The 72,089-nt window shown below is 33.3% G+C and overlaps 1 long non-coding RNA gene and 1 pseudogene across 1 annotated transcript; both read right to left on the reverse strand.

Annotated features, from left to right (window-relative positions):
- Window positions 1-27,755: 27,755 nt before the first annotated feature.
- Window positions 27,756-28,878, reverse strand: LOC127711851 (uncharacterized; annotated as a pseudogene).
- Window positions 28,879-37,764: 8,886 nt separating this feature from the next.
- On the reverse strand, window positions 37,765-43,593 carry LOC127712322 (uncharacterized). The gene is made up of 3 exons (XR_007987036.1): window positions 43,426-43,593; window positions 40,223-40,390; window positions 37,765-37,823 (listed from the first exon to the last, which is right to left on the reverse strand). It is a non-coding gene; the product is annotated as an uncharacterized LOC127712322 (long non-coding RNA).
- Between the last annotated feature and the right edge of the window lie 28,496 nt (window positions 43,594-72,089).

A 72,089-nucleotide genomic window follows, 5' to 3' on the forward strand; every position in this document is an offset into this window, starting at 1 on the left:
TTTCAGTAACAGCGAGTACTCTTATTTCGATGCGATGTGTCTATTGTTTTTATGTTAGTGTTTTTTGTGCCTCGTATCGATCTTTTGATTTAAGCCAATTACAACTGCTTAACCTTTTTACAGTTTGTTATTATGTAGTGCTGTCACACCCCTGTTCCAGGTTAGGAGAGAATTGGGCGCTCACAAATATGTTTAACACCGTCACATTTTGACTGTGTCTGTCCCAAGTCATGATCATGTAGAACAGTGGTTGTCATTGGTTCATGTCTGTCATATTTGTTTTCGTTTGTTTTGTTATAAACTAGACGCTAGTTTTCTCGTTTCATCTTTTTCATGTCGGGACCTTTTATAGCAGACTATACGGTATGGAGTTTTCTCATTGTTGAAGGCCGTACGGTGACCTTAAATGCTTACTACTACTTCATAGTAGCTGGTTTTTAAAGCTGCTTCGTAAACAATAATACCACATCTCCTCATTTTTATAACAATGAATATAGCAAACATAAAAAATTAAACAAATTAGGCTCTTAAGTATGTTGCTATATATTGATCAGTATTTAATGACATGAATAGTATCTCTTTCTCAATAACGCTCAAGTTTTCCGGAGGGTGCTTTACCCCCCCCCCCCAACCCCCCAACCCCCCAACCCCCCCCCCCCCCCCCCCCCACCCCACCCCCCCCCCCCTGACTTCTTCGGATTATAACACTGTTTATCTCGCTCTAGTTATACTGTGAAAGTTGCTGAAACTGGAACATGTCTAGCGATGTTTTCCATACATCTGTCTTGGATTATGTAATTGCGAAGTGATCCTTCAGTGGAGTTGTCAAGAATGTAATTGATTTGAGATGTAGCGTCCCAAGCGTGGCCGAAAAAGGTCTGATGGATAAACGTTGAGCTTCATTTCCTTCATAAAAGATTGCAAAAGCTTGTCGTGCTTGTTGTCTTTTCGGGGTGACAATAATGTTCCATTTAGATTACATCATAATACGATTTGATGAGATTCAGAATCTGTTAAAATAATGAATGAATAATGAATATCCAGGCATTACATTTATTCAATATGCGAATTATTAGATGGCATATATGAACCGATGATGCAGATGTTGCAAAGAGAAGTCATTACAGGAGACCTCAACATCGTTGAAGACCGTGAGGTCAAAACTTTTTCTTCAGAAAGGACCTTAATATCGTCCTCCCTCTATAATAGATTGGAAACAGTGTCGTCAGGTCATTAAAGACGCTCTGTCTGCCTACTATAAAAATTGGTGTAAACGTAAAAAATCTGATAAAAAATCTCTCGACTGTTATTTGAATAAAATTATGAATACTGTTGATATTCGTATAGCTAATTTTGAAAACAAATTTTGAAATTAATAATAGGGTTCATGATATACCCATTACTAGAATAAAAAAAACTCCAAGTACTCGCAAAGCGGTTTGTGTTCGTACCGACAGACAAAGCAGCCAATAATGTAGTGGTGGTGTGACGCATATACTACAGGAAGTTCTCCAAAACGAAATTATTAATTCTTCTACATTCAGGTTCGTACGCTTCACAGAGAGTCAAATTGTAAACAAGCATATTACTGCCACTACCCAGCTTAAAGCCTCTTATGAACATTTGAAAGTCCCGACTATATACTGGTTACCTAAATTACACAAACAACCATTGGCCTAGATTGGCCTATAGTTTGAAGGTAATGACGAGTCACCTTTTTTTTAAAAAAGCAATCACATTTGCAATTTTCCAGCTAAAAGGATACTTGCACCGGTAGAAAATGACATGACATGCGATATGATTATCACATGTTTAAGGGAATAACATTAGTGTATATTCGATTTCAAAAGAACACGTTAGGGTATATTTTACTGAGACAGTAATCTATCAACCAAAACAACCCATAATAGAAAACATATTTGGACTATATTAACTGATGTCAATAACTTACAGAATACATTTAGGTGTTAGATTTACACGTATGAGTATGCATATATACACGTCTGACTTATTATAGGCGGTTCACTTTTAGTGTATGATTTTTATCATCAGTAATTATAAATTGTATGCTTTCAAAAGGTTAGTGTTGAATTAGCGAAAAGAAAATATTTCCATACGAGTTATTTTGTGTTACATATATATATTTATATATGCTTTCGAGGAGAAATACTGAGTAAAATATTTTTTGAACGTTTTAACAGTTTCTGTCGTATAACCTAATAGTTTTAGGGCGGATGGTTATACCACGAATGGGATGTACTTATAGATTGGTTTTAGTAAAATGTCAACACAACTATTTACTTAATATGTTGACTTTCGTCCTGGATGTAACTACAGATTCACAAACAATTATAAACAAAAATTGTAGCAGTAAACACATGATCTCGACAGAGAAAATAGAGGAACTTAATAGGGTCTGTCTTCAGGAGGCGGTTCATTAGCTTGTGTCACAGGTAGATCATCTTGGTCTCTCATTGGACGCTGGAGAGCATTAATGTCCTCCCACTCATTTATTAGTTTTTTCCTGCAATTTTCTGTTCTTTTGACAAATACTTTTCCATCAGCAGTCCAGTATGCATTTATTTTATCATTCTGTAAATCTATCGAATTGCTAATACAATTCAATTGAACGAGCTTTTTTTGTTGCTTTTTTCATATTCTTGACGAGCTGCGAGCTTTTAAATTAAAAACAACTGCTATCAATCCTTACACTTTCTATTGTCTCTACTCTGTTTAGCTTGTATTTAAACAACCCCAGAAATATGATATTCACCGAGGCTAACGGCCGAGGGTGAATGTCCTTTTCTATGGGGATGATAAAGCATTGTATCAGCTGATATCAAAAGTCAACAATTGTTTTATTATGTTACTTTTTTTATCTCCAATATTTAGAATTTGCTCTTAACTGCTCTTTTTATACTAAATATATTATCTACTTTTATAAGTGGAAGAGAGGCGAAAGTTACCAAAGGGACATTCAAACTCATAAGTCGAAAATAAACTGACAAGGCCATGACTAAAAAAGAAAAAGACAAACAAACAACAGTTCACAAAACGCAACATGGAAAGCTAAAGACTGAACAACATGAACCCCACCAAAAAACTGGGGATGATCTCAGGTGCTCCGGAAGAGTAATCAGATCCTGCTCCACATGTGTCATTCGTCGTTTGAAATACTCGATAAGATTTATTAAAAAAATTACACCGAAAAAAAAGAACAAGAAGAAATGATTGTAACAGTAATGCTGTGAAAAAATCTCTCAAACAAATCCCCATAACTATAAACCCATAAGGATTCTCCTTTTTGAAGAGAACAATTAAGGTCAAAGGTCAAGGTCATAATTGACCGTTGATCTTTTGACCTTTCAGCAGGCAATATGTTCCCATGGCCATTACTGAAGACCTCATGTGTTTATCACTAACTGTTCTCAAGTTATAATCATTAAAAAAATTTAAAATAGTGATCTATAGTTAACCCCCTCCTTTTTTTTTTTTTTTTTTTTTTTTTTTGAAGAAGAAGAAGAAGAAGAAGGAGTTTTTTTTCGAGAATTGAAAATAGAAATGAGAATGTGCATGACGTTATAAGCATACGTTACTGACGTTGCTTATGAAAATACTATTTATAGGCAAACCGTTAGCTGTTCTGAATCTTATATTAACATCTCTGATTTTTTCCGCGGTGAATATAACGGTTTTTCAAAAAACATTTCCTTCGTTTTTAGCCCATGAGAAAGAGAACTTTTATAGTCATATATTAATATCTTTTATCGCTCGATGAAGAACAAAATCCTGAAAACTAAATGAATGATCTGACATTGGTTAAAATTAAGATAAAACAGATGCACGTTAGGTTAATTAAAGTAAATGTATTAATTTCTTTTAAATTCTTATAAACTTGCATTATCAATAGTAAAAAGTAAATATTTTGCATCATACATTTATGATTAAAGTTATACATTTTGTCTACAGCTTATAAGTTATTGTCATTGTACTAAAGCTAAGGATGCAACTCCCACAGGCAAATGCAGGCAAATATGACTTTAGGACCGTTTGGTTTTTGTGCTCAACAACTATTAAGCTTTCCAAACTTTTGATATCGACTATAACTAGTTCATGTTATTACAGAATAACACTTATACCACTCATTGGGGACTCTCTCTCCTCTCTATTTTACGCGTTGTAATTATATCATAATTCTTGTTTTTCGTTTTATTTCTTATGAATTCGTCCGGTGCATGTATCTTATAAGATCATATTTTTTCCTGTTAAACGCAAAACTAAAGAGATGCTATTGTTGATTTAACACGACAAAACATCCGATCCGGAGGATATGCAACAATATGATAAACCGATCGTTTCCGAAATTGATACCACTTACAGTGACCACACATGTATGTGTCAAACTTATCCGTAAACAAGTTCATGTGCATTTCTGAAGTACAAACCTCGTAGGTGGTTTATTAGTTTATTTTTAAGTTAAAGTCTTTTGTGGAAATTGATGATTATACCAAATCTTTTATTATCTTCGGTGAATTAATTCACGAAATTTTCAAAACTCGTTCGATATAGAGTTTGACATAGATTATATTAATGTTGACCTATAGATGTTGTTTTGCTCTTTGACATAAAGGATGGATATTCTATTGACTTGAACCACATAAAATATTAATTATTTAATATGTCCATTAACGAAATTTGTGCATAAAAAGGTGATAACATTAGATGAAGTCAAAATAATTAATAGAACGACAACATTGAAATGGAGACATGCTTTTTTACTATCTCTAAAGTTTTGGATTTTTTTGTCGAATGATTGTTTTTCCCTACACATCATTTTAAACATGTTTTACAGTAACTCGATTGGAAATTTTTCTCTAAAACCAATGAACATTAAGCCCCGGTCACACCTTACCGGATAGCGCGAATGGACGCCGAACGGATAACTTGTTTTCAATCCGTCCATTACCGTTAGACGTCCGTTCTTATCCGTTAAACGTCCGTCCATATCCTTTTCATGTCCGTTCAGCGTCCGTTTTAAGCGTCGACGTCCGTTCTGTCCGGTGGAAAATTTTGGGCATGTTCAAAACTTTGAACGGACCTCCAACGGATGAAGTGTCCGTTGAACGTCCGGTAGGCGTCCGTTTTTTACGGTACTCGTCCGTTCCGTTTCCGTTTTGTATCCGTTACTTGTCCGTTATACATCCGTTGGAAGTCCGGTAGATAAGTTCACCAACGGACTTCTACCGGACGTATAACGGATAAAACAGATGATGAACGGATGTGAAACGGACACGAACGGAAGGATAACGGATAAAACGAATACGTACCGAATGTAAAACGGATAAATCCCAATTGAAAATTTCGCGTCAGAAATGCCAATTATTGGTATGTCAGATTTCTTGAATGTCATGAATGTTTATTATTCATGAAGGATCTTCGAGTAAGAGCACGTCTTCACTACCAAGCAGCACTTATTCAGGCCAGACTGAACTTAAATGTTGCAAATATAAACCTACTAGCTGTCGAAAAAAGAAGAAGAAGAAGAAGAAGACAAAGGAGATGGTGGATAAGATCATGGCTTAGTCCTGAAAGACGACGCAGTTTTGGTTTATATGACCAACTCATGACCGAACTAAGGTGGGAGGATCGGCAGTACTTTTCTTGTTCATCCGTTTTATATGGTACGCTTCCGTTAGGTGTCCGTTTTATGCGGTACTCGTCCGTTGGATGTACGTTCGACATCCGTTCTGTCCGGTACGTTTCCGTTTCTCGTACGTTGCATATCCTGTGTGTGTCCGTTAGGCATTCGTTACTCGTCCGTTTTATTTGGTCAGTACACCAAAGGACTCCCTACGGATAAAAATTTTGACAACGGAAAACTTTATTTTTCGTCTGTTCGGCGTCCGTTCGATGTATCCGGTAAGGTGTGACCACAGCTGTACGATTACAAATCAACAATTTGTTGTAATTGGCTTTGAACTTACTAAGTTTTCATTAACAGCGAGTACTCTTATTTCGATGCGATGTGTCTATTGTTTTTATGTTAGTGTTTTTTTGTGCCTCGTATCGATCTTTTGATTAAAGCCAATTACAACTGCTTTTTACAGTTTGTTATTATGTAGTGCTGTCACACCACTGTTCCAGGTTAGGAGAGGATTGGGCGCTCACAAATATGTTTAACACCGTCACAATCTGACTGTGTCTGTCCTAAGTCATGATCATATAGAACAGTGGTTGTCATTGGTTCATGTCTGTCATATTTGTTTTCGTTTGTTTTGTTATAAACTAGACGCTAGTTTTCTCGTTTCACCTTTTTCATGTCGGGACCTTTTATAGCCGACTATATGGTATGGGTTTTTCTCATTGTTGAAGGCCGTACAGATACCTTAAATGCTTACTACTACTTCATTGTAGCTGGTTTGTAAAGTTGCTTCGTAAACAATTATACTACATCTCCTCATTTTTATAACAATGAACATAGCAAACATAAAAAATTAAACATATTAGGCTCTTAAGTATGTTGCTATTGATCAGTTTTTAATGACAGGAATAGAATCTCTTTCTCCGAAGTGTGATTTACCCCCCCCCCCCCCCCTCCCTCCTCAAACCCCCCTATCATGAGTTCCTCTGCCCTAAATCCACTCGGGGGCTTCAGACCCATCGCCGATGTTCGGGCGTACACTAAAATATAATTTAAATTTTTCTAGATCGATTTTGTTCCAAACTGGTTTTTGAGTACCTGACCTCTTCGGAATATAATACTGTTTATCTCGCTCCAGATATACACTGTTAAAGTTGCTGAACATGTCTAGAGATGTTTTCCATACATCTGTCTTGGATTATGTAATTGCAAAGTGATCCTTCAGTGGAATTGTCAAAAATGTAATCGATTTGAGATGTAACGTCCCAAGCGTGGCCGAAAAAGGTCTGATGGATATACGTTGAGCTTCATTTCCTTCATAAAAGATTGCAAGAGCTTGTCGTGCTTGTTGTTTTTTTTGTTTTTTTTTTTTGTGGTGACAATAATGCTCCATTTAGATTACCTAATAATACAGTTTGGTGAGATTCAGAATATGTTGAAATAATGAAGTTTAAAATATCCAGGCATTCCATATATTCAATATGCGAATTATTAGATGGCATATATGCACCGATAATGCAGATGTTGCAAAGAGGAGTCATTACAGGAGACCTCAACATCGTTGAAGACCGTGAGGTCAAAACTTTACTTAAAAAAGGACCTAAATATCGTCCTCCATCTATTTATAGATTGGAAACAGTGTCGTCAGGTCATTAAAGACGCTCTGTCTGCCTACTACAAAAATTGGTGTAAAAGTGAAAAATCGGATATAAAAAATCTCAGTTATTTGAATAAAATTATGAATACTGTTGATATTCGTATAGCTCATTTTGAAAACAATTTTGAAATTGATATTAGGGTTCATGATGTATACCCATTTCTAGAATTAAAAAAAACTCCATGTACTCGCAAAGCGGTTTCTGTTCGTACCGACAGACAAAGCAGCCAATAATGTAGTGGTGGTGTGACGCATATACTACACGGAAGTTCTCCTAAACGATATTATCAATTCTTCTACATTCAGGTCCGAACGCTCCACAGAGAGTCAAATTGTAAACAAGCATATCACTGCCACTACCCAGCTTAAAGCTTCTTCCGAACATTTGAAAGTCCCGACTATGTACTGGTTACCTAAATTACACAAACAACCATTTAAATTTCGTTTCATCTCCGCATCTAGTAAGTGTTCTACTACTGATCTGTCAGTGCTTCATCTACCTCCCTTACTACAATGTACTATCAAAGAATTCTTATTAACTTTTGTAATAAAACTTATGAAAATAATGGTTTTAATTATTTTTGGAGTGTTAAAAATTCTTTAGAGGTTTTAGATAAAATACGTGCTATTGGTCCTTTTAATTCTGTTGACAGTTATGATTTTTCTACTCTCTACACTACACTTCCACACAATCGTATCAAAAAAAAGTTTAATTAATAAAATAATAATTTAATCAAATGGTCTTTTGAAAAATCTCTTTGCAAATTTATTTTGCTGTAACTCGTCTAAAGCCTTTTTCTGTAACGAAAAAGGAAAGTATGCTAAATACACTTACTTGAAATGTGAAGATATGATTGACGTTTTATAAATTTTCTCCTGGACGACATATATGTACGTTTCGGCGATAAAGTGTATCGACAGGTAGTAGGTATTCCTATGGACACTAATTGCGCCCCTTTAATAGCAGATTTATTCCTGTATTGCTATGAATCTCAGTGTATGACCAAACCCAGTAAAGACACGTCATTGTTACATTTGATTGACGCATTCAACAATATCAACAGTTATCTTGATGATAATTTTTCGTTAAATAATCCAGAGTTCTCTAAATATACTACCGAAATTACCCAAAGGAACTTACTTTAAATAAATCTAACATAAACAGCAGTAGTTGTCGTTTTCTAGATTTAGACATTTCAATTTCCAAAGGGGAACTCCATATTAAAATTTACGACAAAAGAGACGATTTTTCTTTCCCTATTGTTAATTTTCCTTTTTTAGACGGCGATGTTCCTTTGGCTCCATCATACGTTGTTTATATATCCCAACTCGTTCGTTATGCCTGTGTGTGTAGTGATGTCATAGATTTTAACGAACGTAATCAATGCATCACTGATAAATTATTAAGTCAGAGATTTCATTACCATAAATTACTCAAAACGTTTACTAAATTCTTTCATAGATACAAAGATTTGATAAGTAAATTTGGCTGTACCTGTAGAAAACGGTATTTCACATCCTAAATTTTACGATAATATTGTACTAAAAGCGCGGAAATCGCTACGTGATCCGTGTATACTCATCAAACCTGTAAACAAACTTATTTGTATAGGTTATCTTATTAATGTTGTAATAAGATCTTTGAGTATTGTTTACATTGGCACAAATATCGATTTTGTCATCAACAAATTAAAACATAACTAAATTTGTATTCTTTTCTAATGGTTTTTTGGGATGTATAAATACATATTCACGTTCATTTTCTATATAGAGATTGCTTTATCTATATATAACATTATACATATTTATTATAAGGTTAAATTCTAACTATCCTACTGCCTGTCGATACTTTTACTTTGGCATTGCACAAGTCATGTCTTCTTGCATTGTCCATGGCGTTAAAACACTAAATCCTTGTGATGCGTTTTAGTTGATTTTAGTCTCTGATACATGATTTTTTATTATTAATTGTTTTTGGCTTTTAACTAGCTTTCAGTAACTGCGAGTACTTTCAAATCGTACTTTCGTGTTAAATTGACCTGAGTGACACAATTTTGTAATGCATTTTTGTTATTCAATGTTAACTTATTTTGTGTTATATCTTGTCTCTATATTTTTAATATGTACCACCTTTGATAAGTATTGAGTATGACGATAAATTCTCACTTCTGTTCTCATACTATGAACAACAAATTTATTTATTTTGTAAAAAATGTTTATGTACTAACAACAAAATTATTATTATTTTAAATTTACCCGTGTACGTTATTTTGTTTAACGCCATTTTGTCAAAGGTTATAGTTGTCTTTTTGACATTGTTTTACATCTCCCCTTTTTTATTTAATATTGTGTTTATATTGTGTAATAGATCAAATTTATTCGTTCAGTGTATGTTTACATGTTTTTGTTAACATGCGTTTTGATTGAGTTAAGCCATTTTAATTGATATTTTATAGTGTGTCTTTCTATGTTGTAATGTTACACTACTATTTCAGGTTAGGCTGAAGGTTGGCGCCTGTTACAACGTTTAAACCCGCTGCATTGGTTTGTACCTGTCCTAAGCTAGGAACCTGTTGTTCGGTGGTTGTCGTTTGTTGATGTGGTTCATAAGTGTTTCTCGTTTCTCGTTTTTTATATAGATTAGACCGTTGGTTTTCCTGTTGGAATTGTTTTACACTGGTCTTTTATAGCTTGCTGTTCGGTGTAAGCCAAGGCTCCGTGTTGAAGGCCGTACTTTGACTTATAATTGTTTACTTTTTACACATTGTGACTTTAATGGAGAGTTGTCTCATTGGCACTCTTACAAAATCTTCTTATTTCTAATTCTACAGCTAGAATTTTTTCATTTCCCTCGTTGGTTTCTTTTATCTTATGCGATAAGTGTTTGTCCAGGCAATTGCAACTCCACCTTTTCCTCTTGGCAAATTAAAGTTGTGGATGTTGTCTAGGTGTCACTACAACGTATAGCATAATCAATATTTGGAAGTATATCTCCGAGAGATTGTTTTTGGCATTCGTATAGCCAATATTCTTGTATGCAAATGATGTCCGACGTTTTTTCCAAGACTTGATAAAAATAAAATATTCCGTTTTCCTTCCATGTTGCAAGACAATATATATTTAAGGGAAGTGTCTGGCACTTCCCTTCTGTTATGTCATTTGCATGTCGACTACTTCTTTCTCATAGTCTGGAGGAGGCTTTGAATCTAGCTTGTGTAGAAAAGGATACTTCTCAGATTCTCCGTTGTTTGACGACGATCGCTCTTCGTTATAGACTAAAGTTTTAGGAAGAAGAGTGGTACATTGATCTTGAGATGGAGTGTTCTCTGCAGTTTAAGGACAGGAGTCATACATCAAGGTGTTTCCTATATCCGCTGGAGACACAAAAGTTGTTTGTCAATCTTTTTATATGAGGCGAGCGGCAGTTCCTTCTCTTCTTCCTTTTCCCAATAATTTGTCGTTTATGAGTATTTCAATTTTAGTCTGTGGCTAAGTTGTATGTTCACAGAGGGAGGTACTACACTGGACTTTGGAATGTGCGTAGTCATGTTGTTTTAACTATTTGCTATATGTTTGTGTTCTTTGTTGTTGAGAGAATGCCATTTGACCACTCTGTGCTGGTTGGAGATGTACAGTAGGTGGAATTGTTTGAAAAGGAGGCGTCATGTATGGGCTTCCAGATTGAGCAAGGTTTTGATGCTGAGTTTGCATATAGTAAGCAGGTTGTGGAATAGGAGGCGTCAAGTGAGGGTTTCTAGTATGTGCGAGATTTTGTTGCTGAGTCTGCAGATAATACGCTGGCGAAGGAATAGGAGATATATGTTCATCTGAGGAAGATAAGCAGACATTGGAACAGTAAACATATGATGAAGCATAGTGGGAGAGTGACTGTAAGAATGTCGTGTTGCTGATGGTCATATTTTGCATTAATTGAAATTCAATTGTTCTAAACCGTTACTCTGTTATCTGCCCTTCACGATTACCTAGTTGCGTGTTTAAATTTTGTCGAATGTTGTTGATCTGGGGAGAATGAAGAGTTTTACTAATTGTTTGATTACTATCAAACTGATTGTTGGAGTTGTTGGCAATGCGATCATTTGTCTTCCTTTGTAATTCAATTGTTGACTTTAATTTATTGAGTTCGCTCTCAAGCTTCAAAATATATGCTCTCTCCTCACAGTTTTCAGTCTTGATTTTTTCTACTTTTTATGTTGATTTTTCCCCCTTTTTTGCAGGGTTTAGCGTAGTTTGATCAGAAGGAGGGGTAAAAGATGAGGTTTGTGGTTCATTATGATCTTGTGCAGTACTACAGTAGATTTCCTGTGTATTTGGAAGAGGAGTTTTGTTTCCAGTCTTTTGCTGGTCTTGACCAGTCATTGTGCTATAGTTTCATCAGTGTTACGTTGTTGTTTTAGATGTGTAAGTTCATGATCTAGGCCCCATTATGATTAATACGCTCATTGTCATGATGACATTCTTTCTCCCTATGATCGGAATGCTTGGTTATTGGAGAAATGTTGTAGTTTCGATTTTGATATCTGATCACTAGTTGTGTTTAGACGGTATAAGAGGTTTTCTGAGCATAAATGACAGACAAAGTCGTTGTTATTGAGAATTAGATAGATTGACGAGTAATTCCAGCACGGTCAAAATGGACCCAGAGAGCACAATCACTTCATTGGATGGTTTCGTTACCAGCGATTTGATTGCATATTGTACAAAGTTCATCTTCTTTGGATAAAGACATGTTAGACTTATCAGTCCTATGAGAGTATCTAGTTTTTTTAGATTTGCGAATATACAGATAATAGAAGGGGTTGATTGTTTGGTTTGGCGTAATACATCATTCTCCGTGTCATTGATTACATTGCATTCACTGTAGCTAGTCACAGATTTAATATTGGCACTGATAGAGTCATTAAGTAAATTAAAAGTGTGTCCTTTGGCTTTAAAATCGGAGCAAAGTTTGCCATGTATAACAGTTTTGTATAGGTCAAACGAGACCCCATAACCGCGAGGTAGAAAGTAAAATCACAAAAATACTGAACTCCGAGGAAAATTCAAAAAGGAAAGTCCCTAATCAAATGGAAAAATCAAAAGCTCAAACACATCAAACGAATGGATAACAACTGTCATATTCCTGACTTGGTACAGGCATTTTCTTATGTAGAAAATGGTGGATTGAACCTGGTTTTATAGCTAGCTAAACCTCTCACTTGTATGACAATCGCATCAAATTCCAGAGGAGTCAACACGTAGATGCTCCCATCATTGGAAAGCCCCTATATCTCTCCAAGGACTACCCCTAATAAGAAAAGTAAACAATTTTAATCTACATCCAGCAGTCCCTTTGTATTTTACGAGATCTTTTTTAGCCAGACTTGAGATAATATCGGAAGTGAATGAATACCGTCTTTATACAGGAAAAATGAATATTTGTCTCTGAGTGTCAAATGCTTTGATGCCTGATGTTGATGACTGATGTCGACACAGAGATTTTCTCTGATGTATGGTTCTTATTGCCTCATTTAGTTTAATGGCGTTAGCAATCAGTTGTTGTTCTTGAGGAGCAAAGATAGTTGTGAGGATAGCCTCTATATTTATTAAAACCTTCAACTGATGAAGGCGGACATTTGAGGAATGTAACACGACAGGCTGGATATTGTTTTGTAAGCTCAATTATATTTTTGTGTCTTCCAGTTAGAGATTCTATAAAGTTTTTGTCGTTTGAGGCGGTTATAAATTTACCATTATACTAGTAGTCGGAGAGATCACAGGTTCCTGATTGACTAAATGGTATTAGATATATAGCTTTGATGTCGGTTAGGATAACTGGTGTTCGAGTTTTTGTGCCAACGAACGGGGGCACACTTTTGGGTAAATAATTTTCAAGCTTTTACTCAGTCATAAATGATGATAGAGTATCTAATCAAATCTTCGGAATATTTTGGGGTTAATTTAAAGCTTAAAGCAATGCAGTATATAGACAAACATGGGGAGACAGGGAATCTACAAAAAAATTATTCATTGGCAGCCGCCATTTTGTCCCGTGCTGACAAAGACAAAAATCTAAAAATCTAAAAAGGTTCTTAACGTGCACAATAAGACATAAACAATGGACAAATATAGCAATCCTAATATTGAATTAAATATTTAAATAAGTTTGGTGATTGCATGATTTTTAAAGAATTGACAATACTAAAATCTAAAAGAGTTTCTTCTCAATGCCAATAAACGTTCGTGCTTCTGTACATTCGGACATCACTTGTTTCCCACGTGACACATACTTCAAAACTTGAAGCGCGCAACTTTATCTGATCTGTTTATGTTTGTGTGAACTCTTGACCGAAGTTTTATGATGCCTGCATGCTGTCTATTACGGAATATGCAGAGACGGGCCAAGAAAATAAACAACCCTATTAAATGTAATCAAACCACTCATCTATAAACCACGATTATACAATTCTATAACCTACCAGTAATAGAGTTTAGTATAAGTGTTGAGGACACTCACAACACACCAAGTCTAGCTCAAAGTGAACACGGCCATAGGTTGTTTCCAATCCTAAGTAAGGTGTAATAAAAAAAAATCCCACAACAAAGGCTTATTGATAAAATACTAATAAAGTATTAAACTATTGTCGTTTTAGAAGATTTACAAAACGACTACAAACAAGAACAATTGCAAAGAAGAGTATGATTCAAAATAAATGAAAATTTACAAAATACAGCCAAAGAAAGAGGGGTTAAGTGAAATTTATTTTTTTGGTTGTATTTTGACATTGACAAATATTTTTCGTGTGTAAAAACTGCTGGTGATGTTTATCAATAGAAAATGAAATTCTTTAATTTAATTATAATTACAAATTTGAACATAAAGTTGTTTATTGTCGACGTTCATAAAAAGCAAATTAACAAAGGCTACTATATATTTATATCTTCCATTTTGAGAACAACATGAATAATACAATTGTTATATTCCGAACACTACGATCACTCCATTTGGAGGCAAACAGAATCGGGGACGGTAAGGGCTTGAATTGTTCGAGTTATTTTGAGAGTCCCTGGTGTAGTTTTTTCACTTCGATTCGCGAATATTGCGCACATGCGCATTAGCACTGATTGTATAACTCTGCGAATCGAAGTAGGCCCAATATACTTATACTACTTATACACATTGATATATACATGTATATGTATAAACTGTGGTAGCCGTAGGATATAATACTACCATGATATTGCCGAGTAACTATAGCAATCAATTAGTCTAATATGGGTCGTCATTAATTGGTGAATAAAAGTTAAGCGCAGGACAAAATTGTATGCAACACTCACCTGACAACTGATGAGTAATCATGATAGCGACTGTGAAATTTGTGTAATAAAAATCCAATCAAAACCGGAAGTGCTATCAGCTATTGCGGAAGAGTCGTTTATCGCCTACAGTTTACGTGATTAGACAAAAATGTTTTCCTTCTAGTAACAGAGTAACAGGTTTTTTGATTGGCTATTTGAAGTAAAAAGGAAAATGTCATCAGTTTTGGTCGAAATAAAAAAAAACAATCCTTTCTATTATGAATTATTAAATATCTTTTATTTTGTTTCCATTTGTAATTCTAAACTCTTTCTGGAATCTGAAATAAAAACAAAAGATAAATGTAAAGCACATTTTTATTCAAAATTATATACCTGCATTCCTTCTTCATATTGTGTGTGGATATGTAATATGTACTTGGAATGGAATTTTATTTTGGAAAATATACCATTCAAGGTAAATCGCTTAAGGTAATCTCGTTATATCCAATATAAAACTTGTTTTCTGGTTTTTTATGATGTCAAAGGGTCAAGTGTAGTTCATTTGTGAACACTGTATGTTGCGCTCTACATGCTCTAGATGTCTTTATGTTTGTTTGTTTTTGGGGTTTTTTTTTTAATGATGTGTAATATACGTTTCCCCTTTTATCTCTCTTTATTCTTATGTTCATAAATGAAGTGTGTCTTTTGACAATAGTGTGTGCATACATTGTGTCTTTTTACATTAATGTGTGCATACATTGAGTCTTTTGACTTTAGTGTGTGCATACATTGTGTCTTTTGGCATTAGTGTGTGCATACATTGTGTCTTTTGACATTAGTGTGTGCATACGTTGTGTCTTTTGACATTAGCGTTTGCATACATTGTGTCTTTTGACATTAGTGTGTGCATACATTATGTCTTTTGACATAAGTTTGTGCATACATTGTGTCTTTTGACATTAGTGTGTTCATACATTTTCTGTATGGATTCAAAGGAAAAAGTAAAATGACAAAAATACCGAACTCCAAGGAAAATTCAAAACAGAAAGCCAAATCAAAAACTCAAACACATCAAACGAATGGAAAAAAAACTGTCACATTCCTGACTTGGTACAGGCATTTCCTTATGTAGAAAATGGTAAATTAAACCTAGTTTTATAGCTAGCTGAACCTCTCACTTGTATGACAGTATAGAATATGACAGTATTTCGTTTGTAAATACAAACAGCTTTTATCAGCAATATAAGATTACATGGTGAATTGAAATAATGTAGGCAGAAGGTGGTTAGTGATTGATTGATAATTGTTGGTGTTGTACGCAACTTTCATCACTCTTGTAAATATCATTGTGGCCAGGTTTTATTGATGGAGAAAACCGCGGTGGGGCCTCAAGTTAATTCGGTAGGAATTTGGCAATGCTAGTCAAATACGGTCGTGCGACGTTTGTACTCACAACCTTAGTGTTGTCAGGTGTTTGTCACTGTAGATGAAATTCTTAAACCACAATCATTTAAGAGGGTCTGTATGGGGTTTACAGAATAGAGAATAATGGCCCAAAAAAAATAATGAATAGAGAAAAAGGAGCAAAATATATAAAGAATAGCGAATAATGAGGTGATAAAGTATAACGAAAAACTGTGGAAATTAAAGAATAAGGTAACATAATACTGATTGCAGAAATGAGTGTACAGAATAAAGAAATCCCCTAATTACTGAAGAAAAATTAAAGGTAAAATCATGTTCATGAAAATTTTACAGAATACGCATAATTTTTAAAGATAAAGAAAAATGCTCTAAAATTTAAGGAATACAGAAATTAAGGACCCCCATCCAGACCCTCATTTAACTGTCTAAAATAATTTGTGGTGTAAATACCAATCTAATTCATCCTATGTAATTCCTTGAAACGTTTTATCTGTGGCTTGTCTAATGGAATTAAAAGTTTTTCTAAGGGTTTGAGATACGCACTTTAAAGACTCAGTTTTGAATTGTAATATAACCGTTCCATATTATTATGATTTAACTTCTATTTCATGACACATGTACATGTACCACCAAATTTTTCATTCATGACCGCAATATACAATATACTTACACATATGTTACGGACAAGCAGCCTGGCATGCAGCAATACTTCGGAAATTGTTACCATTTCCCCCACAGCCACCGTATGTAAATTGTTCACATTGTGTCGTTCGCCAATTGTAATAGTATCTTTTAAAGCCTGCTCTACATCGTCCGGTTACGCGCTCTTGATTACAAACTACAAAATATATCGTATAGGTCATTTAGTAAAACACTAGTTAGAAGCAGTATATTCATTATTTAAAACATTTGACAAAACAAAATTCTATTGATACATTGATACATCAATATAAATACAAAAAGGCATTTACATACATATATGATTTAAAACAAGATTCTTTTTTTTTTTGGTGAGGGTCATTATATTATGACGGTATGCATTTTATTTCTAATGTCTCCCAAATGAATGCCAAGCACTATCAAATACAGTTACTAATTCGATTGTGGTGTTTAGCGGAAACTTGTAATATCAGGTTTCAGCTTACAAACTTCAACAATATTATAGTGGGTTTGACAGAAAAACTATCTGTTAATGTAGTGTATGCTACTAGTTTAAAAGAATAACTACCTAAGGCGAATAACAGAAAAAAACAAAATCAGCTGGTTAATCTTCAGGTGTCCAACTCCGGTTCAGACTAGAGTTAAAAAACAGTTTTTCTGCGCACGTACGATACCTTCCTTAATAATGTACGCTAGAACTCGTACGATTTGATTGTCAACTCTAAATAAAGGATTCAAGAGAATAAATAACAAAATTTTATAAACTTCAAATATACAGAAAAATGATTCATTTAATTTTGACAAGCAATTCTAATTCATGGATTTTGTTGATATGAACTATTCCAGGGTTTGATGAAAGGGGTCGTAATTGTCCCTGATAGTAAAAAAAAGGCGTGCGGAGATGATTTTATTGCGATGTATTGTTGTTTATTGCTGTATATCATGCTTCGTTTTTTAACATTGATTAGACCTATATGTCAATTTGTCTCTGGTAGGTAGTCTCATTGGCAATCATACAACGTCTCCTTATTTTATTTTTGTCATTTTATTTTATAAAAAAACGTAAAATATACAATGTAGTTTGATTCACCATTATTCTTTAAGTTTAAAAATTCCCAAAGTAGCAAGCATGTTTTCATTCTTTTCATTCTTAGTTGTTTTCCCAGATCTGTACTTCTGCCTTAAAAAATAAATGTTTGTTATGAAAAATATCTGATGCACGGACTTATGACGGCCCTAACTAAAATGTTAGCATAAGTAATATAAAACGATGTACTATAAAATGCCAGAATTTAATACTAACTTGACAAAAAATCATCAATATGTAAAGAATTTATACTTACCATCATATCCGTCTACACCATTCGGAACAAGGACAACTAATATAAAGAAGACAAACAATAATTTGATATGGCTTTCCATGATTGAAATAATAAAATATCAGTAAAGCTTGAAGTCTGCTTTATATATAACTTACATAACTTACACGTAACTGTTTAAAGTGTTGTAATATGTTAGAAAACACGATGTTTACGCCCACTATTACTGCACTATGCTTTTGATTTGTTTACATTAAAACAAGGAAATTCGTAATTATTTGTTTTAATTGGATTAACCAACATGTAATAACTGAACGGTAGAAGAGCTAGTCTTCAGTGGATGAAAAAATTTAGTACATTTGCCCATGTCATTAACGAACGTGTTTATTTTTAATGTTTTGTTGAAGATTAAATATAAATAACAACTGATGAATTAAATACAAAATGAAGAAGAAAATGGAAAAAATAAAAGTTTCCTCAAAAGAAAGACACATACATTACTTTAAAACAAGGTATTCATTGTAACCCTCTAGATCATCAATCCTGTTGGTTAAACTTTCATTTAATAAAGGGCCATTTCTTATAAACGTTGATCCCCTTTTTACATTTAAAGAATGATCCAGAATGGAGCTTCTGTGATTTTCAATATGACGCTCTTTGTTGATAGAATGTTTATTCTTGTTAAATAAAACCTGTGTTAAAGTGTTTCTGAAAGAGTACAATGTTTACCTTTGTTTAAGAAAATGTTTGGTCTTCCGAATCATTTCTGTTGCATTTTATAAATTGATCATTTTTTTTATTTTTTTTTTTTTTTTTATTTTCGAATAAATTCATTCTATGATGTAAATAATTATACACCTTATTACAGTCTAAGACACCTGTTATCTTTTAGTTCCGCTGAAAATAGTCGCTTTGTTTTTATAATTGTGTGTTAAACTTTTTGTGACGAAATTGAATGCTCTGTATCAGGTAACACATATCCAAAGCTGTTATTCATTACACTACAAACCAGTAAAAGTCTGAAATGGCCTATATCTGTACTCGACTGTACTGATTTTTACTCTACCAGTCTGAATTGGTCTGAAATTTACTTGATATTACTCGACTGTATTCTGAACCATACTTAACAGTCTGAACTTGTACTCGACCTTTATTCGACCAGTACTTAACCATTTTATACGAGTCTGAACCATACTCGACCTAATCTGAACCATACTCGACCAAGTCTTAACCAACCTAGACCTGTTTTTTTGTATCTATGATCTATTGTATTTCATCAATTTAGGAACTTCAGCTTTGTACTTGTTTTGGCTTTCAATCTTTTTTCATCTGAGCGTCACTGGTTAGTCTTGTGTGGACGAGACGAACGTCTGGCGTATTAAATTCTAAACCTAGTACCTTTTGTTAGCTATTATTCGTGTGTTTCTTTGTCCTATATGTTCTCCCATTTATTTGTATTGTAGTCATGTCATGTTATGTTGTCATTTTAATGTTATACTAATATTTAACATTGCCATAAAAGCGGGAGGTTTGGAATGCCACAAAACCAGGTTCAACCCACCATTTTTTTTTCTTAAAATGTCCTGTACCAAGTCAGGAAAATGGCCATTTTTATAGTATAGTTCGTTTCTGTGTGTGTTACATTTTAATGTTGTGTTTTTGTTGTGTCGTTGTTCTCCTCTTATATTTGATGTGTTTCCCTCAGTTTTAGTTTGTAACCCGGATTTAATTTTATCTCTATCGATTTATGAGTTTCGAACAGCGGTATACTACTGTTGCCATTATTATATACATACATATATATATATAAAAATTGCGGTTCGATAAAAACCGCAATTTTTATACGTGTGCATGCAAAACAATTTTCTTGGTAGAGAGGTCTAAATACAACAAAAACAACATTTTCTAAAAGACCAAAAAAGTGAAAAGGTATATTTCAACAAAACGCATTTGACTAGCAGGTCGAACAACGGATGTTCTTAAACCCTGCTGACTGCCATTGGCGATTGTCAAATAAACAGATCACCAGATGTAACAAATGGATCTTAACTATTAATTTAATACCAAACAGAAAACAATAAACTTGCGGAAAAGATGGTATACCGCAAACAAAAGGTGCAAAACTTAGTACACCATATCCGGATTTCGACAATTAATGTCTCTTCAGTGATGTTAGGAATCAAAACGGTATTTGGAAGGCCATATAATTTAATATATATATATATATAATATATATATATATGTATACAATGTATATCACATTTAAAATAAAAATAAAACAAGATGATCAAAGGAAGTAATTTCTGGTTTGATTAAAAAGATATCATGTAATAAATTAAGTTTTCGTTAAATGAATGAATCATGTTTATATTGTTTTATGTACTAAAAAAAAATACTAAAACTTTCAACCATTATTCAGATATCTTAAATATTATTCCTTTTTTTTTCAAAATCAGAGACATATATGTCTCTGTCAATATATATATAAAATAGTATATTAAGCAACTTAATAAATGTTAACATTGACACATTTGCTTTGTAAAACCAAGAATTTAATATAAAAATAATGATAAAACTTTCATAGCAATCCTTGATAGCCTTTTAAATAAAAAAATGTATTCCAAAGTTGCAGTAGAAATTTGTCTTCTAAGTTAATTAAAATTTAAATATGTTTTGTCAAAATTAAAGACTTGGTATACAAGAAGCACTTTAATAAGGTTTAATTACCTTAGTACAGGTGTGTTTTACAGGTAAAAAGAAAACCTTATTTTTTTAAACTCATGTATTACTTATCTAGTGAATTTAAAAGGCCTTGTGATTTAAGTTTTACAGGATGTTGTAATTTTCAATGAATGTTATTTAAAATTTATTACTCTCAGACCAGGTGTGATCTTTTTAATCAGTGTTCCCTAAGCAGGATGTATTACTTTATAGTTTGCCAATAATCAGAAGAAAAAAATATTCATTTCTTTAATATTTTATCCCTTTTTGAAATGAATGTAGAACAGAAAGTCACAGGACAAAAAGTCACAGACAAAACGTCACGGACAAAAACGTACATGACAAAAAGTCACAATTCAGTTTTGAAATTATTTTTCTTTGAAAAAGAAAACATAATTTAAAAACAAATCATTTTTGTATTTTTCTTTATTTATTATATATGAAGCAACTTTTTAATTAAAATTATTTAATAAATATGTAGGACTCTAAAGTGCGATGTGGATGCTAAAGTACGATGGTCACGCTAAAGTGCGATGGTTTGCGCTAAAGTGCGATGCATCCACACGCTAAAGTCCGATGGTCCGCGAAAGTATAGACGCAAGAAATGTAGTTGGATTATGACGTTAACAGTCGTTTATACAAACTAAAAATGAACATGTGGGAAGATAAATTAAAAATATTTGATTAACAACTTTTAAACCAAATGTCCATGACTTAATTAAATTAAACCTAACCGTGCTTTGTCGGCCGAAGCAAATGTGGTTTTTTCGGGTGATGGAAGGACTTGTATCCTGCAGTCGACCATTTTTGCTATGTAGATACAAAATAGTATACCCATAAGTATCCTGTATCCCGCTTCTTTTGGAAGCGAACAGATACATTTAAATCATTGTTTACTAATTGCGGTCCCCGTAAAAATACTGTCTATTTTATTGAAAAGTAACGTCGGTAAAATAAAGGTACATGTCTTCAAGCGTAAATTATAAATGTTGGCTCAAACATTAGTTTGTACATTGTAGTAAAATATAGCATGTATTTGTACTCGCTACGAAAAAGGGGAAAAATCGGCGAACACCGCCTTTTTCTTGCATTTAAATTAGAGCTTATACAAATTAATGTTACTTATACTGTAAGGGGAGGTGTTCACATTCGGCAAACTACATCAATTATCCAATACGCCCTCATTGTTAAAAATTCATTTACGGGAAATATATTATTTTTGTGACACCTAAATTACTTTTTTTAGCAATTATTACGTGGTCAATCTTCTAAATTTGAAAACAATCACATAACCTAACGGTAAATCATAAAGCCTATCACACTATATGTAATACCTTAGCATACTAGCTTTTGAAAAAAGACTTGTTTTTAACATCCATGTACTTTAATGTTTTAAGCCCTCAAACCGTACCATATTGTTTAATCGCACTTTAGCGTGCTTTACCATCGTACTTTAGCAAACAAGCAACCATCGCACTTTAGCGTGCTATACCATCGCACTTTAGCAAACAAACAACCATCGCACTTTAGCGTGAGACACCATCGTACTTTAGCGTAGACCATCGCACTTTAGCGTGACCATCGCACTTTAGAGTACCATCGCACTTTAGAGTCCTACAAATATCAATAATGATCAAATAATTATTAAGAAAACAAAATGTAAAAGTGGCTTGGTACTTGTACGGCTTCATTGTGCCAAGAAATATATTCTTTGCATAATTAAAATTTAATAAATTTTCAATTATCAAGGCTAATAAACAATTTCATAAACTGTAAAATAAATATATGTAATGAAAAGAAAATATTTCAAGATCTTTCTCTTATATATTCAACCAATTGTCAACAAATATTTGTGACTTTTTGTCCTATCAAATTTGTGAATTTCTGTCCGTTTACATTTAAAATAAATAAATATATATCCAAAATTATAATAAGAATAGATATATATTTCTGATATAAGATTAAACAATGTCAGTGATTTTATTGGCTGTTGTTACCTCATTAAAAAGATAGTTATATAATTGTTGTATGTAACCATGAAACCTATGTAGTTTTTATTTACGAATTTAGGGAAAATAAAGTTTTGTATAAAAATAACACATGCCAAACAAAAAGCACCTTAATAAGGTTTCATTACCCTCAGTATATGTGTGGTTTTCAGGTAAAAGAAAGTCTTTTTTTAACAAGACTCAGATTTCGAAATAAGATAATTTAACTATCTCCATTTCGATAAATCTGAGAATCATGTAAGGATGTAAAAATCTGTTTTTATATATCTTTATTTTATTGTGGCTGTTGTCATGTCAGTTAAAAAGAAAGTTATTTTAACAATCAAAATTATAAAAAAGTAGTGGTAATTTAGTCGAGTTTGGTTCAGACTGGTCGAGTATTGTTCATATCTTTGGTCGAGTATGGTTCAGACTTAAAAAATAGGTCGAGAGTTGATCAAGTAATGGTCGAGTACAGGTCGAGAATGGGTAAAGACTGTTTCAGACTGGTCGATTAATAGTTCATACTATTTTCAAGATAAGGGTCAAGTACAAATCAGTACATTCGAGTATGGTTGAGACTGGGTCGAGTAATATTAAGTAAACTTCAGACCAATTCAGACTGGTCTAGTAAAAATCAGTACAGTCGAGTACAGATATAGGCCATTTCAGACTTTTACTGGTTTGTAGTGTTACGTTATCATATTGTCATTTTTGTCTCGCCTTGACGGAGTAAAACAGTGAGACATAGGTATGCTGTTTCCGGCGTCAGCGGCGGCGACGGCGGCGTCAACAATGTATTAGTTTGTGATTAGGTCTAGTTTATGGTGAACCGCTAGTGGTAGGTCAATGATATTTGGTATGCAGTTGTATTAGCATTGGCACATCTCATTACCATGCAGATTATTTGGCCCTGCCCCCTCAGTCATGGTCTATTGACTTCTAAACTTTGCTTAGTTTACATGTATTAGTTTGTGATTAGGTCTAGTTTATGGTGAACCGCTAGTGGTAGGTCAATGATATTTGGTATGCAGCTGTATAAGCATTGGCATATTTCATTTCCATGGAGATTATTTGGCCCCACCCCTCAGTCATGGTTTATTGACTTTGAAACTTTTGCTTAGTTTTCATGTATTAGTTTGTGATTAGGTCAGTTTAAGGGGGACCGTTAGTGGTAGGCCAATGTTAATTGGTATGCAGTTGTATAAGCATTAACACATCTTATTTCCATGGAGAATATTTGGCCCCGCCCCTTCAGTCATGGTCTATTGACTTTGAAACTTTTGCTTAGTTTACATATGTATTAGTTTGTGATCAGGTCCGTTAAAGATGTACCACTAATGTTAAGTCAATGATATTTTGTATGCAAATGAATTGGCATTTGCAAGTTTCATTTTCATGGAGATTATATAACCCTACCCCCTCATTATGGTTCATTTACTTTGAAACTTTTACATAGTTAATGTTTGTATTAAGGTTTGTTTAAAGGGAACAACTTATGAAAAGTCAATGGTATTTGGTATGCAGTTGTATTAGCATTGGCACATCTCATTTCCATGGAGATTGTTTAGCCCTGTACCTTCAGTCATGGTTCATTGACTTTGAATATTTGCATAACTTACATGTTATAGTATTGCTTTTTTAATTTCAACATTTGCATTATCAAAATAACAAATAGGCGAGACATATCTCTGTGGTAACAGTTTATTTTGTTGTAATCCGAGAGAAGCTTATTGTAATTGTCTATCATTCTGTTTTATTGTATAGATTGTTCTTTGTCTTACCATAGAAGTATTATATTGTAATTGTCTATGATTCTGTTTTATTGTATAGATTGTTCTTTGTCTTACCATAGAAGTATTATATTGTAATTGTCTATGATTCTGTTTCATTGTATAGATTGTTCTTTGTCTTACCATAGAAGTATTATATTGTAATTGTCTATGATTCTGTTTTATTGTATAGATTGTTCTTTGTCTTACCATAGAAGTATTATATTGTAATTGTCTATGATTCTGTTTCATTGTATAGATTGTTCTTTGTCTTACCATAGTAGTATTATATTGTAAATGTCTATGATTCTGTTTTATTGTATAGATTGTTCTTTGTCTTACCATGGAAGTATTATATTGTAATTGTCTATGATTCTGTTTTATTGTATAGATTGTTCTTTGTCTTACCATAGAAGTATTATATTGTAATTGTCTATGATTCTGTTTTATTGTATAGATTGTTCTTTGTCTTACCATGGAAGTATTATATTGTAATTGTCTATCATTCTGTTTTATTGTATAGATTGTTCTTTGTATTACCATGGAAGTATTATATTGTAATTGTCTATGATTCAGTTTTATTGTATAGATTGTTCTTTGTCTTACCATGGAAGAATTATTTATATTGACTCCTTTTATTTGACTTCCATGGTCTTACAATATACCGTTTTTTCTACTGTAGATTGTGTCTGGCGTACACAATTCTAATTCTGGTATCTATGATGGGTTTATTTATATGCAATGGCAGCAAAATTGGACATTCGTTTTGTAATAAAAAAAAAATAGCTGTCGCGAGGAGCTGATAAAAAAATTATAAGATAACAATCTTTATCGATGATGTATTTTCGTTGAAGTATTGAAGAAGAACAATGTTAATTATTCTAAATATAAATATTTCAAGGTTAGCAAATTTTTCTTGTTTTAACTTAATTGATGTATTTTGTCTGTAAATGCCAAGTTAAAATATGCTATTGAGCTGATATTAGGGTTGCAGCACCCACGAACACAAAGTTGGCTATTCTGTTTGTTATTCTGCTCTCAAACTGTTTCTATTTTGCTTTTCAAACTTTCAGACTCGAGCGTACTCGAAGAAAGTTATTCCAAAACACGTTTCTCGAGTGTACCAGATGAAGGTTAATAATAAAAATGTCTCTAACTTACTTTATGAAGGTTAATAAAAAAAAAGGTGTCTCTAACATACCTGATGAAGGTTAACAAATAAAAGGTGTCTCAGCCGTACCTGATAAAGGTTCTTCCAAAAACGTGTCTCGAGCCTACCTGATGAAGCTTATTCCAAAACATGCGTCTCGAACGTACCTGATGAAGATTATTCATAAACACGTGTCTCGAGCGTACCTGACGAAGGTTATTCCGAAACACGTGTCTAGAGCGTACATGATGAAAGTTATTCCAAAACGCGTGTATCAAGCGTACTTGATGAAGGTTAATCAAAACACGTGTCTCGAGCGTACCTGATGAATGTTAATTCTAACAGAAAAGATCTTGCTCCTACTCTCTTTGTTGTTTTGCACTCAAACCGTGTCTATGTTTGGCTCTCCAAATTTTCAGTCACGAGTGTACTATTACGTATATGGGGGGACATATACTTGCCTACCCATGCCGCTAAACTTATATTTGCTTAAGAGCAACAAAAACATATCTACTGCCATGTTACGTTTATTCAGAAGAGATAGATTACATCACATGACAAATATGCATCATTATACAAAGGAACACAACTCTAACGACTTTACTATAAAACACATACGACCATACATATACATAACAAACTGCCCCCATAAAAAGAAAATTCCCAAATTTTATTAAAATGGTGTATGTGTTTTTTCTATATACAAGTCCAAGACAAAAGAGAAAATGCACTATGAATTCAAACTATATAATCATTTCCGTATTAGACTAACCTCTGTTTCCAAATAATCTTTGTAAGTACATTTGTAAAAACTGAAACATTGGAGGCTGACCAGTTCTCACATCATGATCTAGTATCCATTGGCATACACACCAGTATCAACTATGCATTAACAAAAGATATATATAAAAATTTCAACGTCTGGCATCTCGATCTCCCCCTTAGGACCTTATGCACGCATTATACGTTCAATCAACTACATCTACTTAAAACAAATTATACATTTGATACATCTACTCGCTCTCCCAAATGGAAAGTACTTGAGTATTGTCATAAATGTAGCTGTAAACAATAAACTGATAGATAATCATTAGACACTTTTAAATATTACATCAATGAAACACTTCATAAGCTACATATGCATGATATGCCAGTAAAAGAAAATACGATTAATTCTCCGTCTCTAACATGTCCAATCTCTCATACTTCACACTCAAAAAAAAAAAGATGAAACAAATGAAAAGATCCAGATATGACAATACCAACCTAGGTTTTATTGATGACTATTATCACATCGCTACTGACAATCCGATTCAGTCCAACTGTGTACAGAAACATGGTCTATAAACAATAATCACACACCAGATGATAAATTGTAAAAATGTTTCAGAAAACAAATTTTAATTTAGAGTCCGTGCAATTCCTTGTAACTAGGTAGTGTATAACGAGATAAATCTTACACGTTCAATTTCAGAGTCTGCAGTAGAATTTCTTAATCGTTCAAAACTGTTACACATTTTCCTGCTAAATACACATTGCAAATATAATATATAAGGTCGAGCTGGTTATAGTTCCTAAAGATAAGTCCAATTACTAAGCAACAAATTTCGAAGTATGATGATAGGGACACGTCACATTACAGTTTTCTCCACACATAAATACACACAGCTGTACGGGTTAAAAGTTTGTTTGTTTGTGTAGAAATTTCTATCGAGTCCAAATGAAACATTAAAGATCAGATGACAAATAAACAATTTCCAAAAATTTTCGATGAGATACATATATAGTTTAATAACAGTTCTTTAAATCTTACAAAAAATGTACAGTTGTCTTTTTGTTGACGAAAAAATCCCAAGGTGACTTCTGAATATTGGCTAAATCCACCTTTACATCCAAATTTTACATGAAAGATCCAAATATCTGGTCGGTTGTCAAATGCATGGTACAACTACACTCTACTGAACGAAAACTCAAAGATTTTGACGTAAAATTTAATACTCTCACGATTGTACTATAAAACACATACGACCATACATATACATAACAGTACTCGATGGAAGTTATTATAAAAAAAACCGATTAAAAGGTTAATCTAAAGTACTTGTCTCGAGCGTACCCGATGAAGGTTAATATAAAATACGTGTCTCGAGCGTAACCAATGGAGGTAAATCTAAAATACTTGTCTCGAGCGTAACCGATGAAGGTTAATCCAAAATTCTTGTCTCGAGCGTAACCGATGAAGGTTAATCTAAAATACTTGTCTCGAGCGTAACCGATGAAGGTTAATCTTAAATACTTGTCTCGAGCGTAACCGATGGAGTTAATCTAAAATACTTGTCTCGAGCGTAACCGATGAAGGTTAATCTAAAATACTTGTCTCGAGCGTAACCGATGGAGGTTAATCTAAAATACTTGTCTCGAGCGTAACCGATGAAGGTTAATCTAGAATACTTGTCTCGAGCGTAACCGATGAAGGTTAATCTAAAATACGTGTCTCGAGCGTAACCAATGAAGGTTAATCTAAAATACGTGTCTCGAACGAAACCAATGGAGGTTAATCTAAAATACGTGTCTTGAACGTAACCGATGGAGGTTAATCTAAAATACTTGTCTCGAGCGTAACCGATGGAGGTTAATCTAAAATACTTGTCTCGAGCGTAACCGATGAAGGTTAATCTAAAATACTTGTCTCGAGCGTACCGATGCAGGTTAATCTAAAATACTTGTCTCGAGCGTAACCGATGGAGGTTAATCTAAAATACTTGTCTCGAGCGTAACCGATGGAGGTTATTCTAAAATACTTGTCTCGAGCGTAACCGATGGAGGTTAATCTAAAATACTTGTCTCGAGCGTAACCGATGAAGGTTAATCTAAAATACGTGTCTCGAGCGTAACCGATGAGTGTTAATCTAAAATACGTGTCTCGAGCGTAACCGATGAAGGTTAATCTAGAATACTTGTCTCGAGCGTAACCGATGAAGAATAATCTAAAATACTTGTCTCGAGCGTAACCGATGGAGGTTAATCTAAAATACTTGTCTCGAGCGTAACCGATTGAAGTTAATCTAAAATACTTGTCTCGAGCGTAACCGATTGAGGTTAATCTTAAATACTTGTCTCGAGCGTAACCGATGAAGGTTAATCTAAAATACGTGTCTCGAGCGTAACCGATGAAGGTTAATCAAAAATACGTGTCTCGAGCGTAACCGATGAAGGTTAATCTAAAATACGTGTCTCGAGCGTAACCGATGAAGGTTAATCTAAAATACTTGTCTCGAGCGTACCTGTTGAAGGTTAATCCAAAATACGTGTTTTGAGCTTGCTCGATGAAAGTTATTACAAAATACGCGTCTCAAGCGTACCCAATGAAGGTTAATCCAATAAAGGTGTCTCTAACGTACCTGATGAAGGTTAATAAGAAAAAAGATGTAAATAACGTACCTGATCAAGGTTAATTAAAAAATGTGTCTCGAGTGTACCTGATTACGGTTAATATAAAAAAAAACGTGTCTCGAGCGTACCTGATTAAGGTTAATCCCAAAACAGGTATCTCGAGCGTACCTGATGAAGGTGAATCCAAAACACGTGACTCGAGCGTACCTGATAAAGGTTATTCAAAAACACGTGTCTCGAACGTACCTAATGAAAGTTATTCAAAAACACGTGTCTCGAACGTACCTGATGAAGGTTAATCCCAAAACACGTGTCTCGAGCGTACTGATGAAGGTACATCCAAAACACATGTCTCGAGCGTACCTGATGAAGGTTATTCAAAAACAGGTGTCTCGAACGTACCTAATGAAAGTTATTCAAAAACACGTGTCTCGAACGTACCTGATGAAGGTTAATAAAAAAAAAGTCATTATATGACTATAATTTTTCTGTTTTCTCATTGGCTAAAAGCATAGGAAATCCTCTTTGATAAAACACTATATTCACCGCGGCAAAAATCACGAGAGGTTAATATAACAGATTTGGAACAGCGTCCGTGTTTCTAGATATCTATATTTAGAAACACGAGAGGTTAATATAACAGATTTGGAACAGCGTCCGTGTTTCTAAATATAGATATTCCAAGACAACGTCAAATGCCTAGGTTTATGATGTCATGCTAATTCCTGTTTTTTTTTTTTTTTCTTTTTCTTCTTGATTTTGGTGTATTTTTTCTCTTCTTCTTGTTTTCGGTGTATTGTTTTAGGAAAATTTAGGGAATATTTCAACTTATGAAAATTAGCAACTGCAAAAGCAGATGATACTAGTATAAAAACTATTGAAGGGAATATCCACCATAATTATACATTTCTTAATTTGTAAAATGCAATTTCTTAATTTGTAATATGCAATTTCTTAATTTGTAACTTGTATTTTTTCCATCCGTTACATGAATTTCTAAATTTCTTGATTTGTGAAAGGTAACTTCTTAATGTGTAAATGCAATTTCTTAATTTGTTAACGTATTTTCTTCGTTCGTTACATGAAATTCTACATTTCTTAATTTGTGAGTGTAACTTCTTTGCCAGCCAATGAGTCGTTTCTCAAGAAAAACTACAAGCTACAAATCAACAAGTTACAAATCAAGAAGTTTTACAAATCCAGAAATTTTTACAAATTAAGAAGTTTAACAAATCAAGAATGAAATAGTTCTACAATATTCCGCACGAGGCGCTGTGGATCCATGTCAAATCGTACCTTAGCCAACTCGTACTCAACCAACTCATATTCAGGCTCTACCAACTCATACCCAATATTTTATTATGTATATGCATTAAAGTTGTTATGTTCTTTTATATAATATAGAAACATATAAATACAGTAAAGTACAACTTTATTGATTAGTTATCTGTTACAATTTGTTTTCAAATCAGAAATATCTAAAGCTAATTATTCGTCTTAGACAATCAGCCCTACATTCCTTGCACTGTATTAGACGAATCTATGACAGAGCATACCAGCTCTTCTTAAACAAATCAGGACACGACCTTAAAAGGGTCTTACTCTAGTGATACAGTATCCCACCTAGCAACAGACAGCGACAGGGGCCGTCCCCTCGTCCACCGAACGCAATTGCTCCACCAACTTCTGGCAGAAAGAGGTTGGTGCGAGAGGACGATCTTACATGAATTCGACCAGTAATGGAACTGTAAATAGTGAATATAAATTGAACAACGATAGCTTAACGTTATGTTTTTTAAATGTTTGGTGCCTAAAGAAAAGACTGCTGGCACCAGATTTCATTAACATTTTGCTTGGACATGTCTGTATTTTTGTTGAAACGATGTTAACTGACTTAGATAATTTAAACCTACCAGACGATTATATTTATGTTTTTGGACTATGTTTAATTCATGTGCTGGTTTTATCGCTTATAAAAGATTTGAAATGCTTTCACATATAAACTAACTAGAAAAATCTTCTTGAACATATAATCAACGCAAAAATCAGTAAAAAAAAAGCTCCATAGAATAAGGGAGAAGGATATTTTCTACTGATTTTTGCGTTGAACATGTGTTCAAGAATATTTTTCTAAAGTTATTTAGATACTATAACAGATACGAACAATGATTACAAATGTAAGATCATACGTTTCGATCGTATTTTTGTAGGTCCGAGCCTATTTTCAAAAGGGGGTTAAAACACATGCAAGTCATATACAAAGGAGGGTTCCAACCATTTGTCCCCATACAAAAGCCTTAGTTATCAAACAAATAGGGGGTTTCAACCCCCGAACGCACACTCCTCCCCACCACTGACTAATGATCACTGATTAGAACATTGTATGATTATAAATATTCAACATGTATATGAAATAAATTATCGTTCAAACAATTTCATATAATCACTTACTTCTAAAGACGAATAACTTTAGATTTTTCTGATTTGAAAACAAATTTCATCTGATTACCAATCAATAAAGTTGTACTTTATTGTATTTTGTATATTATGTAAAAGAACATGAAAAGTTTAATGCGTTTAGACGATAAAATATTGGGTACGAGTTGGTAAAAGTACGAATTGGTAGAAGTACTAATTGGGAAAAGTATGAGTTGGTAGAAGTACGAGTTGGTGAATATTGGGTACGAGTTGGCTAAGGTACGAAGTAAAATCACAAAAATACTGAACTCCGAGGAAAATTCAAAAAGGAAAGTCCCCAATCAAATGGCAAAATAAAAAAAACAAACACATCAAACGAATGGATAACAACTGTCATATTCCTGACTTGGTACAGGCATTTTCTTATGTAGAAAATGGTGGATTTGTACGAGTGACATGGATCCACAGCGACATCGTGCGGAATATTGTGAAACTAGTTCATTCTTGATTTGTAAAACTTCTTGATATGTAAAACTTCTTGATTTGCAACTTGTTGATTTGTAACTTGTAGTTTTTCTTGAGAAACGGAACTTCTCATTGGCTGGTAGCGGTAACATTGACACTGACATATTCTTTCTCCTAAAACGTGGCAAACAAAGAATTTACGTCTCACAAATTAAGAAATGTAGAATTTCATGTAACGAACGAAGAAAATACGTTAACAAATTAAGAATTTGCATTTACACATTAAGAAGTTACATTTCACAAATCAAGAAATATAGAAATTCATGTAACAGATGGACAAAATACATGTTACAAATTAAGAAATTACATTTCACAAGTCAAGAAATTGCATGTTACAAATTGAGAAATTGCATTTTACAAATTAAGAAATGTATAATTATGGCGGATATTCCCTTCCATAAAAAACAAGGGTAAGTTTTAAAAGTATCTAGAGCAAATACTAGAAAATTGGAGAAGGATTAAAAAGTCATATAATAAAAAAAGATGTTGACTTTTGATTTCAGTTGATACAATGATTTTTCAATCCCAGAGATATGACATTCACCCTCGGCCTTTGGCCTCTGTGAATATCATATCTGAGGTTGATAAATCATCAAAAGTCAATAATTGTATAATGTCTCTAACGTACCTGTGGAAGCATAATCAAAAATACTTGTCTCGAGCGTACTTGTTGAAAGTTATTACAAAACACACTGTCTCCAACGTTGCTGATGAATGTTATTCGATAACACGTGTCCGACTTCGGATACAAAAAAATGTACAAAAGATGTACACGGAGAAACAAATTCAGAACCATAACACAGATACATTTTATTTATTTCAAACAGGCGAGACATTATTCTTTAAACTATTAAAATACAACTTTCAATTTTTAGACCATCTGTGATGATAAAAGAAAACTTAAGTAAATATAAGTTAATAAAAAATAAAATGGGAAATATAATAGAACACCCGCTTTGTAGTTTTAACTTGATGGATTCTTGTGAAGATTAAGTGTTCAATACCACGAAGAGAAATCGACATTTTTCTTCTTTTAACTTATTGAATAATTGATATATTTTGTCTGTAAATACCAAGCTTTGATATACAGTAACTATTGAACTCATACTAAGGTTGCAGCACCCACGAACACAAAGTTGGCTGCAAAGTTGGTTGTTCTGTTTGTTGTTTTGCTCTCAAACCGTTTCTATTTTTGGCTTTCCAAACTTTCAATCTCGAGCATACTCAATGAAAGTAATTCCAAAACACGTGTCTCGAGCGTACTCAATGAAAGTTATTCCAAAACACGTGTCTCGAGCGTACTCAATGAAAGTTATTCCAAGACACGTGTCTCAAGTGTACTCAATGAAAGTTATTCCAAGACACGTGTCTCGAGTGTACGTGATGAAGGTTTATCCAAAAAAAGTGTCTCTAACGTACCTGATTAAGGTTAATCCTAAATACTTGTCTCGAGCGTACCTGATGAAGGTTAATCCTAAATATTTTCGGGCGTACCTGTTGAAGGTTACTACAAAATACTTGTCTCGAGCGTGTCTAATGAATGTTATTACAGAATGCTGGTCTCGAGTGTACCTGTTGGGGGTTATTACGGAATACTTGTCTCGAGCGTACCTGATGAAGGTTAATCCAAAATAATTGTCTCAAGCGTACCTGTTGAAGTTTATTACAAGATAGTTGTCTCGAGCATACCTGATGAAGTTTATTACAAAATACTTGTCTCGAGCGTACCTGTTGAAGGTTAATACAGAATACTTGTTGCGAGCATACCTGATGAAGGTTGTTACAAAATACGTGTCTCGAACGAACCTGATGAAAGTTATTACATAATACTTGTCTCGAGCGTACCTGATAAAGGTTAATTCGAAAAAGGTATCTCGAGTGTACCTGTTGAAGGTTAATCCAAAATACTTGTCTCAAGCGTATCTGTTGCAGTTTATTACAAAATAATTGTCTCGAACGAACCTGATTAAGGTTTATTACAAAATACTTGTCTCGAGCGTACCTGTTGAAGGTTATTACAAAATACTTCTCTCGAGCGTACCTGTTAAATGTTATTACAGAATGCTTATCTCGAGAGTACCTGATGAAGGTTATTACAAAATACTTGTCTCGAGCGTGCCTGTTGAAGGTTATTACAAAATACTTGTCTCGAGCGTACCCGATGAAGGTTAATCCAAAATGCTGGTCTCGAGCGTACCTGTTGAAGATTATTACAAAATACTTGTCTCGAACGTAACCGATGAAGATTAATCTAAAATACTTGTCTCGAGTGTACCTGTTGAAGGTTATTATAGAATACTTGTCTCGAACGTACCTGTTGAAGGTTATTACAGAATACTTGTCTCGAACGTAACCGATGAAGATTAATCTAAAATACTTGTCTCGAGCGTACCTGTTGAAGGTTATTATAGAATACTTGTCTCGAGCGTACATGATGAAGGTTAATACAGAATACTTGTATCGAGCATACCTGATGAAGATTATTACAAAATACTTGTCTCGAGCGTACCTGATGATGGTTATTACAAAATACTTGTCTCGAGCGTACCTGATGAAGATTATTTCAAAATACTTGTCTCCAGCGTACCTGTTGAAGATTATTACAAAATACTTGTCTCGAGCGTACCTGATGATGGTTATTACAAAATACTTGTCTCGAGCGTACCTGTTGAAGATTATTACAGAATACTTGTCTCGAGCGTACCTGTTGAAGATTATTACAAAATACTTGTCTCGAGCGTACCTGATGATGGTTATTACAAAATACTTGTCTCGAGCATACCTGATGAAGGTGATTACAAAATTAGTGTCTCAAGCGTACCTGATGAAGGTTATTACAAAATTCGTGTCTCGAGCGTACGTGAAGAAGGTTATTACACAATATATGTTTCGAGTGTACCTGATGTGGATTATTACAAAATACGTGTCTCGAGCGTACCTGATGAAGGTTATTACAAAATACGTGTCTCGAGCGTACCCGATGAAAGTTATTACAAAATACGTGTCTCAAGCGTACCTGTTGAATGACATTGATGCATTGATGGTTGGAGAGGCCGGACGTGTGCAGCGAGAGAGAAAAAAATCATCAAAGTTTTTAGTGTTTTATTGCACTTTTTCACATATTTTTTTTGTTATTATTGAACATTATATTAATCACATTTTGAGATAGAACATTTTATTTCGAGGCAAAATTACTTTCTCCCCGCCATTGAAAATCTAGTGCAAAAAAGCAATATGCCTGCTAGTTTATAATAACCATCACTAACATTTGCTAGAAAGCTTCCTATATATAGCCTGAAATAACCAATATTATTGTAAGGTGCTTTTTCATATCTTTTTCCTGCATCAAATTAAAAACATTCAGCAACAAATCTATCGTTGAACCTGATGGTGTAAAAACCTATACAACAATCATCTACTCACACAGCAAAGGCACATACTTGGAAGAGAATATTTTCCATCCACTCCACGAAAATATTATATGGGAGTGTTTTAAAGGTTCAAAATCCCGCGATACGGTAAAGGTGGCTTGAAAGAACTTTGAATCATTAGTACCAAAAGAATAATGAATTCTGGTTATACATATATTTATAGATATTTTTTGTAAGCTCAATTATATTTTTGTGTGTATCAGATTTTTTTTTTTTTTTTTTTGGTAGAGATTCTTTAAAGTTTTTGTCGTTTGAGTCAGTTATAGATTTACCATCATAGTCGGAGAGATCACAGAGTCCTAACCAAATATATATATGGATGTTATCAATGTGACCAATTTGTCGGTCAATATTTTCCGTCAGCTAAACTAAACTTCTCTTGTGGTTCGGTCAGATTTAAAACACACCTGAATTTCTTCTTTCTATAATTCCTGATTGACTGAATGATATATAGCTTTGATGTCGGTTAGGATAACTGATGTTCGAGTTTTTTGTGCATACGACAGGGGGCACACTTTTGCGTAAGTATCTTTCAAGCTTTTTTCTCAGTCATAAATGTTGATAGAGTATCTAATCAAATCTTCGGAAGATTTTGGAATTAATTTGAAATTAAATTTAAAGCTTAAAGCAATGCAGTATACAGACAGACTTGGAGAGACAGGGAATCTACAAAAACTTTATTCAATGGCAGCCGCCCGAGGTGAACTTGTGTGAACTCTTGACCGAAGTTTTATGATGCATGCTGTCTTTTACTGAATATGCAGAGACGGGCCAAGAAAATAAACAACACTATTAAACGGAATCAAACCACTCATCTATAAACCATATATATGTGTATAAATATATTTGGGTTCACGATACAATTCAATGGAATTAATTTAACACCGACACATGTACATTTATACATGTAAAAAGATATACAATGAACATACATTGTATACATGCACATTGATTGGTTGATTGATTCGTGGTGTTTAACACCACCTTCATGGCGTTATCGAGGTGGCCGGGTTTTTTGGGAGTGAAGGACTACCACAAGAGAAAAAGTGATCTTCAACAGGAAAACTAGCAATTCAACTATATTGAGATTGGAGTCTAATGCACCTGATACGAAACAGACTCAGTGATCACTCTAGATGAACAAACAGAGCCTACTTCGATTCGTCCAACTCGGGTTAGTAGAGTTTGTCAAGTTTACTCGAGTTTCAATCAACCCCCCGAGTTTGACCTTTTTAACTCGACATCAACCCTGGGGTGAGGCAGGTTTTGTTGATTTACAAAATGGCGACAAACAAGTACAATAGCAATGAAGAGATTGATACAAAATAAATGAAAGGTTACAAAATACAGGCAAAGAAAGGGGTGTTACGTGAAATTTATTTTGTTGTTGTATTTTTAGTATTGACAAATATTTTTCGCGTGAAAAAACTGTTTGTGATGTTTATCAATAGAACATAAATAATTATAATTTATTATTAGAATCGCTATTGAAGAGTAAAAGGTGAATGTATCACTATAATGCATTCCCTTTTCTTATGGGACGACGGGGTAGAAGAATTTTTAAAATGAATATATTGGCCTGGTTAGAACTGAAAATGAAATTCTTTGATTTAATTATATTAAAAATTTGAACATAAAGTTGTTTATTGTCGACGTCCATAAAAAGAAAATTAACAACCGCTGCTATATATTTATATCTTACATTTTGAGAGTAACCCGAATAATACAGTCGTTATATTCCGATCACTACGATCACTCCATTTGGAGGCGTAGATAATAAGAGACGGTAAGGGCTTGAACTATAAGAGTTATTATGAGTCACTCGAGTAGAGTTTTCACTTCGATTCGGGAACAGTCCGCACATGCGCATTAGTTCTGATTTTATAACTCTTGTCAACCCGAGTTGGTCGAATCGAAGTAGGTGCAATATACTTATACCACTTTTACACATTGATATATACATATATATGTATAATCTGTGGTACCCGTAGGATAAAATACTACCATGGTATTGCCGAGTAACTATAGCCATCAATCAGTCGAATACCGGTCGTCATTAATTGATGAATAAACGTTAAACACAGGAGAAATTGTATTCAACACTCACCTGAAAACTGATGAGTAATTATGATAGCGACTATGATATTTGTGTAATAGAACTCCAATCAAACCGGAAGTGATATCAGATATTGCGGAAGAGTCTATTATCTTCTAGATAACAATTTACGTGATTGGAAAAAAAATGTTTTCCTACTAGTAAGAGGTTTTTTGATTGGCTATTTAAAAAAAAAAACAGTTATTGAAAAATGAAAATAAAAAAGGAAAATGTCATCAGTTTTGGTTGAAATAAAAACAATTCTTTCTGTCATAAAGGATTAAATATCTTTTATTTTGTTTGTATTTATAAATTCAAACTCTTTCTGGAATCTGAAAAAAAAACAAAAGATAAACGTAAACGCACATTTTAATTCAAAACATACCCGCATTCCTTTCTTCCTATTGAGATGGATATGTAAAATGTATTTGAAATGAAATTTTGTTTTGGAAAAGATGCAATTCCAGGTTAATTGCTTAAAGTAATCTGGTTATGTCCAATATAAAACTTTTCTCCTAGTTTTGTATGATGTAAAAGGGTAAATGGTCGGCTATCAGTAAACGTGTCTATTGGCGAACACTGTATTTTGCGCTCTATATGTCTTTACGTATTTTTTGTCTTTTTGATTGATGTGTCATATACGTATCCCCTTCATCTCTTTTTATTCTTATCTTCATAAATGTATTGTGTCTTTTGACATTAGTTTTTGCATACATTGTGTCTTTTGACATAAGTGTGTGCATACATTGTGTCTTTTGACATTAGTATATGCATACATTGTGTCCTTTGATATTAGTGTGTGCATACATTGTGTCTTTTGACATTAGTGTGTTCATACATTATGTCCTTAGATATTAGTGTGTGCATACATTGTGTCCTTTGATATTAGTGTGTGCATACATTGTGTCTTTTGACATTAGTGTGTTCATACATTATGTCCTTAGATATTAGTGTGTCCATACATTATGTCCTTTGATATTAGTGTGTGCATACATTGTGTCTTTTGATATTAGTGTGTGCATACATTGTGTCCTTTGACATTAGTGTGTACATACATTGTGTCCTTTGACATTAGTGTGTGCATACATTGTGTCTTTTGACATTTGTGTGTGCATAACTAATGTCCTTTGATATTAGTGTGTGCATACATTATGTCCTTTGATATTACTGTGTGCATACATTGTGTCCTTTGATATTAGTGTGTGCATACATTGTGTCTTTTGACATAAGTGTGTGCATAGATTGTGTCTTTTTACATTAGTGTGTTCATACATTGTGTCCTTTGACATAAGTGTGTGCATATATTTTGTCCTTTGACATTAGTGTGTGCATACATTGTGTCCTATGACATTAGTGTGTGGATACATTGTGTCCTTGGACATTTGTGTGTGCATACATTGTGTCCTTTGATATTAGTGTGTGCATACATTGTGTCTTTTGACATAAGTGTGTGCATACATTATGTCCTTTGATATTAGTGTGTGCATACATTGTGTCTTTTGACATTAGTGTGTGCATACATTTAGTCCTTTGACATTAATGTATGCATACATTGTGTCCTTTGACATTAGTATGTGCATACATTGTGTCTTTTGACATTAGTGTGTGCATACATTGTGTCCTTTGACATTAGTGTGTGGATACATTGTGTCCTTTGACATTAGTTTGTGCATATATTGTGTCTTTTGACATTAATGTGTGCATACATTGTGTCATTTAACATAAGTGTGTGCATACATTGTGTCTTTTGACATTAGTGTGTTCATACACTTTCAGTATGGATTCAAAGGAAGGAGTAAAATAACAAAAAATACGAACTCCAAGGAAAATTCAAACGGACAGTCGCTTATTAAATAGCAAAATCAAAAGCTCAAACACATCAAACGAATGGAAAACAACTGTCATATTCCTGACTTGGTACAGGCATTTCCTTATGTAGAAAATGGTGGATTAAACGTGGTTTTATAGCTAGCTAAACCTCTCACTCGTATGCCAGTATACAGTATGACAGTATTTCCTTTGTAAATACAAAGAGCTTTTATCAGCAATATTAGATGACATAGTGACTTGAAATAATGAAGGAAGAAGATGGTTTGTGATTGATTTGTGATTGTTGGTGTTTACGCAACTTTCATCACTCTTGTAAATATCATGGTAGCCAGCTTTTATAGATGGAGAAAACCGCAGTGCCCGGTGAGGCCTCAATTCTGTATGAAATTTGGCAATCCTGATCAAATAAGGCCGTGCGACGTTTGTACTCACAACCTTAGTGTTGACAAGTTTTTGTTACTGTAGATGAAATACTAAAACCACCCGATTAACTAGGTGGTTTGTAAAAGTCTAACATATATATATATAGTTCATGTAAGAGGGTCAGAATGATGTTTACAGAGTAGACATTTTTACAGAGCTCTGAAAATTTAAAGAATATAGAAATTAAGGATTTCCTCTACCACCCCCTTCCCCATTCTGACCCTCATGTAACCGTCAAAAGCGATTTGTGGTGTAAATAACCAATCAAATTACTGCTATGTATTTCCTAATGTGTAATTGGCTGCTTGCTTAATGGAATTAAAACTCTCAAATAATGTAATATTTGTTCCTGAGGAAATAATATTACAGAATATGTCTTCGATTTGGAACTTATATTCTGATGGAACTTCTATTTCATAATACAAGTTCATGTTCAATCAAATGTTTCATTCATAACCGCAATATACAATATACATACACATATGTTACAGACAAGCAGCCTGGCATTCAGCAATACTTCGGAAATTGTTACCATTTCCACCACATCCACCGTATATAAATTGTTTACATTGTGCCGTTTTCCAATTGTAATAGTATTTTTGAAAGAATCCTCTACAAAATCCGGGTACGGGATCTAGCCTACAAACTGCAAAATAGGTCATTCAATAAAACACTAGTGTGAAGCAGTATATTCATTATTTTAAACATATAACAAAATATATAAATCGATACATTGATACATTGATACATCAATACACATACAAAAAGTCATATACATACACGAAAACCAGTTGTTGGCATGATACGGCTTATGTTCTTTATTTATATTTTATGATGGTATTATACTTAACCACTAACGGAAGGGATTGTGCTTTAATTTTATATGATGAAGACATAATCTTTCAATCAGTTTAATTGAGGTTTGGAGCTGGCATGTCAGGAACTTCTAGTAGTCCTCTGTTAATTTGATATGTTATCATTGTCATTTTGCTTAGTTTCTTCTGTTACCTATTCTAACATCGGACTCTGACTTCTTTTTAACTGAGTTTTACTGTACGTATTGCTGTGTGTTTGTTTATTCTACATTGGCTAGAGGTATATGGGAGGGTTGAGATCACACAAAACATGTTTAACCCCGCCGCATTTTTGCGCCTGTCCCAAATCAGGAGTCTCTGGCAATTGTTAGGCTTGTATGTTTTTTTAATTTCGGTTCAGTTATATGTTTCAGATTTTAGTGTGACGTCCATTTTCTATGAACTAGTATACATTTTTCTTTAGGGGTGGGCCAACTGAAGCCCGCTTCCGGATGCGGGATTTTCTCGTTATTTTGAAGATCCTTGGGCTGTTTTCTGCTCTTTGGTTGTCTCTTTGACACATTCCCAATTTCCATTCCCAATTTTTATGCAGTTTAGAAATTAGAATTATTATAAAGATAATAAATGATATTTATCTAATGACTGTACTATCAAACTTTATGAAACAAAAACAAAACACAAAAAATATAACAACCTTTTATATAATAATTGAACAAATTATTTGTTAATAGTGTAAATTTATAAAAGATTATCAGTAACAGTCATAAAATATTTGGAGTCAGTTGAATTCGAAGTGTCACGGTTTTATACTTTACAGAGTTGATAGGCAAATCTCGTGGATCTTTATATAAATATGGAATGCATTATTTTTTTCATTACGGATCTCAGGCGCTTTTGGAATGTACCCCCTTTTTCTGATTTTTATTTTCTTTGTGTTTAAACTTTTTTCAAAGTAAACATTCTGAAATATTTTAAACTTTGTCCATTTATTTAATGTGATTTATCACTTTGAAACTATGAATAAAAGTGCATCATATATATACTACTGTTTTTGTAATATCTTTTGGATAAGAGCAAGAACACATTTGATAAGTGCAAATATGCTAAAATACTAAAGAGAATTTACTTTGTAAAAATAAGAATACACAAAAAAGTTAGGACGATTCCTATGACTTTTCCTAAGTTTCGACATGTTTGATAACCCAATTAAGACAAAGATACGTCCCAAGATAATCTAAGGACATGTCCTAGTCCTAAGAGCGCTTCGATTAATAGGCCCTAGTTAAAGAGCATTCCTATGCGGGTCATTCAAAAAGATATATCGAAATTGCAAAATTGAATAAAAGTAGCTATTTTAAACCATCCTCTTTATGTAGTATAACCTGTTACTCAAACTATAGTAGCAGGATAGACAGTAACAATATAGACAAACTTCTATATTTATGAATGCTGTTGTGAAATAACTATACATGTACTCCATTTGTTGCAGTGATAATGTTTTTCTTCTTCGGGCTTGGTTTCCAACACATAATTGCACTTTTCAAAAGTATAATATTGTTGTCATTTATAAGTATGTTGGCAACAACATTAACATGACAAAAGGGTACGCAATTTTCTTTACTTAAGCTTTTGAATTCTTTTCTCTACACTGTAATGTAAGAAAAGTGTTGTGTACATTTCTTAGGATCATTGTGCTTTTAAAACTTTACTGAATAGTTTAATATATCCAAAAGGAGAAATAATTCACTAGTTGATCTAGTATCGGTAACAGGATAGATTGAAATTAGTTTGTAAAAAACGTGTTATATAGAATGATAAAGAAACTCATTACAATTGATATTAACATTCTAAAATAGTTCATTTTGCAGATTTCAAGGCAATCAGAAAATCCAGAAATTTGTTACCTAGAAACTGCATGTACGCACATAAATTACGTATAAAACTTACTTAAATAATATATTATAATCTCTTATAAATTGACCTAAATCGTGTTTATGATTAATTTAAATACTCATAAATACTCATAAATGCTACAATTTTTAATCTAAACACTTACAACTACGTTTTTCATTACTGTTTTTTTTTAATAACCCATACACTAAGTTTGGTTCAAATTCTTTTTAAGCCTGGATAGACAACGGACAACAACGAATGAAAACTGATCATAGAAGACCCATACACTAAGTTTGATTTAAATACTTTTTAAGTATGAATAGACAACGGACAACAACGAATGAATAGTGATCATGGAAATAGCTTGTATACTTTTGACCCAATGAACTAATAAAAGGGGGATACTATTGGTGAAATTGTATTTAACAGTTTATTGTTTTTTATTCTAACAGGTATTTGCAACTTTTTCTTTTTTAGCCATGGCGTTGTCAGTTTATTTTCGACTTATGAGTTTGAATGTCCCTTTGGTATCTTTTGCCTTTCTTTTACCTTGAAATATGCAAATTGTTTACTACATTTGTTTTTAATTTTGAGACGATCCCCTTCATTTTTCCTGTAGAAGTTGGTGAAAACAGTCGATACCGAGACATTCCGTAAATCTCTACTTGCAATCATACCACATCTTCCTTATTTTATATTAGTCATTTTATTTTATTAAAAACGTAAGATAAACAATTATCCTTTAAGTTTAAAAATTCCAAAAGTAATAAACATATTTTCCGCCTTTTCGTACTTAGCTCTTTTCCTAAAAAAAAAACCACAATGTTTGTTATGAAAAATGTCCGATGCACGGACTTATGACGACACTGACTAAAATGTTAGAAATATGTTATATAAGACGATGTACTATAAAAATGCTGTAATTTAATACTAAGTTGACAAAAATTCAACAGTATTAAAGAATTATACATACCATAATTTCCATCGACACCATTCGGAACAAGGACAACTATTATGAAGAAGAAAAACAGTAATTTGATATTGCTTTCCATGATTAAAATAATAAAATGTCTGTAAAGCTTGAGGCCTGCTTTATATTTATCTTGCACAACTTACACGTGATTGTACTACGTGTTGTAATATGTTAGAAAGAGGATGTTTACGCCCAATATGATATATCAGTTTACATGATGTTACATCCAGAAATCACCTTTAAATTGCAGCCAACAAAAGATTATGATGATGATGATGATGATGATGGAAGGTTGCTTAACAAAAAACGATATCAATGATAAATTTAACAAGATTTATTAATCAATTTTACAAGAAATATTATACAAATAGATATGTTAACTTAATTGTTAAGATATCTGAATGTCCTATCTTATAGTCTTCTCTTTATCCGGAATTCTTCTCTTTAAGGCAACGGAATCCAACGGAATATTTACATGTCTAATAAGTTAACAAACTAGTATGATGTTGTTCATGAAAATAAAAGTGTCAATCCAACAACTCCAGAAATCTTCTAAGAATACATATATATCTATGTCTGTCAGTACAATTCATCGTCAGTATTGAAAGCGTGCTCTATATGGTCCGGTTACAGGGTCTAGCTTACAAACTACAAAAAGGTCATTTAATAAAACACTAGTTTGAAGCAGTATAATCATTATTTAAAACATATAGTAAAATATATATAACGATACATTGATACATCAATACAAATACAAAAAGGCATTTATATACTTGTATGATCTGAAACAAGATTTAATTTTTTTAATGGAGGTCATTTTGACTTGTATTTTATTTTTAATATTTCCCATATAAATGCCAAGCACTTTTTGCTGATAAAAATAATTTGAAAATGTGTGCCAACCAATTAGTCTAAGAAGCTATGTGGCCATTCTGACAACCTTCGTGGGCCATCGGACACAATTTGGGAAAATTACCAACCTAGAGGAATGTATATCAAGTGTGGTTTGCATGGGCCAATCAGGTTTTGACCAAAATCTGTCAACCAATTTCAGGTTATGGTAGCCACGTTTATAAATAGAAATGCTAAGTTGCAGTTTTCCGGAAACATTTCTACCATCTAATTTCATACCTACATTTTGTAGTTTTTGACGAGATGTCGACTGTTCAAAGGCTTTGATGGCCATTTTTAAATAAAATTGGATAGGGCTGTCAGATATAAGTTTTGAAATGAACCAGGGGCTTGTTTATCGAAGCTGTCCTAGGATCAGTCCTAAGACCTATCTTAGGAATAGATTAGGAAACTGTTAGGACCGACTAACGACATGTCTCAGCATGCACCTCGAAGCTATCTTAGGACTATTTTAGCTATTATTTCCTAACTGCTATCATAAGTTCTTGCGTAAAGAAAATCATTTAAATTTCTTTGAGTGTTTAAAAATGCATCGAATTTCACCAGTAGTAAATAATTAGAAGATTAGAAATTAGAAATATTATAAGAATTATTATAAAGATAATAAAGGAATGATAGTACTTTCAAACTTTATGAAACAAAAACAAAAATACAAAAAAATGTAACAATGTTTTATATAATTTTTGAACAAATTATTTGTTAATAGTCAACACTTATAAAAGATTGTCGGTAACATTCATTAAATATTTTTGAGTGAGTTTAATTTGAAGTGTCACGGTTTTATACTTTACAGAGTTGAAAAGCAAATCTCGTGAATCTTTTATATAAAAACGGAGTGCATGAATTATTTCATTACGGATCACAGGCGCTTGGGGAATGGACCCCCTTTTTCTGATTTTTTTTTTTTTATTTTTTTTTCAAAGTGGACATTTCTAAGTGGACATTCTTAGATATTTTAACCTTTGTCCATTTATCTAATATGATTTATTTATATATATCTGATGCCCCTCTACACTTTGTCACGTGGAAACTATGAATAGAGGTGCATCATATATATACTAGGGGGCCTCGGTGGCCGAGTGGTCTAAGTAGTTACTACTGTAATCACTAGCCAGTCAACACTAAGGTTGTGAATTCGAAACCCGCTCGTGCGGGTGCACTCGACTCCAATCTTAATTGACTAGGATTGTCAGTTTTCCTATCGAAGGTCGGTGGTTTTCTCCAGGCACTCCGGCTTCCTCCACCAATAAAAACTGGCCGCCACGAAATAGCCCAAAAACGGTGCTTAAAAGTGGCGTTAAAACACCAAAAATCAAAATCAAATATATATACTACTTTTCATACATATTCTTAACTTTGTCCAAACTATAGTAAGGTACAAGGTGTTCAGGAAATGATTACAAATTTCACATTTAACGAGTTACCGTGGCAACAAACTATGAAAAAACTTTCTTGATTTTTCTTGCTTTACGTCAACTTTTAAGTATATATTAGATTGGACAAGTATGTGTGCACCCAAGATACAACTTTGTATTTGATTATAATATGACAATGGTTATAATAAAGCTTCTTTTAAATTATCTTGTTGTCATTTATAAATTTGTTGGCAACAGCATAGACATGACAAAAGGGTACGCACTTTTTTTTTTTTTTTTTTTTTTTTTACTCAAGCTGTTGAATTCTTTTCTGTACACTGTGATGTAAGAAAAGTATTGTGTACAATTTTGAGGATCTTTGTGCTTTTAAATCTTAACTGAATATTTTAATATCTAAAAGAAGAAATAATTTATCGGTTGATCTAGTATCAGTAACAGGATAGACATGCATTTAATGAACGTCGATTGAAATTAGTTTGTAAAGAAACGTGTTACATAGAATGATAAAGAAACTGTGATTTGTCATTAAAATGAATATTAACATTCTAAACTAGTTCATTTTGCTGATTTCAAGGCAATCAGAAAAACCAGAAAAAAAATAATATGAAATTTGTAAACTTGACACTGCATGTACGCACATAAATTACGTATAAAACTCACTTGAATAATATATTTTAATCTCGTTTTTATTATTGATTTAAAGACTCATAAATGCTACAATTTTTCATCTAAACACTTACAACTACGTTTTTCATTAAAAATACAAATTTTAGTCTAGGTGTACGGTTTTTTTAATGACCCATACACTAAGTTTGGTATAAATACTTTTTAAGTATGAATAGACAACGGACAACAACGAATAAATAGTGACCATGGAAATAGCTTGTATACCTTTGACCTAAATGAGCTATCAAAAGGGGGATACGATTTGTGAAATTGTATTTAACAGTTTATAGATTTTATTTAATAGGTATTTGCAACTTTTGCCTTGAAGTGCAAATTGTTTACTACATTTGTTTAATTTTGAGACGATCCTCTTCATCTTCCTTTTCGAAATTGGTGAAAACTGTCGGTACCGATACTTTCCGTAAATCTCTATTTGCAATCATACCACATCTTCTTATTTTATATTTGTCATTTTTTTTATCAAAAACGTAAGATAAACAATTATCCTTTAAGTTTAAAAATTCCAAGAGGAACAAACACGTTTTCCGTCTTTTCGTACTTGACTCTTTTCTTAAAAAAATACAATGTTTGTTATGAAAATTATCTGATGCACAGACTTATGACGGCACTGATTAAAATGTTAGAAATATGTTATATAAGACGATGTATTATAAAAATGCCATTATTTTTATACGTACTTGACAAAAATTCAACAATATTAAAGAATTATACATATCATTTCCGTCTACACAATTCGAAACAAGGACAACTATTATGACGAATAGTAATTTGATATTGCTTTCCATGATTAAAATAGTGAAATGTCTGGAAAGGTTGAATGAAGCCTGCTTTATATTTATCGTGCACAACTTAAACGTGATTGTAAAACATGTTGTAATATGTTCGAAGGAGGATGTTCACGCCCAATATGACAGATCAGTTCACATTCAAACATGGAAATTCATAATTATCTGTTTTGATTCAATTAATGTACCACCTTTGATAAGTATTTAGTTTGACGATAAATTTTCACTTCTGTACTCGTACTCTGAACAACAAATTTATTATTTTTGTAAACATTTTTTACAAAATTAATAAATTTGTTGTTCAGAGTACGAGTACAGAAGTGAAAATTTATAATATTTTAATTGAATTAAAACAGATAATTATGAATTTCCATGTTTGAATGTGAACTGATCTGTCATATTGGGCGTGAACATCCTCCTTCGAACATATTACAACATGTTTAACAATCACGTGTAAGTTGTGCACGATAAATATAAAGTAGGCTTCATTCAACCTTTCCAGACATTTCACTATTTTAATCATGGAAAGCAATATCAAATTACTATTCTTCATAATAGTTGTCCTTTTTTCGAATTGTGTAGACGGAAATGATATGTATAATTCTTTAATATTGTTGCATTTTTGTCAAGTACGTATAAAAATAATGGCATTTTTATAGTACATCGTCTTATATAACATATTTCTAACATTTTAATCAGTGCCGTCATAAGTCTGTGCATCAGATATTTTTCATAACAAACATTGTATTCCGTATTCCTAACAACATAATAGTTATATTTAAATTTACTTGTGTACGTTGTTTTATTTAACGCCATTAGGGCCCAGGTAAGATTTGTCTTATTGACACTCTCCCTACATCTTTTTTTATTACTACCTGTTTCGTCTGTTTTATATAGGAACCTACGATTTAATATTGTATTTATATTGTGTCATAGATCAAACTTATTCGTTCAGTGTATGTTTACTTGTTTTTGTTTAAATGTTGTTTTGATCGAGTTAAGCCATTTGTATTGATATTTCATAGTGTGTCTTTTTATGTTGTTATGTTATACTACTGTCTCAGGTAAGGGTGAAGTTTGGCGCCAGTTAAAACATTTAAAACCCGCTGCATTTTTATGCACCTGTCCTTAGTCAGGAGCCCGTTGTTCAGTGGTTGTCGTTTGTTGGTATGGTTCATAATTGTTCTTCGTTTCTCGTTTTTTTTTTGTTCAGATTAGACCGTTGGTTTTCCTGTTTGATTTGTTTTACACTAGTCATTTTAGGGCCTTTTATAGCTTGCTGTTTGGTGTGAGCCAATGCTCCGTTTTGAAGGCCGTACTTTGACCTATAATTGTTAACTTTTTATACATAATGACTTGGATGGAGAGTTGTCTCATTGGCACTAATACCACATCTTCATATTTATATAAGATTACTTCTTGGATAAAACCGACATATAAAAACTTAATGGTAGATGAGCTAGTCTTCAGAGGATTAAAATATTTAATATATTTCTCCATGTCCTCAACGGACGTATTTATACTTTCTCCATGTCCTTAACGAACGTGTTTATACATTCTCCATGTCCTCAACGAACGTGTTTATACTTTCTCCATGTCTTCAACGAACGTGTTCATACTTTCTCCATGTCCTCAACGAACGTGTTTATACTTTTTCCATGTCCTCAACGAACGTGTTTATACTTTTAATGTTTTGTTGAAGATTAAACATAAATAACACCTACTAGTGTGAAGGTAGCCGGTTTTAATATCCATTAGGCTAGCTTTCAATTATATTCATGAGAATAGCCTTCAATAATATTCATGAGGCTAGCCGGTGTTAATATTTATGAGGCTAGCCTTCAATAATATTCATGAGATCAGACCGCGCTCGATGAAGTGGTGTTGGTAATTAATAAATTATGTCAATGAAATAACTTTTTGTCGTAAATATTCAAGATGGTTCAGCTATCAATTGCAATGTAAAATCTTAAATCAAAAGATGTCATCTGCAAGGTCCGCGTCCTTTAACGCCATTTAAAATGAAAGTAAATAAAAAGGTTAATGCTCCATACACATGGAACCAAGTAAAATTATATGATTCGTGAAATAATGTAAACTTTAACAACAATAAATAAAAGGATGATTAAATATAGAAATTTACCGATTGCTGTAAATAAAGAAATTGAACAAAAGCGATGAAATATGCATATGCTTCTTAAAAATGTGATATTCACTCAAACAATCCATATAGAAACGATTCTTATGAATAATTATCTTTGATTTCTCGAAGTGTTTAAATATTTTTTATTAGTGATTTAACAAATATATATCACACGTACACTGAAAAGGAATTAATTGTCATATAGGCATTCCATAATCAAATATAGTCCCATCTCAAAAATACAACATGCCGTAAATACGATCGTATATCTTACATTTTAAGCAGACGAGACAAACAAGAAGATTACAGTAAATTAAAAAAAAATCGGAAAATAAAAACTATCAGTTACTCTTTCCATGACATATCATTTTTCAAAACTACGGAGATCAATCAGAATCTTTAAACTCTACATTATCAGACTTTTGCCTTTCCGAGGTAGGCATGGCCTCTAAAATAGCCCATAGCACTTATGGCCTCGAAATAAAAAGTGAAACAACAAAAATACCGAACTCCAAGGGAAATTCAAAACGGAAAGTCCTTCTAAAATGGCAAAATCAAAAGCTCAAACACATCTAACGAATGGAAAGCAACTGTCATATTCCTGACTTGGTACAGGCATTTCCTTATGTAGAAAATAGTGACCCATACCAGTTTGTCAGCAAAGAGTTGGGGTACCCCTGTATATCACAAAGTCCAAATTAACAATTGTTGGCTGGCCAAACAAAGAGAATCTCCACATCGACCATGATACCAGAGTTAGAGGTAGGGATAGCCACTAAAATTGCCCATAGCACTTATGCCAACTCATTTTTGGCGGATTCGATTTTTTTTCTCGGTACAAATGCTTTCAAGAATCGATTTTTTTTATTTATTTACTATCTAGACCAAAATGCCTAACAGAGGATTTTTTTAAGGTATATTGGGATCGAGAATAAACCAAATTCCTTCGTAGAATTGTATCCAATTTTTAAATACAATATATCTCCAAAGGTAGTGGGTAATGTATCTGAGATGATAACAGACTTTCACATTGTTTCTTACATAATTTACTCACACCCACCGCGTTTGAGATAATCAAACTATATATCGCGAAGACGAAAGCATATGATTAAATGCTGACCTCTCAAATCGACAAGATGTCAATTTTTATCAGTTAGATAAGTTCTTCTGTGGCTGATTGTTTTTTAATGTAACTGAAACACAATTAAGGGGATAGTGTTACTTGTTTGAAGGATTATCGTAGCAGATGTTACATTTGGAAAAAATCTGTAGATGGTGGGCTGTTGTGATCATTTGACATAATTACCACCGATGATACCACTGTTGACTTAGATGCTGTTGGCAATCAGTCTGTTTGCAATCTGTTCACCTTCTATGTAATCATGTTGTATGGGTAAGTTCGTTTCTCATACACCGTATTGATGCTGTTGTTAGAATTAAAGACTACTTTTTGTCTAAAGTTAGAGTGGCTCTCAGAGAACTACCATTGGCATCGATAATAAATTTGACGTTATGTTTCTTGAGTTGTAAATATCGTTGAATTTCATTGATGATGATGTCGATATCGTTAGAACCAGTGTTTAATGAAATGTGAACCAACTCACGCCTGCGAATTGATGGTGTTTTTCCTTCATGATTGTTTGGGAAAGAGTTGTAAGTCTCAAGCTTTAGTAAAGCAATCTCATAACTTGTCCCTTCTTTCAAGTTGGTGGGTGTATCGTACCAAGTAGTGATCCGGCTATCATTGCTGGCACGATAATTGTTGTATTGTCAGCAAAGCACTTACTTCAGATACTTTTTTTATATTTCAATGGGTTCCCACTAATGCAAATACACACATTTTGACACTCGCACTCGTCTTCCTGTTTGGATTCATTAAACTTTGCCCACTTAGCTATAGGACATCGATAGAAAAAAAAATGAAAACAACACGTTATAAATTTCATGCGTCCGAAAACTTCTCCCCAGCCTTTTATCGTATCCTAAAATGACACTATTCTTTATCTAACTTTTTCATCCATCTGAGGTGATATTCCTATCACATTTATCTTTCCAAGTTGGAATATATATATCAGATGTGGCTTCTGTCTCTAATTTAGATTCAGAGTCTGAATTTAAACTTTTATGAAAATCATCAAAAAAATGCCTGTACTTCTCTGGCTGGTGAGATCAATGGTGACAAAACCATGTGGTTCTGACCAACATCTATTGTACAGCTGACCAAAATTCTTCTCTGGTGATATCACTACAGCAGTCTCGATAAATATGATCAGGATTCTAAGTGTCTTGTTGGAAATTGTTTTGCCGTCCACAAACATAATAATCTTCACACTTTTTTGTTTTCCCCAACATTAAACCATCAAGCACCATCAAATTTTTCCGACGCATTTCAAGTTTCTGTGGATCAGGTACATCTTTATCTTGCTAGAAAAAAATCAATACCCTTGGGCTCTGTCGGAGGTGGTAAATGTTTACCGTTCATCATATCCGATAGCAAATAGGAACACTTATTTTAATAGGGATGAGATTATATGTCTTCTTTGGTAAACCCTTCGTTCAAACAATTGATTGTTGTCAAGCTGATTGTTTTTCAATGTAACTGAAACACAATTAAGGGGATAGTGTTACTTGTTTGAAGGATTATCGTAGCAGATGTTAGATTTGGAAACAATCTGTAGATGGTGGGCTGTTGTGATCATTTGACATAATTACCACCGATGATACCACTGTTGACTTAGATGCTGTTGGCAATCAGTCTGTTTGCAATCTGTTCACCTTCTATGTAATCTTGTTGTATGGGTAAGTTCGTTTCTCATACACCGTATTGATGCTGTTGTTAGAATTAAAGACTACTTTTTGTCTAAAGTTAGAGTGGCTCACAGAGAACTACCATTGGCATCGATAATAAATTTGACGTTATGTTTCTTGAGTTGTAAATATCGTTGAATTTCATTGATGATGATGTCGATATCGTTAGAACCAGTGTTTAATGAAATGTGAACCAACTCACGCCTGCGAATTGATGGTGTTTTTCCTTCATGATTGTTTGGGAAAGAGTTGTAAGTCTCAAGCTTTAGTAAAGCAATCTCATAACTTGTCCCTTCTTTCAAGTTGGTGGATGTATCGTACCAAGTAGTGATCCGGCTATTATTGCTGGCACGATAATTGTTGTATTGTTAACAAAGCACTTACTACAGATACTTTTTTTATATTTCAATTGGTTCCCACTAATGCAAATACACACATTTTGACACTCGCACTCATCTTCCTGTTTGGATTCATTAAACTTTGCCCACTTAGCTATACAACATCGATAGAAAAAAAATGAAAACAACACATTATAAATTTCATGCGTCCGAAAACTTCTCCCCAGCCTTTTATCGTATTCTAAAATGACACTATTCTTTATCTAACTTTTTCATCCATCTGAGGTGATATTCCTATCACATCTATCTTTCCAAGTTGGAATATATATATCAGATGTGGCTTCTGTCTCTAATTAGATTCAGAGTCTGAATTTAAACTATTATGAAAATCATCAAAAAATGCCTGTACTTCTCTGGCTGGTGAGATCAATGGTGACAAAACCATGTGGTTCTGACCAACATCTATTGTACAGCTGACCAAAATTCTTCTCTGGTGATATCACTACAGCAGTCTCGATAAATATGATCAGGATTCTAAGTGTCTTGTTGGAAATTGTTTTGCCGTCCACAAACATAATAATCTTCACACTTTTTTGTTTTCCCAACATTAAACCATCAAGCACCATCAAATTTTTCCGACGCATTTCAAGTTTCTGTGGATCAGGTACATCTTTATCTTGCTAGAAAAAAATCAATACCCTTGGGCTCTGTCGGAGGTGGTAAATGTTTACCGTTCATCATATCCGATAGCAAATAGGAACACTTATTTTTATAGGGATGAGATTATATGTCTTTTTTGGTAAACCCTTCGTTCAAACAAGTCCTCAAAAGTTAGTAGATGGGTTCATGTAGTGATTTTCATATACATACAAACATAGTCCATCCAACCCGATCGGAGGAGTTGATTACTTTCATAGAGATTATATTATATATGTCTTCTTTGGAAACCCAATTTGAATTGTAATCAATGTCAGATTTGAACTCAGTTTGAAAAAACATCACTGCTTGGATAAACAAGCTGAAGAGTTACATAACCCCGTCTACCGTATGTTTAAAAAAATACGTGTGGTTAATAAAATTGACAATGGAAATGGGGAATGTGTCAAAGAGACAACAACCCGGTTGTTTGTTTGTGGATAAAACTTTGGCAGCTGATTTCGTTGATTTGAGTGCATTTTCAAGAGACATCAAGAGATACAAATTTATTCTAAGCATCAATGGGGTCTTCGTCGCATTCTGTTAGCTAGAATCGCCTAAAGATAAAATAAAAAAGCGTAACAGTCAAACGGATTCCAAAACACAAATTCATAGGGAACTATGAACGCCATTATAATACATCAGAATATCACAGTCGTTATAATCAAATATACTCGTCAGTAAACTTATATCTCGTAGACGTGATGTATCTAGTAATATTATGTACCTGTGATTGCGAAAAACTACTGCCGTCAAAACACGAACTAACTTATCAGCTTGTTCAGGGGTGGTGGAATGAAGTATGTAATGGTGCACATAATTTATCTGACACAACCTCGGATTACCATCTTCATCATATCTGATGCGTTGTTGATATTTATTCAAGTCTTTCCAAAAATACTCCACTTCTTACGAGTCATTCCTGTCATTTCAAGTGGAAAGCTCTGTGATCATGTACATCAAAAACTCATTGTCAGTATATCTAACCCACTTTAATTCCTACCATAAAAAAATATTTTATTTCTGGAAGACTTAACGTATTTTATCGGTCAAGATGTATCTCTTGTCATCTTTAGTCGGCAATGCAATCTTATTAATCTCCTCGGCAAAGATATTGTGATGATAACTCTTACTAATATTCATTGATTTCCTTTGGTAATAAACATTGTTTCTAAAGTTATAGTTTTCTTCATTATGTTTTCCTTTACACATTTTTGCCTTTTTCGTAATTTCACCATCTACTAGGTGGGTGTACATTTTGCCCCTAAAACCAACAAACTCGGTCATATTTTACCAGCACATTCATCTTTAAAAATGTCAATTACCGTTTTGTTATCGCCAGTTGAAATTCCTGAAAAATGGTTATTTTGATAATTAGAAATATTAAATTTGTCTAGATCATGTGCATGGTAAGTATAGTATCCGGCGGAGATCGTGTTATTTCGTGTGAATCGGTCCACTTTTTTCGATTGTAGCTCAGATTTTTTTTCGAGTAATATTACATGCGATCGGATCAGTTCACTGTTATTTCGCGTATTTAATAGTTTTATTCATAGCTGTTCATATTATTCTGAATACTAATCATGTTTTGAGCACAAACGACGCACAATTTGCTTGTAGTTCACTAAAAGTTCAGTGTTTCACATTGTCCGTTTTTTTCTCGAAACATTTAAAACGTCCGGGTTTTTTAAACAAATGGTCCGGGTTTTTCAAGGAAAAAGCGAATAAGAAAGAAGGTATTCTTGGTCTTAATCAAGTCAATTCAAATCGGGGAGGGGGAGGAGGGGAGTCCCTTACCAAAGGCAAAATAAAAAGCTCAAACACATACCGGTAAAACGAATGGAAAACAACTGTTTTTTTATTCCTGACTTGGTACAGACATTTCCTTATGTAGAAAATGGTGGATTAAACCTGGTTTTATAGCTAGCTAAACCTCTCACTAATTGTAATGTCTAGATAGATGTCCGTATTTTTCATTTTTTTAAAGCACTGCTTACTAATGGAAAGGAAGCTATAATGGTGTTTTATTAATGTGTGACCAAGTATAACATACGCTTGATCATACTCCTCATCACAGTAGTAGCATTTGAAAATTGTTCTTGTTTTCCATTTATAGAGCTATAAAACAAATTATCATCAAGACAAATAGTAAATGAAACATCTAGGATGTATATTTTGTTAAAAAAAACACACATACCCGATTACGACACACAATTTACGTACGTCTCAATCCAACATTGTACTGATTCATACTTTGGTCTGGGAAAACATGATTAATTTATAAATTGTATTAATATTAGTGGTTATTTTTGTTTATGTCGGTCATATCTGGGTTTGTTCGTACTTTGTATTGTATAACTTAGGTCGTTTCCCGTTTTTCTCGTTTGAATTTTTTCATGCTTGGGTCTGTTATGACTGTAAGGTATAGGGTTTTGAAGACCCATTGGTGGCCTTCGGCTGTTTTCTGCTCTTTGGTCGGGTTGTTGTCTCTTAAAAACCTTCTCAATTTCCATTCTCAATTTCATGTAATTCATTTTCTCATATTTTAATGTCATTTCAAAGATCGACGATACAGCTGGGAAGTATGCGGGTTGGTTAATAGTGAATAGTTTTCCATATTTGAGGATTTTGAGAGTTTGACCACCTTAACATCAATTTAACATCACACTTTAACATTAATAATCTATTTTATGAAAAATACTTCTTTGTTCACAGCATACACAATAAAGTTTGTAGTTAGTTAAACATCTTATATAGAAAGCCATAACCCGCTTATGAACAAACCCAGACCTAAGAACTAATAAAAGAGGGGCAAAAGATGCCAGAGTGACAGTCAAACTCATACATCGAAAATAAACTGACAACGCCATTGCTAAAAAAGACAAAAGACAAAAGACAAATAATAGTACACAGGACACAACATAGAAGACTAAGCAACACGAACCCTACCAAAAACTGGGGGTGATCTCACGTGCTCCTGAAGGGTAAGCAGATCCTGCTCCACATGTGGCACCCGTCGTGTTGCTCACTTTATTACAAACCCGGTAAATAGTCTAATTCGGTAGGTCACATTCGTGAAAAGGGAAGGGGATTGTAGTTACGACATAAGGAACATATCTGATATCATCTGTGAAACGGATATTCCATAACGGTCAACCAACTCGTGATGGCGTCCGTAAAATTTACGAAGGGATGAATTCAACTTCATTTGGAACTCTTGGTTTAATAGCTTCCTTGTGAGCAGCAACCCTCTATCAAGGAAATCATGATAGGAAATACAAGCCCGGGAGTATCGTATCAATTGTGAGATATATACTTTGTATGCAGGCGCTGCCGGAATGTTGCTACATAGAAATGGAAATTTCACAATTGGGAAGCTGAAATCATCTCTTTTGTCGTAAAGTTTTGTTTTCATCCGACACTAATTGTCAATTTTTAGATGTAAGTCAAAATATGAGGCAGACTTAACTGTATTTGTTGTATCCTTTATCTCTAATTCGATGGGATAGATGCGTTCAACATAGTCACCAAATTCTGAATTATTTAGTGAGAGAACATCATCTATATAGCGGAAAGTAAAGTTAAAGGATATTGCTAACTTCTTATCTTTCTTCCTAAGAAGTTCCTGTATGAAGTCAGCCTCATAAAAATAAAGGAACAAGTCGGCAAGAAGAGGGGCACAATTGGTTCCATGGGAATGCCGACAGTCTGTGGAAAAACACGTCCTCCAAACGTAACAAATATGTTGTCAATCAAGAAATCAAGCATCTTGATACTGTCAGTTTCAGAGATTTTTTTGTTTTTTATCAGGGTGATTCTTTACAAAGTAGGATTTATCCCTCCCTAAGACCAGATACTTGTATCTACGTTGGCCATTCTTTTTTATGAAACAAAGCAATACTAATTCTTTCAATTTGTCTAATAGTTTGGAATGGGGAATACTTGTGTAAAGTGTATAAAAGTCAATTGTTTTAATACTATTGCAAGATGAGAGAGTCTTAGATTGTATGTACTCTAAAAGATCTTTTGATTTTTTTAGTATCTACATCTGATTCACGCCACCTCTAGAATAGGCAGTTTCACAATAACTTTAAAGCCCGGCTTTGATAGCTGATAAAATAGATGTTAATAATTTAGAAAGATGTTTCGTGGAGCAGTTAAAAGACCCAGCAATATACCGTTGTTTGTAAGGACACTTATGTAGTTTGGGTATCCAAGACAGTGATGGAAGATCCAGTTCTTCATCTTTGGTTGAAATTCCAAAGGAAAAACATAGAACAGACCCATGATTCTCCAGGATGTCTTCTTTGGTAAGTGTCTTGAGGGTACTAGTATATGTTGAGTTTCCAAGTGAATTGTCAATACCTAATATAGTAATTCAGTTTCTGTAATGAGATTTACACACAAAAACGATGTTGTTTGTGGCTTTATCTGCGGGGACAACAACATATTTGTCATAGAGGTAGGACAAGTGTTTTGTAATATTTGGGTCTTTAAAGATTGACGTGGCATGGGTAATGATAGACCTATTCAGTTTCTTAATTCCAATTTGTATCAACCACCTCACTGCCTTAATCCATTCGGAAAGAGTATCTTCGTCTTCTTTCTGGCGTTTAGCCCATTGCCTGGCATAATCCTCGATTGAATCCATAAGTATTTTGAAGTTGTATTTCCAATTAAAGGATTTAGGCTCACGATATGTCGGACCTTTGGATAACACATTTCGCAGGGAAGTGTTAATTTTATTGACAATGTTGAGGTGACCATAATAACGTGGCCAGCCGGATTATATGTGAATTTGGAACTAGCACAGGTGCAATCAGGAGGTTTAGACTTGAAGTCGTCAATATTGAGATCCTGCAAAACTTGTTTGTAATTGAAAATTTTAGTTGCAATTGGTTTGGTATAGGTATAAGAAATGATTGGTACAGACTGATCTTTAAAATAAGGAGGTATTTTCGATTGAACTAATTTATGATGAAGGATATTGCCAAAGTTGACGCCATCGAGACCTTTGTTGGCAAAGGAAAATTTAAGAAAAGATCTTTTCTCTTTTTCATCTTTTCCAATGCGAACTGGTTTGAAAAGTCTGTGACTTGTAACATCCGAAATGATAGCTGTAAGGTTGTATTGGTTTGAATGAGGGTTTGTAACAGTGGTTTCCAAACATAAATTGAACAGAGACTGAAGTTTTGAAAGGGTAATGAATAAAGTTTCGTGCGAATGTGATGAATACCTAACGGCTGTTGTATAAATGGCAGCAAGTCATTAATAGAGACATCATGCTGAGTAGGTGATATATAATAACGATGACCATGACTACGTCTACGTCGAGGAGTAGAGTTGAAAATATTCATCACATTCACCGAGCTACAGGAAGGACTAGATAGAATACCTTTAACATCAATTTTGTCATTGCAACCATATGGTGTCGCAGTTCCCAATTGTCGAATCCAGTAGTCCTCTTTTTGTCTACGGAGAGGCGTTGCAAGATGAGGATTATTAGTCCTGTGGTATATTTTTTCGATAATGCGAACTGCCATAGAAACGATGGAATGATCAGGCTGATTAAAATGCTGGTAAAGAATGTTGCTTGCATTGTGGTTGATGTCTGATCTATGGCCGCATATACTTTTGTTTATCCTTCCTTTCGTTTCACCGACGACATTTATAGATTTACAATTCAGATCATCGTAACTTCTGGTAAAATAAAACTTTTTAGTTAATATGCTAGTGAATTGAGCATATGTTATTAAAACTCCACAAATTTTGCAGCCATTGGCTCCTCATTTCGAAATGAGACAGTGTTGTTCAGAGTCATCAAAATCCAAAATGTCTTTAAGGAGAACTGAACATGGCTGTGTATGTGTACTATTGCTATTGTCACTAGTATGATGATCTGAATGAGTCATGTTTGGGATATTTGTCATGTTTGGTGATGAGGGGACACCTGCATATGCCCTTTGATTGGCGAGTACACAGCTCTATGTACGTTGTACAACCCTTTAAACAACTCTTTGTTGGGTCCACATATAGTCTATTGCAAGTGAAACTTTTTGCGCTATTCAGCATTCCATTATTGTGCGATAGCAGTCAAAATCTCCCGTCCTTCATCCCGTCCAAACCATGTATAAATTATATATTTCTCCTCGCTCTAATTATGAGTAGAATTTTTGCTATACATGTAAGACTTTTCATTCGGACAACTATAGTTTACCAATGTTCAAATTTCTAAAAATCAATAAGGAAAATACAATGCAAGGTAACAAAAAGAAACTTTGAAATCCAAAACGAGCAACGTCGGTTGATTTGACAGGGTAAGCGTTTCCTGATAACTGAATGTTGTTCAGTTTATTGATAACCTCACTTTAGATTGAACAAAAATCTCGGTTGATGATCGATAAGTTAAGAATAGCATTTAGGATTAGAGAAAAACTATATGGTAGTAAAATGTAATTGAATAAAGATTCATATTGAATATGAAGTCTAGAAATCATAGGTCAAATTCAATTTGTCAGAAAACGATTTTTGTAAGATCACAATTTGCTAAACATTGAAATTATCTTGTCTTCGATCATGTCTTTTCGGGGGAGCACAGTTTTGTAAATTTACTGCTTAGAAATTATCTTTATATATCGTTCAGATGTTAAATACTAATTACTACCGATTTTCAATTAAATTCCTTGAAAGGTTATTTGTGCTTGTTGCATAGAATTACCGGGCGTCCGTCCATCCGTGCGGTCTTGTTAGCGCTCTTATGTTTACAATTCTTCTAAGATATTTATGAAACTTATATCATAGGTTTATATCATAAATGCCTTGAACGAGTTAGAAAATCAGTCCCGATCAAATTTTTTTAAAGAGTTATGCCCCTTGGAAAAATTCTTGCTAGATTTTTAGGAAACTTATATCATATGAGGAATGTCTTGGACTAGTTCGAAAATCAGTGCCGATCAATTTGTATGCACCCACCGTGGCAGAAGTAGCATTATGTTTTACCCTTGTTCGTCCGTCCTTACGTCTGTGTGTCCGTACGTCCGTACGTCCCGAAATTGGTTTCCGTTCTCTAACTTTAGTTTGCCTAAATCAAATGTAATGAAACTATTACACAATGCTTATTACCACAGGTCACAGATGAAGTTAGAATTTATGTTGCGTCACTTTTAGCGTTCTAGAGTAATACCCTTTTACAAATGGAAAACTTGCTGATTTCTTTGTTTCCGCGCGTGTTCTATAACTTTTGTTTACCTCAACAAAACGTTATCAATCTTATACACAATGTTTACTACTACAAAACACAGATTAAGTTTGAATTTTGGTGGGGTCATTTTTACTGTTCTAGAGTTATGTCCCTTTATAATTGGAAAATTTGCTAATTTAAACAATAATCACAGCTGCATGTACAACTTTAACTATATACCCTTTGATTTCAGAACATTATAATACAAACATGTACATGCAGCTGTGATTATTGTTTTTCTCAGATGTTAGCAAGTTATTGCCTGCAAACCAGAAAAATAGTTGTTTTCTGCCCCTTTTCGAACTCCAATTATTAACCTATATGAGCCATGACTCTCCAAAAATCATTTCAAACATTCCTTTTGTAGTATGGAACCTTCTGGTAAAATTTCATAGAAATCTATTATACTCTTATACACCCATTGTTGTCCTGAAAAAAAATCTTGTTTTTGGTCCCCTTTTGGTCCCCTTTGCTCAAGTAGGATATAGGGACAATTAGTTCCGGTATCATAAAGATTAAGTGGATTCTTAAACGTTTTGGGTTGATTTATATCACGGGACAATTAATATTTATCACACTTTCTTTTCTTAAACTCAAACAAATAAACAGGGAGTAAATAAATGACATGTCTTTTGAAGAATTTATTCATAAAAAAAGGTTAACCGAAATTAGTACAGGCAAAACACAAGTGATTTAGAAAATAAGCTCTTTCTGGGGGTAACAAATGCCATGCACAAAAAAAAATAGTAACTCTTTTTTATTGGTCTTTCCAATGTTTCACTTTTTTTTTACCCAAATACAATTTATTTGCAAAGTAATATTTTGAATGGATGCTACTACAAATCAAAAAAACTATTTTCAACAAAACAAGATATAACAAGCTTTTTAGAAAAGCTACTGCTTACGAATGTATCAATAAAACAGTTACGATTATGATCATTTCGATATTTGTACCAGATGATATACTGGTCTATAATCAATTATCAATAGTAAATTTCATGAGCAGAAAAAACGCACAAATTCATTATTCTGTTAATCCTTTATTTCTGTTATTATTAATTTTTATTTATTCTTCATTTTTACACAATCTTTCTTTATTTTTTAGCACCCCATTATTCTCTATATTCTTTATTTTTTGCTCACTTTTCTCTTTTCAGTTTTTTTTTTTTTTTTTTTTTTTTTTGGTCTTTATTCTCCATTCTTTATTTTTGTTGCCCATTTTTTCTCTTCATTATTTTTTTTTTTGTTATTATTCTCTATTCTCTAGACCCAATTAACATCCTCGCTGTTTGCCTTGGGCTGTTTACTGCATAGGTACTTGGTGACAGGACACTTTGTTTTTTGGCCCTCCATTTTTTTTTTTTAAATCCGTTATTTTTTTTTTCAAGTTCCAAGTTTACTATCCACAGCGGTCACTGGCCCTATATAATATATCAGTGACCGCTGTGGATAGTAAACTCGGAATTGATAGCAAATAGCAAATACAAGTTATTTGTAGTATATTTATATTCTTATAATAAAGAAAAACGCGAAATAATTGAAATTAATAGAAAATAAAAAATAACGGATTTTGAAAAAAAGGGGGTAGGAAAAAAAAGTGTTCTGTCCAAAGTAACAATGTGTTTCTGCTCTTGCCTTGGATTTTTGTCTCTTGATACATTCCCGGAGCCATGTCAATGAAAGTATCCTAGAATATGTCCTAAGATATGTTTAAGGACATTATTTTGGGTGGTCTTAGGACGTGTCTGAGACATGTCCTAGGAAGTAAAACAAAGCTTTCCTTAATACAATTGTCCTTAGACCACTCGAACACATTTACTCAATTTACTTAATTACTAACAATATGTAGGGAGCTAAATGAGATATATTTAAAGTATTTCAGTGTATATGTAAAAGCGGGAAGTTGCATTTTTTTAATGAAAAAAAATTACGCAAAATAAAGTTTTAACGTTATTAATTATTATATACTGTTACAATGATAAACAAATGTCATACAAAAACTTAACTAAATTGTCACAAAACTGAGTGAGAGGCTATTATCGTGCTATATAAACTATACTTGTCTTTAGGTCCACTCGATTTCACGAATTATATTTAATCAGCTCAGTAAGATGAAAAAGTAAAACACTTCCTCAAAACCGAAATTAAAATGTTTTCTACATTTCGATTATTATCGTCTCTGTTACCATGGAAACCAGCAAAAATGTCAAAAATTTCAAAATGCTCCAAACTTAATGGAACTTATTATGACTGTTAACTGGCAAGTATAGATGAGACTTTTGACTTCGGATTTTCCAAAACGGCCACCGTTGCCATGGAAACTGCAAAAATTGCAAAAATTTCAAAATGCTCCAAACTGAATGAAACCAAATATGATTGTTTACTGGTAAGTATAGATGAGACTTTTGTCTTTAGAATTTCCAAAATGGTTGCCGTTGCCATGGAAATGACAGAAATGTGAAAATTTTCAAAATGCTCTAAATGTACTGAAAATTTACAGAAAGATGAATAGCAATGCATATATGTGCACTCACTGTTTAAAATTTTCGAAATGGCTGCTGCTTAGTGCCAATGGGGGAAGGGTGACATCCGCGATTGCTTGCAATGGCAAATCTAGTTGTTATTCCATTTCGTCAGGTGCAAAAAAATGCTGCTTATATTGATAGAATTTTTCAGCTTAAAAAAAGGGTAGCACGAATTATTTTAAATGAACGTAATAGTATGATGTCGTCGAACATACTTTTGGAGAGCTGCGATAGGTGTCCATTTCAGATTATTTTGAATATAGAAAAGCAATTTTTAACCGGATTTTCGAAGGAAAAATCGGTTATTGATTTGGAGATGTCCGTTCATTTTCCTGAAAACGTTATGATGAATTGTCCTCAAATTTCGATGTTTTTTCCTGTGAATAAATAAAGTTCAATTTTCACGACTTTAGCTTTACTTGTTCTTGAATAACCGACCCTTTTAGAAACCAGAAATTTACTTATCATGTGATTGAGTTATCTCTCTTTGAACATGAACTGATAAGTTTATATATAGCTGAGATGTATAGATATGAAAAAGAAGATGTGGTATGATTGCCAATGAGACATTTCTTCACAAGAGACCAAATGACACAGAAATTAACAGCTATAGGTCACCGCTAGTTTATCAATGATTGTACCTGTTCAACTGATTAGTCAGGAGTTGTCAAAAATTTCTTGATAACTATTTTTTTTAAGTCATGTGTGTTTTGAAGTTAGATTTCACAGTTGTTATGTGGTATTTTTTTTTGTTGTGTGTGTTAATGTTAAATTTTTACTTGATCCTGTTTGGGTGTCCAGATTTGAAATATCATTTTCATTAGATAATAATTTATTTTTATTAAAGGATATATTTCATTACATTACATTGTGTAAATAAAGTTGTTGACATTGATAGATAAGTTGCAGCTAAGACATTAGTTTGTGACAAATGAAAGAAAAAATATTGGGAACTATTAATCATATTTGGTTATTATTTGAAAACATGATATCTAATTTTAGAGAACAATTTTTTAGTGGGGAAATCATTTGCATTATTGGTTCATGGAAACAAGTTTGAGTTATTTCCCTTTTAACAAAATTTTTTTAATTAATAAGTATTTCATCAAAAATTGAATTTTTGGGGTTCTTTGATAAGCTGATTCTAACAATGTACTTAAATCTTGGATATAAGACCATAATAGGTAATTGTTCAATTTCAAATTTTTCAGTTCTTTGACCACATTTATTATGTGTCACAAACTTATGCTGTCTTAAATATTCAATCACAATCCAAATTCAGAGCTGTTTTAAGCTTAAATGTTGTGTCCATTCTTTCTCAACTGTTCAGTGTTCGACCTCTATAGGACAATCAAATTTGCTGTCACTCTGACAGCCTCTTGTTGTTCTTAAAGTACTCCACCAAATCTCAATATACTTAGATATAGGCTTAGTACTTCTATATGCTTTTTATTCCAAAAACTAACATTGAATACTATAAACGCACCTTGTTTTTGTATGGATTTTTTTTATGGAACAACTTGTCTACAAATTTAAAACAATGTGCATGTACCACAATTGAATCTTTGAAAAAAAAAACATATATTGAAGAATGTTTTGTATAATTTCAATTGCAGTATACTAGTTTAATATTTATATTGAAATATATATGTACAATGGAGGAACATATTGTAAACTAATCTTTTTACTTAATATGTTATTCTGTTAAATTAAGGAATTTATTATTATTATTATTATTAAATTCTGCCAGACCAATTAAATAAGCTATGGGGAATTTTATGCAGCAAGCTATCAAATGCGTCGACGAGTAATACATATTAAGGAATATATCATAGTATCTACACAAAGATAAATTCTTCAAATACCGACTTATGGCCAAATTTGTTGTTTTTATTTCGACGTAGGACATCATAACTATTAGGACAAACTTAAGACCATCATAAGACACCTATGTTCATTATCTAACTTTAGGACCAAATCTATGTACCGCCGTACCTTCTGATCAGACAAACTATCACAGTTTTCCTGACAAAGTTGTGAATTTATTACAATCTTTAAATTTAAGCATTTCGACCTTGACTTCACAAAATGCAACGCTTATCCAAATTCTTCACGACAAAGAAACTGAAATTAATAAACTCCGACATGAATGTGAAGAGTCCAAAGGAAGTGATCAAATACTACAAGTTCAAATTTCCAGACTATCTAGTGAGCTCAAACTTGCAAATCAAACAATTAAAGGTCTACACGATGAGATTGAAATTTTGTCAAAACAACCTCTCACTGACAAAATCCATGAAAAAGCCGTTCTAAGAGTGCAAACTCCAAAGCAAAAAGTCAAATCTACAAACCGCGCAAGCTTTAACAGTGGAATATTGTCATCGTCAACTCCTATCGTTGAGCAAAGGTCCATCACAGTTGATAAAGAGCATATCAGCGAGTCCAAGACCTCACCTAGACAAAAACTAAAGCTCAAAATACGCAGCCATCAAACAAGCAAATCAATTGATAACATTCTAATTTTGGGACGTTCCATAACTAAAGGCATTAAAACAACAAATTTGAAAGAAAATGTATGCGTCAACACAAATCGGGGTGCTACCGTTTCTGATTTTGAGAAAAAGATTGCGGAGATTGATTTGTCACCTTTTTCAACAATTGTACTACAGTTTGGGGGAAATGATGCAAAAATGAGAGAAGAAGTATTCAAAAGCAAATACAAAAATGTTGTTCGAAGTGCGCGAATGAATGGAATCAGTAATATTATTATTGGAGGCTGCTTACCAAGGTCAAAAACAAATTTAAACCATATTAACAAAGCATTAATTGAAATCAGTAAAGAAGAAAACATCAAATTTATCAGCCATATGGATAATTTTGTTTTGAGAAATGGAGAAATTGTACCAGGGTTAATTAGTACTGATGGTGTTCATCTCACACAGGCTGGGACAGAGAAATTAATAGATAACATCAACAGAGTGATAAAAATTAGGAGCGCTAGTGTCAATCTGTCAAGTAGGTCAAACAAATCATGCAGATGCGTGGGAACCCTACTGCTATAATTGTGGTGAAAAAAACCACACACTTTCAAACTGCAAATTTGATAAAAGGATCAAATGTTTCTGGTGTAATGGTCTAGGACATAAAGAACGTAACTGCTGGAATAAAACTTTTGAGTGAAGTGGTGGCAAAGAAGATCAAGCCAATGATATAAATGTACAAAATGACTTTGATATACTCTATTCAATTTTATGTGATTTCTGTCAAAATGATTATTTAGATTGTATTTGTAATCTGAGGCCTTCTACAAATGATAGTAAATCTTGTACAAATGGTAATAAATATCAAAGTGAAGTATCCATTATCAAGAATGATCAAAATGCTTCAGATCAAGAGAATATAAATACATGTAATTATAATATGTATGGTCATTCAGAAAAGGGGATAAAATTAACATGTCATAATATACAACATATTTTACATAAGATTGATGAAATCAGATCTAATTTTGAAAGTCTTGAGAAAACCCAAAGACCAGATATTATTGGCATGTGTGAAACATTTTTGAATACTAAAAAATGTAAGCGGGATTCTAATGAGATTAACATCCCGGGGTATAGCAATGAAAGAAAAGATAGGGAAAATAAAAAAGGTGGGGGATGGATAGTTTACTTTGATAATGATATTAAATATGAAAGGATGACTTTATTAGAGAGTGAAAACATAGAAACTGTTTGGTTTAAGATTTTTCCAAAACACAAAGAATCATTTTTATTATGTTTTGTATACAGACCACCTAATAGCCAAACCTCTTGGTATACTAATTTTGAAAATGAGGTTGTAAATGGCTTATCTATAAATGATAATATATTGTTAATGGGTGACTTTAATATTGATTTTTTGAAGCCTCTTCCTTCTAAATGGTCATCTTTTGGCCTTCATCAAATGGTGGTTGACCCTACTAGAGTTACTTCTACTAGTGTCACTTTAATTGATCATATTTACAGTACTAATCCTACAAGTCTTATCAATGTTACAGTACCATCATACGCCCCAGGTGATCATTATCCTGTTAGCTGTACTGTAAACAAATTGGCAAAGCTTATTAAAGACAAATCAGATTCACATTTTGAGATCAAATACAGAAACTTCAAAACATTTAATGATGAAATGTTTTTACAAGATTTGTCAAATCAACCATTCGATATAATACACGAAATCAATGATTCAAACCAAGCAATGGACATGTGGCATTACTTACTTGTCAATGTTTTAGATAAACATGCACCTGTTGTTACTAGACGTGTAAAAAATAAATATCAACCAGAATGGTATACTAATGAAATTGGTAAATCAACATTCCAAAGAGATTATTTTCACAAAAAGAAAGACACTGAAAATTATAAAAAATATAGGAATAAAACTAGTGAATTAATTCGTTCTGCAAAATCAAAATATTTTATGGATGCAATAGATAACGATAAAAACTGTAGAATTCTTTGGAGGCATTTGAAGGATATGAATTCAACAACAAAACAGGAAATTGACATTTTAACACACGAAGGAAAAGTACTTATAAACAAAAATGATATTGCTAACTGCTTAAATGATCATTTTAGCACAGTAGGTGAGAAGCTGGTATCAAATCCTCACAAAAGTTTTAAATCTGAGAAAATTAACAACTATGTCAAATCAAAAATAAATGATGATGCTAAATTCTCATTATATACTGTCACAAATGATGAGGTTCTACAAGCTCTAAAAAATCTAGACATAACTAAATCAACCGGAACTGATGGTGTTGGACCAAGAATTTTAAAATTATCAAGATCGATTGTAGCAAGCCCCCTTGCTCACATAATAAACCTTAGTTTATGTACAGGAATATTTCCTAATATATTAAAATTTGCTAAAGTTGCTCCCATATTTAAAGGAGGGGATAAAACAGATCCAAACAATTATCGACCCATTTCAATTTTACCCACTGTGTCCAAGTTATTTGAAAAAACTGTCTTTAAACAACTATATTTATTCTTAACCACACACAAATTATTAATACAACAGCAGTCTGGATTTAGAGAAAAACATTCTTGTCATACAGCACTCATTAAAATAATTGATAAATGGTTAGAGGAATTGGACAATGGAAATTTTACCGCTGTTCTTTTTTTAGATTTTAAGAAGGCATTTGATACAGTAAATCACAATATACTTTTATCTAAACTAAAATTATACAATTGTGATGAACACTCTGTAAAATGGTTTTCATCATACCTCTCTCAGAGAATGCAAAAAGTCAAGTTAGGAACCACCGAATCAGAATATAAAACTGTAACTTTTGGAGTTCCCCAAGGTTCTATACTTGGACCTTTATTGTTCCTTATTTATATCAATGACTTACCATTAACCTTAGAATATACAGAATCTGATCTATATGCTGATGATACAACTTTACATTTGTCATCTAAATCTATCGTAAATTTAAATATATGTTTGAATAAAGACTTAGACAATGTTATTAAATGGTGTAAAGAAAATGATATGATGATAAATAGCAAGAAATCAAAATGTATACTTGTTGGATCAGACAGAAAACTGGAAAGCTGCAATGAATGTTTATGTGTTTTATCACAAGATAATATCACTTTAGATAATGTTGAAGATGAAAAACTTCTTGGAATTCATATTGATAAAAATCTATCATGGTCAAATCAAATTGATAAAATATGCGAAACTATTTCAACCAGAATATACCTGTTAAAAAGGTTGAAACGTTATTTACCGTTAAAAGGTCTTATTCTTTTTTACAATAGCTATATATTACCCATTATTGACTACTGTTGTACAGTATGGGGTCTTACCACAAACTGTAATCTGGAGAGGATACATAAGCTCCAAAAACGTGCTGCAAGATTAGTTTTATCTGTTTCTTTTGATTTTCCATCAACATTAATGTTTAAAAAGCTTGCATGGATGACTATATTTACAAGAATACAATATTTTCAAGCTGTGTTAATGTTTAAATGTATGAATGGTCTAGCACCTGATTATCTATCTATTAAATTTACTGCTTGTACTGATCTTTATAATTATTGTCTCAGGTCGACAACATCAAGACTTCTTCATGTACCAAGACCTAATTCTGAATTTTTAAAAAGAACATTTAAATATTCTGGTCTTATTACTTGGAATAATTTACCAAATAATATTAAAGAAATAAATAATTTAGATACATTTGAGATCAAATGTTCAAACTATTTTCAAACTGTACAGAATGAAGATGCTTGATTCTAATGTATGTTGTCTTCTTCTATTGAATGCATATGTACTTATTCAATATTTAAGCTGCTATGTATAACAGTATTATGTATTTTATTTTGTTTGTATTTTGGTTTTTTTTTTTTTCTTTTCTATTTGTATTAATAGTTTTTGAAGGCCTCATGGAAGATTAACATGTAATTGTTAAATGTATTACCTTCGTTAAATAAAGAATTTTATTATTTATTATTATGACATATCTTATCTTAGGAGACTTTCGGTGGCCTGACTTAGGACTAAGACGTGTCCTAAGACCATCACAAGACACGTCCTAGCCCCAAGACCGCTTCGTTATCACGAAGCTCTGCTCGAGGGATTATATTGGTCGAAGGTTGATACGGTGTGTGATATTGAAAAAGCCATATCCTATACACTTTATTATGTATCTCAAGTAAACTGAGCCAAACAAGTTTTGCAACAAACTTATAAAATTTTATTTTATTACAAAAACTTAACAGCATATGATTTTAAACATAACACAATGGAATTATGACAAGTCAGAAGCAACATGAATGTTTATCACTCACATTCACCAGAAATGTCTTTGTATAGAGCGCAGTAGGGTCAAAATGTGGAAATGGGTATAGTGTTATTTTAAATCAATATCTCATCCATGCTCCACGTGCATCGATGACGGATTGGCACGCACTCCAGTAGCTGCCTTTAGCCAATGCACTACTCGTGTGCCGGAATAAATTTGTCACGCGTTGACGTAAAGCGAAGGTAGCACTCCTCCCTTAGCGTTGTTTGTTTTTGGTCTACCAGATCTCGGCCTATCCTGTGCAGTTCAAGTTGGTCGATATCTGTTCAATAATCTCCAAACTGTTGACCTATGCACATGTAAATGAGCCGCAACGTCTGCAACACTCATTCAGGTGTCATATAGCCATTCTTCCCCCATGCCAATTTTTCAAGGGGGAAAAATGGATCGATCCAATGTTTCCCCCCGTAAAATTTGACATGATCCTACTTTTCCCCCTCAGCGTGATGGGGGGAAAAGCAGGATCAGGCCAATTTCCCCCCCTAGTAGCAAAAGAAGCTATGTTTCCCCCTTGTAATTTAACGTCGGCGACGTCAGTTGGAAAATTTTATCCAAAAAATGATAGTAACTTCGTTTGATTAATTTAGCAGTACAAAACTGTCTTCGTATTGATATACATTTGATATCAGAATATTTATATATAAAAACTGAAACCTATGTCAAAGCCAATTTCAACTAATATAAATCATGTTCTCCCAGACTGGTTGTTCTTAAATAACGAAATAACTACAAACGAGATTTATATCTATGATGCAATGCTACATTTCATATCAAAAGGACAACACGCATGCAGAAACAGATATTACATGCGAAACATGTATAATATTTATTGGGTTGTGAAATGAAAGTTTGTCAACCTGATAAGCTATTTAATTTGAAGCTTTACTTGCATCATTGAAATACAAGTTTACTCGAAATACTAGCCTGTTGTCAGAAAAACTAAACTTGCAACGCGAGTTAATGTGGCGATACATATTAAAAATGTTCCTTGGCTTAAAATGAACCCCAACGAAAACTTTTTGGCATTTGAGGTAAGGTACAGTTAAATAAAAAAGAAATATACAATGATGAGAATCCCAGTGACAGGTAAGCAAACGTAATTATAATTTGAGATATTGGTTTTTTTTTTTTTTTTTGGGGGGGGGGGTGGGGGGGGGCGGGGGGTGTATCAACTTAAAGTGTCTCATTGGCAATCATCTTCTTTTTTTATATAGACAGACTGGGTCACATGTAGACAGACCAATGGACATTAGACACAGTTTGGTAGACATATGTTTTTTGCTCCGTGTTGAAGCCTCACTGTGACTTTGAGATGAAGAACAGCAATACAAGTGTTGTTCCTTTGCTTTTTGTGTGTTTTTTTTTTATGTTGTGCATGAACTGATTTTGTGTCATGGATGGATTCCCCATATCCTTTGTTCTTCTATTATATAGACCGACTGGTAAACATGTAAACAGACTGGTGGACACATACATAAACTGTTGGACACATACACAGACTGGTGGACACGTTAACAGACTGGCAAACATATAGATAGACTCGTGAACACGGAGACATACTGGTGGACATGTATACAGAATAGTAGAAACAAAGGTGAATATACAGTCAGACTATTGAACACGTAGACAGACTAGTGGACACATAGACGGATTGGTGAAAATGTAGATGGACTAGTGGACATAGACTGGTGAATATGTAGACAGACTTGTGGACACATAGACAGACTAACGAGAATGTAGACAGACTTGTGTAAATGTAAATAGCCAAAATAAATTGTCAACATAAATCTTTAATTCTGACCGGCTCCGTGTTGAAGACCGTACTTTGACCTATAATGGTTTACTTTTATAAATTTTGACTTGGATGGAGAGTTGTCTCATTGGCACTCATACCCCATCTTCTTATATTTATTTACTGACTGTTGGTTTAATTTTCAGACTTATATATAGTGAAATCTATACTGTTGGGGAAAGATTGGCATGGGGGAAAAGTGACTATATGTATACGTATTGTCAAATTTCCGCGGGGGAAGAATGGCAAAATCCAAAATTTCCCTGGGGGGGGGGAATTGGCTCATGCTTAGGGGGGGGGGGGGGGGGGCTGGCATGGAGGAAGAATGGCTATATAACATTGGCATCAGCCATCTCAATGGCTCTAGATCTCTGGTGGTCATTTTCGGGGAGGCCTGGTCAACGCCCCATACTATTTTTTTAAACGTTTATGTGTTTTTCTTACCAATGGTGTGTCTCTGAACGTCAGTGAAATCTAATTTTCAAATTTTGTTTTTAAAGTAC

Source organism: Mytilus californianus, unplaced genomic scaffold (genome assembly GCF_021869535.1).
Source record: "Mytilus californianus isolate M0D057914Y unplaced genomic scaffold, xbMytCali1.0.p SCAF_8, whole genome shotgun sequence".
NCBI classification, from domain to species: domain Eukaryota; kingdom Metazoa; phylum Mollusca; class Bivalvia; order Mytilida; family Mytilidae; genus Mytilus; species Mytilus californianus.